The sequence below is a fragment of the Nicotiana sylvestris genome, chromosome 10 (genome assembly GCF_000393655.2).
Source record: "Nicotiana sylvestris chromosome 10, ASM39365v2, whole genome shotgun sequence".
NCBI lineage: Eukaryota > Viridiplantae > Streptophyta > Magnoliopsida > Solanales > Solanaceae > Nicotiana > Nicotiana sylvestris.
In genome coordinates this window covers 164,479,401-164,551,489 of record NC_091066.1, presented here as the reverse complement: position 1 = coordinate 164,551,489, position 72,089 = coordinate 164,479,401, and the positions used below count along the sequence as shown (strand labels likewise).

Here is a 72,089-nt window from a genome sequence, read left to right as displayed (position 1 = left end):
ATAAGGGATGAAAAGAATCCAGGCCCTAATTGCGAGTATTTGACCCAAGATGAGCCCAATTTCAGAGACCCGAAGCTACCACAAACTGGACTCAATATCGAGCCCTTGCAGCGTGCAAGCAGGGATTGAAACAGCAGAAATTAATCGCAGAACTAACATAGATGCAACAGTTTTAAATCACCCTTTAATGGACCAATGGACAATTACAAGAAGCTTTAGCAATGTCATGATTTGAAAACAATTAGAAGCCCAATTCTTGAGAGACTACACAGCACATGACTCTAAATTTTCAAAGCCCTGAATTAACTTAAAGTGCTAACACAGGAATTTAAACCTTATTCAGACCTCACATTAACAAAACTTAAAGGGTTAAGTAACCAAGACCTTGAAACAAATAAATATGCTCAGTTAACTTCTTTCAATATTGACAGTATCTAGACCAACAATTTAAAACAAACTGATCTTCAAAAGTCAACCAAAGTTTTCAACATAGCTCATGCATTTCACACTTAGTCGAAGACAGATGCAGAAATACAAAAGCACGCTTCTTAATCAAATCCCAACCTTGCATGTGTAGATTTGGCTTTGGCTTCTAAGGCTCGAACATTAGATTTAAGACACGAGAATTTCTAGCAAGTTTCGAGGGAAATGGAGTGAAGGTTTGGAATGAGAGGATGAAGGGGGTTGTAGGGTGTTATTTTGGGTCGGTTTGGGACCGGCACTGCCGACTAAGAGCGGTGGAAGCTGAGGGCGGCGATTTAGGGTTTCTGTCTCTGAAGAGGGGTGGAGTCGAGAGAGACGATTAGAGGGGGGCGGTTAGGGGATTCGGATAGTTAAATAGCCTGGGGAGTTTTGTTCCCAACCGTTGGATCAATGGAGATCAACGACTGGGATCCGGGGAGGGGAAACGACGTCGTTTGGTTGGGAAGTGGGGCTGGACTGGGTTGGGCATGGGTTTGGGCCTCAATTGAACGGGTTCTGGTGGAAATCGTTTGGGCTGACACAGATTTGGCCCAAATACAACCTCTATTTTTCACTTCTTCTTAACACTTTTTAATTTCAAACTCTTTTTTAATTTCCTTTTCTTCTTTTCATTTCTTATTTCTTCAAAATTAAATTAAAAATTCTAAGTTAAATCCTAAAACCAAATTAACTTATCAAAAAACACTAATTAAACCCAAATAATAATTATCACAATTAATTAAGATCCAAATTGAAGGGAAAACTACCAAAATTTAAAAATTAAAGAGTGCAAATTAAACTATTTTTGTAATTTTTCCATTTTTATAAACAACTAATTTGCTAATTAATCTAAAAAATGCAAAGTCAAATCCTAAATGCAAATGCAACCTATATTTTGTATTTTCATTAATTTAAATAAAATAAACACGCACAAGCAAATGCAAACAATTAACCAGAAAGTGCTACAAAAATCTACAAAATTGCAAACCAATGAAAAAGAATTATTTTATTTTAAATTTATGGGAATAATTCATATAGGGCAAAAATCATGTGCTCATAGCTGCTCCTCTTTGCTCGGAAACACGAAGAGTTTTCGTGCAAAGATAAAGTGAGCGCATACGAGCGATTTTTGCCTGTTTGAATACTCCGTGGGAAGCATTTTGAAAGATTTGACCGCACCCTACTTTCGAGGTTGCCAACATATCCTTGACTATAAAGGAATCAGGTTAGTGTAGTTCGGGAAGTTTTGGTAGCTGGGACTACCATGAAGCTGTGATTTCACTGTTGTTGTTGCTGCTGCTACCGCTTATTGAACCCATTATTACACTATGACAAAATAAAAAGAAGTTAGACTAAACTATGATCTATGAATTACAAAAAGCCCTATCTATATCTTGAAACTTGATCTTGTGATTCTTGTTGCCTTGTTGACTTGTATTCTCCCGGTGAAGTCCCTTTGTTGCCGACTTGAATTGTAATTTGAGATGCTTTCCCTTTTCTTCAGGTGGATGCCTGATTGCCAAGACTTGAAATGTATTCCCGTGCTCTCCAGGTGGGCGCCTGACAGCTGAACTTGAACTGTATTCCCGTGCTCTCCAGATGGGCGCCTGACTGCTGAACTTGAACTGTATTCCTGTGCTCTCCAGGTGGGCGCCTGATTGCTGAACTTGAATTATATTCCCGTGCTCTCCAGGTGGGCGCCTAACTGCTGAACTTGAATTGTATTTTCGTGCTCTCTAGGTGGGCTCCTGACTGCTGATCTTGAATTGTATTCCTGTGGCTCTCTAGGTGGGCTCCTGATTGCTGATCTTGAATTGTATTCCCGTGCTCTCCAGGTGGGCGCCTGATTGCCGAACTTGAATTGTATTCCCGTGCTCTCCAGGTGGGCGCCTGACTGCTGAACTGAATTGTTTCTCCCTGTTCTCCAAATGGGTACTTGATTTCAACAAAAATAGACAAAAACAAAGAAAATTTTCTGCCCTAGTTTGGTAGCTGGGCACATATGTGAGTGTTAAACTGAATCATATTACCAGATATTACTAAGAATTTGAAAGCTAGGTCCCATTATCTAGGAGGGTCCTGACAACTCCTAGTTAAATGACAGTTTTAAATCTAAATTATATCTTCCAAAGGTATTACTTCCGCTACATCTTATTAACTTAGAAAGTTTTAAAACTACATCTTATTATCCAGGAGGGTCCTGAAAATCAAAAAGTCAAGTTTTATCATAAGAGTGACAATACTTTACGGCTAAATTATATTACCCTACACCAGAACTTACACTAAATTTTGTTATCCAATGGAAATTTTAAAGCTAGGTCCCATTATTTAGGAGGGTCCTAACAACTCCTAATTGAATCCTATCTCAAACATGCAAACTTTGAAGCCTACTTATGTTCCTTTGGGGTGCACTTATGCTAGATCTTGCTACTCATGATTGTTTTGAATTTTAAACTAGGTCCCATTTTTCAGGAGGGTCCTAAAAACTTACGGTCAAACCTGTTTGGTGCTTGCTTTCCCTTACGAAAGGTTTCTTCGAGACAAACGAAATTTTCTGCCCCTGATTCAAATCAAAGAAAAATCTTGTCACTTTAAAAATGTGGTGGTTGGTTTGTTGCCTTGACTTTGAGGGCGATTTCTCCTTCACTTCCCGTGATCACTTTGATTTCCACTCGAAGACCTTGTTTGTTTATTGAATGACCACTTTCTCTGTCATCCTTATCACAGAAAATACATCTTCTCCATTCAGACCTAATACCCTATATCTGTTACATTGCTCATAAACCGACATTTACCAAACCCTTGTGTTTCACATGAATCTCAAAGCACGACAATTGCCACCCACTCATCGCGCATGTTGTTCTTTCTTGACTTAAACCACTGGCCCTGGCCTTGAGGTCTGTTGTTCCTTCACTTGCCACGATAACTTTGATTTCTGCTTGGAAGACCTCGCTTGTCACTGATTAAACAACTTTTGTCAATCTTACCACAGAAAATACCTTTGATCCGTTCACCAAACACCCTCCATCTTGTTGCATTGTTCATGAATTGATATGTACCAAACCTTCGTATTTCTCATGGACCCCAAAGCATGTTGATCGTTACCAACTCAGCACGCATGTTGTTCTTTCGTGACTTATGACACTGTGACGTGCTAGCCAGATCTCGTTCTGTGCAATTGGAAAGCTGGTGGCATATTTTGAAGTCATTTCTTACTTGTTCCGACCAAACAGACTCATGAAGTGGAAGTAAACAAGACAAAAGGAACAAAGTAAAGGACAATGGAAAGAGATGATTCCTAACAAGAAAACTACAAAATAGAAACCTATCAGATGTGGATACCAACTCTAATGACCATGACGCACCTGAGGCATATTCTATTAAGCAAGTCTGATGTTCAACTCTTGTTGTACCCTTAAACCGTGAAACTAGGCTTCAATGCTTCGATTATCCAATCTGACTCACAATCCTTATTCGACTTGTAGTGCCCGAAGTGTTTTCACCATCAAGCCTCTCTCATTTTGTTCTTTCTCTCACCTTACAGTTGCCTCAAGGTGCCGTGAAGGGTTTCACTCATAAGACTCTTTCATTTTGATTTTTCTCAGCTTTCATCGCCTTGCAATATCCGTAAGGGTTTTCATCAATAAGAATCTCTCGTTTTTCATTTCCCTTGTTTGGATCGGAGTGTTGCCCCTGATATGATTCACCTCTACTTGCTCGCCTTGGCATCTCTTGAAGACTGATCGGAAGATCTTTCTTTGGACCGTAATGTGGGATTTTGGATGGGGTTAGAAAGAAAGGGTATCAAAAAGCTTAAAATAACTCATTTGGGTTCAAGATTACAACTTTCGGAATCAGATTTCTTACAAGAACCACAACTTCTGCCCCAGTTTCTTGCTTGGGAACTTTTGGATTTTTATTTTTTATTGGACCGAACCGTGAGGCTGCCTACGTATCTTTAAAAGGAATCAGGTCGAACGTAGTTCATGTCAAAGAAATTGCTTTGTTGTTGTGATTTTCTCTTAACTCTTTCTTTTCTTTCTCTATTTTTGTTTCCTTTTCTTTTTTTTCTTTTTGTTGTTTTGTTGTTTTTTTTCTTTCTTTTTCTTTTTCTTCTCTTTTTCTTCTTTTTCTTTTTTTTTTTCTTCTTTTACTTATCTTTTGCGCTTGCGTTTCTGAACTTTGCTACTGATTCCAAAAGAGGGGTATGAAAGAAAATAAATGAGGCTCAAAGGTGTAACAAAAGATAAAGTGTTTAGATAGCAGAACAAAATGCCTTCATCATTCCAATCTTCAATACATGCCAAGTACAAACAACACAATTAAACAAACCAAGGAAAACATTCGTAACATCTTTTGATTGTACCAGACTTGATAATCATATCCACACATTCGCCTTCTACATCTGTTAAATACAAAGCACCATTGGACAACACTCTCACTCTCATTACCACGAATGGCCCCTGTCAATTTAGGTAAACTTGCCTTTAGCTTCAAACCGATGCGGCATGCTGCATTTCAATAGGTTTTCTTTATGTTCTATCTGCCCCAGTTTCACACAATTCGGGCTTGAAGTGATCTCAAAATGCCTTTACTTATTTCCCTCAAATGTCCCTATCATCTTCAAAATTGTTTCATTCATTGCTTTATGACTAAACTGACTTTTAAGACCAGGCTGAGAATTACGCATACACTTCATGTTATTAGAGTCAACATGAAAAGAACTATGAAAGAAAAGAGAACTAAACGAAAATGACTAGAAATCACAGAAAATAGAAAATTGCATTAGACAGATGGTGAAAGGGTTTGGACAACAAAACAAACAAACTAAACTGGGGTTACAAACCTAGACAACACAAAACAGGCTACTATGACTAAACAAACTAGGCAAAATAAAGGATAGAAGGGTTTGAGTCACACGACAATATCCGGATTATAACTCTAAAATAACCTAGACAGCATAAATGACAACAAAATAAACAACCAAAACTCTTCCCCGGCTAGCCGAGAAAAGAGCGTCTTTCTAATCATCAAACATAACATCTTAGCCACCGACTTCTGCATCAACAATACTAGGACCTTCACAAGTCTCCATCACATCGTTCTTAACAGATTGCCTTTGGGTTCCCTTTGCCTGCTCGTTCTTACGATCAACCTCTGATAGCGCTGAAAGCTTCATAGCAAGTGTACCTCCTAGGATCCCTGAAGAATTCTCACATTCCTTTTCAAAATAAATCATACCCACCATATGCGTCTCATTATGCACAGGTGACAGACTTTGGCTATTGTCTGCTGCATCTGGATTTTGCACGACAATGTCGCCTGCATCAATAAGCTTCTAAATTGCGTTCTTCAGATTCCAACACTTCTCTATGTCATGCCCCGGGGCATCTAAGCAATATGCGCACCTTTGAGAAAAATCAAACTTCTTTGGAAGAGGGTTTGGCATTTTTATCTGGATCGGCTTCAACATGTCCAATTTTCTTAGCCTCTGGAACAGACTAGCATATGACTCTCCCAATGGAGTGAAGGTTTTCTTTTTCCGCAACCTCTCATTCTTAAATGCTTGATTGGGTCGGAAACCTGGTCCGGGGGGTTTCAGTAGGCTCGTGGGGGTGGATAGGCATTTTGTTGAGCTGGGTACTGGGAAAATGATGTACGACTTTGGGGGGTTCTATGGAGAGAAGTAGCAGTGGGAAGGATTACAAGGATATCCACGGGGTCGACATTGAGGCTGAAAGTGTTGAGCGGGAATGCCCAACGGATCATCTTTTCTATTTCTCTTTCTTCCACCCAAACTTACTGGGATGTTCTGAATGTCTTTCATAGTATCTTTCAATGCCGAACAACTCATGATTTTGCCGGACTTGATTCCCTCTTCTACCATCTCCCCCATTTTTACCACATCATTGAAAGGTTTACCCAAGGTCGGAATCAAATGACTGAAGTAGGTGGGCCCAGGGCTTGTAGGAAAAGCTCAACCATTTCTTCTTCACCAATTGGGGGCTGACTCGAGTAGCTTGCTTCCTCCATCTGAGCCCAAACTCCCTAAAGCTTTCCTCCGGCTTCTTTTCCATTTTAGATAGGGAGGAGCGGTCTGGGGTAACACCTGACCTATATTGAAAGCACCAAACAAAATCTTGAGCCATGCACCCAATGTAGGCCACTTACCAACATCTTAACGATTATTCCATTCCAAAGCTGCCCCAGTCAAGCTCTCACTAAAATACGCCATCAACAAATCATCTTTATCGCTAACACTTCTCATTTCACTTCAATAATCCCTCAAATGGGCTACCGGATCTCCACATCCATCATACAAGTTAAACTTTGGCACTTTAAACCCCATAGGCAGACAAACGTCGGGGAACATAGACAATTCTTTGTAAGACATGCTACCCTGGTCTCCCATTCCTTGCTTGTTCTTTAAGGACTGTTCTATGCCTTTCAGCCTCCTGGGTATCCCATCTCGCCCTTTTCTTCATGTGAACTTTTCATTTTCAGCATGAGGCTCATCCTGCAGGCCCTGCTTGTATGAGTTGGGAACCTTGTGGGCAACCTCTGAGGGGTAATATTGGGCATCGTGAGCTTTGAGTGGGTGTTCATTGTTGGGGATGGTGGATAAGACAGGAGGACAATTTTTGGGAAATGTAATTGGAAGATGAGTGATAGAGCTACTAGGGTGGTTGGGAAAGCCATGATAAGCGGGTGGATCTGGAGAGTATGGGGGATCATCGGGCACTGTGACCGGTGTTTGAGTAAGGGTAGTATTTAGGAAGCTAGGAGGCGGCGGAGGTGGTGCCTTCCCAGTTATCCAAGCATGATACATGTCCGTCATGTGTTGTCTTAACATCCTTACCTCATCAGCCAAACTAGTGTCCCGTTCAGCTAACTGCTTTCAGGCACCGGTATCAACTAACCCAATTTTGTTATTGTCCGCCATTGCCTTTTGAATTTATGTTGCGGAGAGGAGTTACTACTTCGGGAACCACAAACCAACCACCTTTTTGTGCTGAATTGTCAACAACAAAATTGTTAGTGATTAGAGCTTAACAGATAGGCAACCGCACATTTGGTTAATGAGTGCACCTAAGCAGTTAACCGTTTCTATTATGCATTTGATCGGTTGCTTGCGTCATCCCGGCTTTTCTTTATTTCCATTAGCAACTTCTTCTCCTTTCTTTTCACTCATGCCTTTCTATGCTTGATTTCTTTTTGTTTTTATCCTCTCATTTCTCTCTTTTGTTTTGCCATTGTTCCCTCCCCATGGTTTCTTATTTTTCTCTCTTTTCTTTTCTTGTTTTTTTTTCTTTGTCTTTCTTCTCTTTTTTTTTCTGGTTATGGTCGAATTCTATGGAGATTGCCTACGTATCATGACCCGCATGAATCAGACCAAGCTTAGTTCTGGAGATAAGTGCATAAAATAAATAACAAAATATTTTGGGATTTTCAAATTTTTTCCATAAAATAAAAAAGTTTTAATTACAACCACTCATTCTACCAAATTATAAAATTAACAGACTCGAAAAGGGAAATTAACAGACTCTGACTCAAAACAAGACCAACAAACTCTGACGGAAAGGTGAAAGCAACAAACTCGAAAACCAACTAACAGACTCCAATAAAAGAAAATACAGACTAACAGACTACTCAAAATCATGAATACATTAATGCCTCAAATGCTCTTGGGGCCCGCGGGACATCATTCGGTCTCGCCACGGGACTATATGCGAGATCCCTTTGAAGCCTCTCCAAATCACTCATTATCTGTCGGACAAACGTCATCACTGCCGCGAAGAAAGTGGTGAGAGTCATATCCTCACATGCTTGGCATTTTACGACAATGTAGTCGGCAATGGCTCTGACCCGCTCTCGGATTCTACCCTTTTCCTGAAGTAGACGCCCGACCTGTTGATTCCGGGCTTCTAACACCTGAGTATCATGGAGATGTTGATTTTGCAACTGTTGCATTTCTTCCTCAATCCGAGCCATCAAATCATAACAGTGTTCCATATTAGCTTTAAAATCTTTAGCCTGCTTGGCTGCCTCATTCTCAAGAGTAGTTACTTTTCTTTTCAGGCTGGTGATTGTCCCTTCATACTTTCTCTTCATTTGTTGCACAAACTGTGTTCGACCTTTTGCATTTTCCGCCAATTGAGCCCAGACTTTCGCTAGACTGGCCTCAGACTTTTCTAGGTCATCTTGATACTCAAGGGCTTTCTTTTTCAGACTGCTTATAAGTCTTTCATCCGTTCAGCTTCTTTCCGGGTTTCTAGCAGCTATTTTCATCTTCCGGATTTGAGCTTTGAGGGCTTTATTTTACTGAGTTAACTTCTTCTTCTTGCTTTCATCTGTGGAGGCTTGCAACCCATTCTCAAACTGAAGGTTCATGACTTGCTTTTCCAGCCTACTTATGGTGGCTCGGTACTCATTTTCTTTGGTCAACCAGTCCCATTGCACTTGTGCTCCGTCGGTAAATTGTTGGACATGGGGTCTCTTTGCGAGCCTTTCGGGCTCATGATGAACTCGGGATCTTTTACCAAACCAAGCAGTGTAGCTAGGCTCCACCTCGTCTCTGGATAGATCTCGTACTTGAGTTCTAGGCTCTAAGAATCTGCACTGATGCCAAATCTGACGCACTTTTTCTTCTGGAAAAGCGGCTTTTGATTCCAACTCAATAACCTGCCGACTCAAATCCTCATCGTGTGGGATGGTCTGGTACCGGCCTAACTGACATAGAACTAAGTGCGGAACATAAGGCTGGATACTTCGACGACCCATCAATAGTAGAAAACATACCTCAGCCGACATATAAATTACTTCACTGACAGAGAGCCACCCGAATGTCCATTCGACCTTATTTGCAGTCAAAGATCTCAAATGAGCATGCCATGCTTCCGTACCATCCGGGAACTCATAACCCTCTACCCGTTTTTCATGTTTTTCAATGCACTCGAGGTCAGTCACCACAATTCAAGTATTCGGGACAGTGGCAAAGGTGTTCCTCCATCTATAATTGTAATAGCATATTGCACCCTTCAAAGAACTTTCCCCCTTCTCGACAAAGGGTCAGAGCTCGGTAAATATCTGCCAAAATCATCGGCACTATGGTCCCATTTGCCTTTTTCATCATAAAGTCGGCTATCCCCACGAGCCCCAACTCTATGTTCCCGTCTTTTCTGGGGCAAATCAAAGTACCCAGGAACGCCATTATAAAAGCTAATCCTCTCCGAGCTTTCCACTTGTCTTGGTTTCCCGTGTGAGTAAGATCGGTATTTGGCGTCTCGAAGCCATCGGGATTCCCGTAACGTCGGTACAAAAAGTAGAAGGCACAAAATCCTTTGGCCAAATTTCCGTCTCGGATGTCCCGACTTATGCTTAATAAGTCCAAAAATTTGTGAGGGGTTACTATTCTCGGTGCTACCGGGTATTGATTTCTAAGATTCCCCTCGAAACCGGCATAGACTGCTATCTCTTCTAGTGTAGGAGTTAACTCGAAATCAGCAAAGTGGAATACATTATGTGTTGGGTCCCAAAATGGTATCAAGGCCTCAATTATGTCCTTTCTCGGCTTAACCTTCAAGAGCCCGACAAGACCACCCAATGCATTTGTCACAACTTTTCTGCTATTGTTCCCCAAATCATGCCACCACATATGCAGCTCCAACGGGATCTCTTCACGGACTGAGAAAGGTTCATTTTGAATTGTGCTCATCCTGCACATTATTAAGGTGATTTTAATTAAAAGAAAACTATGACTCATTTTTGACTAAAGAAAAATGACCATTTTTTCTTCAAAATTTTCGCAAAAATATCCGGCTTTACTAATACGGCCTTTCAGCACTCCGAAAATGAAGATTTTAAGGCTGTGTTCGCTAACCAGCAAAAACCATGAAAAATGACCAAAGGTGGCTATTCTTGCAAAAATGGCCTTCCGACGCCCTTTTGGGGACATTCGGCTATTTTAGACAAGAATGACATCACCTTATTTATTTGCAATAAAAATAAAAAATTTTGTTCTTTTTGGGCTATTTTTGCAAAAAGGATGTTGGACCCGATGGGGGGTTGCCTACGTATCTCACACCCTATTAGAATCAAACTGGCGTAGTTCGGGCAAATAAAATAAAACCAACTATTTTTCAAAACAAACCTTTTCTTCTCCTTTTTTTTTCATTTTTCTCAAAAATTTCGGGAGCGTTTCAGTACCATTTGGACATTGGATTTTCCAAAACACGTGATTTAACTCACTTAACCCTCACATTGCTATTTTCTTTTTCTAACTTTCTCCCATTATTCAAAATCCGGTCAGCATGCAAATCCAAATCAAATAAATGCGCAGGTAGTAAGTAAGATGCATCAGGATGGTCTTTTCATTTTTGGTACACCTGTCCTAGACAGGCCCAACCCCTGTGTTGAGTCTCCAAAGTCAAATGCACGTGATGCAAGCAAACGTTCCTACTAGGGATCCGGCATGAGGTCTTGTTATATTAGGTTTCAAAACCTGGGTTTATTGTTCTAGACCTGGCTTACCCGAGCGGGCAGCTCGAGCTAGGGGGGGGGGCAGCGTACCGATAATACATAAGCTTCACCGGTTTTGCAACTTGTCCAAATCTCGTTCTAAAATTTGGGATATGACTCTAACAGAAGAGAAGTCACACGAAGTGCACACTCCCCCATGATTTGGAAGACTCAGAGAGAAGAAGGGTTTCGTAGCAGTTTATATATAGTTCACAGAATATTAAAGCGGTAAAAGCAACATGTAGCATTAGGCCCAAACATGTAACAAAATCAGATAATTAATAAACCCAACTATAACAATTCATCTAAGCTCGAATTCTGAACCCTGAACCAGAGATTCTGGGTTTGTTCCCCAGCAGAGTCGTCAGAGCTGTCACACCTCCTTTTTGCCTACACCCCTAAAAGGGTGTATAAGGGAGTTTTTTCCAATTTAAGTGACAATCGAAACGAGATTATTTTATTAAAAATTCAGAGTGCCACTTGGGATAATTTATGGTGTCCCAAGTCACCAGTCCAGAATCCCAAATCGAGAAAAGATTGACTCTGTTTTTTCAGTCCGCGAACACAGAAATCCGGGTAAGGAATTCTGTTAACCCAGGAGAAGGTGTTAGGCATTCTCGAGTTCCGTGGTTCTAGCACGGTCGCTCAACTGTTATTATAGCCTAATTATCTGATTATAAAACACTTTTAAACCTATGTGCCTTTTAACTTTTGAAAACCGCTTTTATTTATTTTAAGAAAGATTTCAACGTCATCTAAAACACGTTTTTGGACCACGTCACATGAAATGCACCCGCAGTTCGAGACATATTTTTGCTCAACGTTGTTTATATTTGGAATTGGGTCACATAAAATGCACATCCGAGTTTAGAAAAGTTAATTATTAAAATAACGCGCCTAAAGCGACTACGCATTTTTAACTTTGCGAGGGCCATGGAAAATTCGCTAAATGGCGTATCTCGATTTCTCAAAAGAAAACACATTAATTAAATGAGGGCCATGCATTTAAATATTTTGTGGGGCACGGCACGCCTCGAACTATCTTAACCAAGAAATTTCTAAATTAAATTACGAGGGCCATAGGTTATTCTATTTAATGGCACGCCTCGAAACTACTTTAAGAATCCGATTGATTAAGCAACTAAGAAATTGAGATTTGGCTTAAACTAGGCGAATGGGCCCTAGTCAACACGTATTATTAATTAGAAAAGCGGGGCATAAGGGACGAAAAGAATCTAGGCCCTAATTGCGAGTATTTGGACCCAAGGTGAGCCCAATTTCAGAGACCCAAAGCTACCACAAACTGGACTCAATATCGAGCCCTTGCAGCGTGCAAGCAGGGATTGAAATAGCAGAAATTAATTGCAGAACTACCATAGATGCAACAGTTTTAAATCACTCTTTAATGGACCAATGGACAATTACAAGAAGCTTTAGCAATGTCATGATTTGAAAACAATTAGAAGCCCAATTCTTGAGAGACTACACTGCACATGACTCTAAATTTTCAAAGCCCTGAATTAACTTAAAGTGCTAACACGGGAATTTAAACCTTATTCTGACGTCACATTAACAAAACTTAAAGGGTTAAATAACCAAGATTTTGAAACAACTAAATATGCTCAGTTAACTTCTTTCAATATTGACAGTATCTAGACCAACAATTTAAAACAAACTGATCTTCAAAAGTCAACCAAAGTTTTCAACATAGCTCATGCATTTCACACTTAGTCGAAGACAGATGCAGAAATACAAAAGCATGCTTCTTAATCAAATCCCAACCTCTTTGGTGCTACATCAACAAATCAATCTTATTTCCAAACAACACTATTATGTTCCAACACCTCACAAAACCCTCTAACAGCAAACCAAACAATAACCACTTTTCCTTTTAGCCTCGTTAGCACCAATTCAAACATGAGAATACTACCAAGCACACCTACTTACTTCATCTAAGGCTCAAACACATTTGAAACATATTAACTTGATTGAGTCCTTTACATAACACTCTAACAATCCCAAATCAAATACAGCTATAGGAACTTCACCATTCAAACGGAAACCAACTAGAATACACAATGATTCATGTGATCTAAGGCACAAACAATAAAAAAATATAAATAGAACTCAGATAAGTCTGTTGCCATGCCTTAAACTCTCATTTCCATCTTCAAACTGAAACTTACATCAAGTAAAGTTCAGAAAAATGTACTTGGAATTCAAAACAAAACAGAAAAATGAAGGATTCAGCAACAAACAGTAGCAGCCAACCCAGATTCAGCAATTGAAACAGTGAAAATCCACTCAGAAGAATCAATAGAACAACAAACCAATCAGCAAACTTAAACCAGCTCTTTCAATACCCAAGTTCAGTCCATTTTTACCCCAGATGAGTCAAAAATTATTTCAGAAATTGACAACTTCAAGAATCAAAAAGAAAAACTGAATGAAATAGTGATTTTTATGAGATTTTTTAGCCGCTTTTGTTTTTCTGAATTTTTCTCTCTTTAGGTCTGCCTTGAATGGCAAGATAGGGATGCCTTTAAAGGCAAGGCAATAGGGCAACTAATAGAGACTCAAATTTTCCTTTAGGCCCTTTCCATGTTTTCATTTTTGCCTAGATATCCCTATTTAGTTTTCAGATTTTCAAAACAATCTCAAAGTCAGCTTCCAAGAAGCTTCCATTTCAGTTATACAAAGATTCCCTAGACTAGACTACCCAAATTACCCCTTAATGACCCTATTTTTACTGTTGAAACCTATGGGTATGGGTCATGGGTCAATGACCCAATGGCTAAGCCAGGCCTGGACTCAAAACTTAATTCAAGTCCCTTGGAGTGAATTCTGAAATGGATTCAGAGCCCAAATAGCAAAATGAATTAAACCAGACTGAGCAAATTATGACAAACGTAAGAAAATAATTAAACGATTTCACAAGACTAAGATCTAAACTAACATGCGAAACTGAATGAAGCTATCAAATAAACCTAATTAAATTAACCTAAAAGGCTGAAAAAATAGGGTGAACTCAGAAATTTAGTCATGCTATTAACAAGAAAATTAAACAGACTAAGCGACATTAGAGAACAAGACTTGAAAAGAAAACTGAAAAGGAACAAACGGACAGAACTCTAGCTTGGCCAGAAATTTTAGTCAATTTTTATTGAATTGTCCCAAGGAAAAGAGAAGAAGAAAGAAGACTGAAAGAACACAAGAATAAGCAAAAGGAAAGGCAGAACTCACCGACTCAGGCTTGAACTTGCGACTGAACTTCAGATTTAAACCTCTAAATACTGTCAATCGCTTGTTCTTTGTCAAGAACAAGAGAATAACATTATTTCGTGATAAAACAGGCCCTGAATACTCATAAAAACTTGAGAAATAACCTTGCATATGTAGAATTGGCTTTGGCTTCTAAGGCTCGAACATTAGATTTAAGACTCGAGAATTTCTAGCAAGTTTCGAGGGAAATGGAGTGAAGGTTTGGAATGAGGGGATGAAGGGTGTTATTTTGGGTCGGTTTGGGACCTGCGCCACCGGCTAAGAGCGGTGGAAGTTGAGGGCGGCGATTTAGATTCTGTCTCTGAAGAGGGGTGGAGTTGAGAGAGACGATGAGAGAGAGGGGGGTTAGGGGATTTGGACAGTTAAATAGCCTGGGGAGTTTGGTTCCCAACCGTTGGATCAATGGAGATCAACGGCTGGGATCTGGGGAGGGGAAACGACGTCGTTTGGTTGGAAAGTGGGGCTGGACGGGTTGGGGCATGGGTTTGGGCCTCAATTGAACGGGTTCTGGTGGAATCGTTTAGGCTGACACAGATTTGGCCCAAATACATCCTCTATTTTTCACTTCTTCTTTTCAAATTAACTCCTTTTAATTTCAAACTCTTTTTTTAATTTCCTTTTCTTCTTTTCATTTCTTATTTCTTCAAAATTAAATTAAAATTTCTAAGTTAAATCCTAAAACCAAATTAACTTATCAAAAATACTAATTAAACCCAAATAATAATTATCACAATTAATTAAGATCCAAATTGAAGGAAAAACTACCAAAATTTAAAAATTAAAGAGTGCAAATTAAACTATTTTTGTAATTTTTCCATTTTTATAAACAACTAATTTGCTAATTAATCTTAAAAATGCAAAGTCAAATCCTAAATGCAAATGCAACCTATATTTTGTATTTTCATTAATTTAAATAAAATAAACACGCACAAGCAAATGCAAATAATTAACAAGAAAGTGCTACAAAAATCTACAAAATTGCAAACCAATGAAAAAGAATTATTTTGTTTTGAATTTATGGGAGTAATTCATATAGGGCAAAAATCACGTGCTCACAGTAGCTGCTTGGCGTTCGCAGCCTGCACTTCTTCTTCTTACCTTACTCAGACTGCTCTTAGTATCTTTATTTCCGGACTATGATAGCCTTATTGTACTTAGACAGACATTGTAATTGCTTGTAACTTGTGACATTCCGATGTCGGGCTTGTGTTATTTTTCGCACTAGTTATTTAGACTTGTGTTATGAGATTACTAATTAATAGCTTAAAAATGACTTTTATGAAATACTGGTTGGATTTGGGGTTTGTGTCGGCTGGCCTAGTTTCACGATAGGCTCCATCACAACCGGGTCGGTTTTAGGGTCGTGACACATATACACACCGTATAATTCAATGGGTCTAATTATTATGAATTATATGCAATTGTACGTGTATATTTGAATATCTTTTGTTATTGTCTGGTTAGTATAGAGTTCGATGAGCTAACTTAATATTGCGCAGTGTGTAGACATTTGATTAAAGCAAAGTTGAATTCGATAATGTAAAGTCTCTAAGGAACTTCAACTTCTATCACTAATACTTGCAAAATCCCAATACATTTGGTGCAACGAATTCATTAAAGTTGGGATGTTGTAAATACTTTTGGAATTTAGACAAGCTACCTAATTTAGATTCTTCAATTTACTATACTACTTATTTACTAACTATTGTATTATTTTAATATTTTTTCTCTTAATTCTTTTTTTTCCAATTTTAAGAAAGCAGGTAAATGTCAATTATTTTGAAAATAGTGGATAAAAAAAAGTGACTTAATTAACATAATTTGAGAGATTCTAGTTCATCTGACGGACTGAGGGGTAAGTTTTAAAAGTAAGCTGATGGTAGGAGTAAATTTGGTCGAATAATATAACGATATGAATAAATTTGACTATTACGGATATTAAATATAGATAATGTCCGAAAGTAAAAGGGTATATTTGGGATAATTTTAATTTAACCTTTAACTTTTTCTAATGACATACTTTTGGAGTTTTGTGGGGTCCTCTATTGATTTTGTCAAAAGGTGGGTGGAAGATCCCATAAAAATTTCGTTATCTCCGATGAGAGATCATGCAATGTTTTACGCTAAATCAGTCTAGACATAGATTAGCTCTAATTAATTAACTGACCTCTAATTTGTAAATGAATGTTAATCTAGCCTACTCCCTTCATTAACGCCATAAATTAAGAGTGTATTAAACTATACACCTAAGAGATTGTTTGGTTAAGAAACAAGTTAGCTCAAGATTAATTATTTTCGAATTAGTTATTTCGAGATTATTATTTCACTCTCCTGTAAGGATAAAAATAATACTACAATCTCGTGATAATTAATTTAGGGATTACTTATACCGCAATTTTATTCCAACTGTATGTAAAATAAACTTATCTTGAATTTAATCCCAAAATTAATTATCTTTTATCTCTTGTATCAAACGTGCCCTAAGTGATACACGAAGTTGCAAATGTACGAAAGTTATTCCAAAGCCCCGCGTTAATATTTCACATTATAATCATGAATAATTCAATCTAAAAAAACCCAAACAACCTCTTAGTTATTAAATTAAAATATTGTTGTTGTGAACCCGTAAGAAATTATGCTTTCAATAAATACCTCAATAAATTTTAAATGTGAAAGTGGCTGACAAAGGTGTAACTATTGTAGGTGTGGCATCCTAGAATTTCAGAGAGTAGTTGCCACTTGCCATTGTTACAACAAAAACAGCTCAGATTTATTACTATCTCATTTATCACTCAATTTAACCTCTCTTTTTTTCTTTAAGTTGAGGTAGATGAATAAATTTTATTTTATTTTATTTTATTACACGGGTGACATCTCATGTAGAGATACTTATAGAATTTAAAGTCGGCATTCCTCGAAAAAGATGCCTTAAGCAAATTTTGTTGGGACTTTAAGCTTGACGTAGTTAAGGGGGAAGTCCAAGGTTAGCCACTATTTAAAGATGTCTTTATTCTTTATCTACGGTTTAAGATTTATTTACTTTTTAGCCAGTGCTTAATAATTTTTTACATACACAGACGAAAATACCCCTATGTTAGACATGGATGCTGTGTAAATATTAAAGACACAGTGTCCTTAACTTCATGAATATTGTGTAAATATTAAGGACATGATGTCCTTAACTTCATGAATGATGTATAAAATATTAAGGACATGGTGTCCTTAACTTCATGAATGCTGTGTAAATATTAAGGACTACTTGTCCTTAGTTTTTGAACTTGTAACTCTAAGCTTAGGACTATATGTCCTTAACTTTTGAACTTGTAACTCTAAGTTCCAACCAAGAGGTTGTGAGTTCGATTCTCCCCAAAAGCAAGGTGGGAAGTTCTTGGAGGGAAGGATGTCGGGGGTCTATTTGGAAACAGTCTCTCTACCCCAGGGTAGGGGTAAGGTCTGCGTACACACTACCCTCCCCAGACCCCAGTAAGTGGGATTATACTGGGTTGTTATTGTTGTTGTTGTTATAACTCTAAGTTCAGGACTACATGTCCTTAAATTTTGAACTTGGAACTCGAAGTTCAGGATGAGTTGTCCTTAACTTCTGTGCTTATAACTCTAAGTTAAGGACTACTTGTCCTCAATTTCCGTGCTTCTAACTCTAAGTTAAGGACTACTTGTCCCTAATTTCTATGCTTGTAACTCTAAGTTAAGGACCAAGTGTCCTAGATTTTTGAGCTTCCAACTCTAAGTTCAGGAACAAGTGTCCTTGATTTTTGAACTTCCAACTCTAAGTTCAGGACCAAGTGTCCTTAACTTATGAGTTTATTACTGTAAGTTTAGGACTAGTTGTCCTTAATTTATGAGCTTGTAAGTCTAAGTTAAGGACTACTTGTCCTTAGTTTTTGAACTTGTAACTCTAAGTTTAGGACTACTCGTCCTTAACTTTTGAACTTATAACTCTAAGTTTAGGACTACATGTTCTTAACTTTTAAACTTGGAACTCGAAGTTCAGAACTACATGTCTTTAATTTATGTGCATGTAACCTAAGTTAAGGACTACCTGTCCTTAATTTCTGTGCTTGTAACTCTAAGTTAAGGACCAAGTGTCTTAATTTTTGAACTTTCACCTCTAAGTTCAAGACCAATTGTCCTTTACACATCTAACTCCTTAATCTGAATTTGTACCTCCAAATTCCAATGGTATAAGTTTCTCTATTGGCCACTCATTTACTTGTTCCACTACAACCACTATTATGTAACAGAAATATCACTAATCATAAATAATTTAGCCCAAAACAACAAGAAATCAGATTTGAATGCAAGTACTGTTTATTTATTACTACTAGTGTTTTTTGCTTCAAAGAGTAAGTAAGATTTGAAATGCTTTTTAGTAGCATAAGCACTCAAAAGTCGAATCGAACCAACAATCAAGTAGGAAGGTAATTTTCAAAGTTATGAAGCTTATCTATGAACATAGGCATGCATCGAACTTGAGAGAGAGAAACGAGGGTTTGAGAAGAAAAGCAATGGAAGAAAGGGTAAAAATGTCTTTTCATATTAATTTTAATAGAGTAGTGGCTATTTTTGCTCAACGTTAGAATTGTTGGATAAAAAATAAATACCACCTCAAATAGTGGCTACCACTAGTAGAAATTCGGAAAAAAGCGATCAAAATTTGGCGATTAAAATTGGTCTGTCAAGAAAAGCGGCCAACGTTGGTCGCTAAATTGGAGAAAATAATTAAATAATTATTCTAAATACATTAGCGACCAAGGTTGGTCGCTTTTTGGTCGATAATTTGGTCAAAATATTGACCGGACTGGTCAGACTTGCTTGATCAAAAAAATACTGAAATTAGCGATCAACTCTGGTCGCTAAAGTGTGACCCACTTATAAAATTTTAATAATTATATTATTATTTAATTTTTTTTAAAATATTAATAAATATAATTTAAAATTAGCGACCAAAGTTGGTCGCTAGGGGAAGCAGATAGAGACCAACTTTGGCCGCTAATATGGAACCCAGTTATAAAATTTTATTAATTATATTATTATTTTAAAAAATTATAAAATATAAATAAATATAATTCAAAGCTGGCGACCAAAGTTGGTCGCTTACTAAAGGGGAAGCAGATAGAGACCAATTTTGGTCGCTAATCTGGGACCCAATTCTAACGTTTAACAAATATATTATTATTTTAAATATTATATAAAATATAAATAAATCTGATTTAAATTTAGCGACCAACTTTGGTCTTCGGTCGCTAATTTTAATTTTTTGGATAATTAGCGACCAACTTTGGTCGCGAATTTGAGGAAGCTTAGAGAACTTAGTTTTATATGTTGACACACCCATATCTAGAGTTTGAACCAATCTCTCAAAGTCTATAGCATATTGTTGCATCAGAATGTCTGGAAGAAAATGATTCTTGAACAACTTAGTGAACTCGTCCCATGTCAGTGGTGTTGCTCCTGCTGGCCTTCCTAGCAATACAGTTTCATACCATGTGTTGGCAATATCCTCTAGTTTGTATGATGCGAGCTCTATGGCTCTCTCACTAGAACATCAAAGAGCACGTAATGCCTTGAGTGTCCCATCAAAGAAACCTTGAGGATCTGCTGAATTATCGGAACCTGTGAATTTTGGTGATTTCAATTTCAGAAACTCTTGTAGGGATACTTCCTTATTTCCAAAAGTCTGAGTCTGTGCAGGTGCTTGTGTCTGTAAAGTAGCTTGAGGAGATGAACTTCCTCTCTGAGTAGGCACCAGTGCCTCTAACACATTTAATAACCTTGCCATTGCATCTGTAGGTAAGGCAACAGTAGGTACAACAATTGGCACTGGTGGTGGAGCGTTCTGAACTCCTTGCTTTTGCACTTGATCTGGCATAACAGCTTGGGTTTGACCCATGTTCCCAACTTGAGGTTGAGGAGCAATCTGTCTTCTAGTTTGGTAAACCCCAGCTTGACCGCCACCCCGGGTAGCACCACGTCCAGCAGATGAGGGTGTGCGTGTCCTAGCCATCTGCGAAAGAAATATTCCAAAGTCAATCTCAAGTTATGTCAACGCACGATCAAAGAATGAAAGAAGGGAAAACATTCCTAAATGTTTAGTAGCCTCGAGATCATAAGTATGGGCGCCTACATACCCATGAACAAGACTCTACTAAACATTGCTCCATGACTCGAGACTTAAAGCCTAAGCTCTGATACCAACTTTGTCACGACCCAATTTAGGATTGTGACCGGCGCTTAGGAGCAAGTACTCCCAAGTAAGCCTCATCGGTAATTTTATAGAAAATCGGACAGAGTTTCCCCTGTTTTTGGACCATCCCAAAATTCTTTTTGTCTCAAATCAACAACCAAACATCCTAATATCATACCAAACAATTGACAACTTGTCAATTAACCAATACAAGTCTCCACCATAACTAAACCACCAACTAACCACTAGAAATACTAATTTATCTCCAACTTTGATAAATGAGAACGATACTCAGTATAGGAATATAATAAATAAATAATACTCATGACACTAAAAAAATGACTATGGAGAGACTCTAAGAGTTTAATGAAAAGACCATAACAATAAATAAAATCTCTGCCCACGCGAACGAGTGCGAGGCTCATCAAGAACTATCAACCTGTGCACTCTAATTAACGAAATCCTCGCCTGCATCAACTAATGTCTCTGTAAAAAAAATTAGCTGGGAATGAGTCACTAGCTCAGTGAGTAATAACAATTTAACCACAACCGTTTTTATTGGGGACAAGTCAGAAACCATGCTAGTATCTCAAACAAATAACATCAAAATGCCCTTTCGAAAACAATAAATAATTTCAGTCTCATCATGCTTTTCTTGTAGTATAATACAATTAATAATTCAGTAATAAGCTCGATAAACATTGTATAATATCAGTATTCACATTTGGGGAGTTTCAATGAATGAATCATGTAATCGGTATAACTGTGGACTTCTTCGCAAGAAGTCAAATATAACGGTAGTCCCTACTCGAGGGAAATTGGTAACGGTATACTAGTTCTACCTTCTCACTAGCGAGGGCTATAGTTGTACTCTGTAATCGGCAAATACAAGGTGCACCAGGTCTAACGAACCCGTCGTTAGCTACGGAATCCTTCAAAGTCTACTCACATTTATACTTGTCTCTGTAACCGTATATACTCATAGGAAAATATTTTACAATAATATATGGCATTTCGGTTCTTATCAAATCATGTAATTTCATTTCGATAATAGTAAATTCAAGTAACGGTAAAATATATCTAGTGACATCAAGAATATTTAAAACAATTGTAATCATGTCAAATAACTATTTCGGTATCATATCGAGTAAAAGACTTGTCTCACATGCAATTTAAAATAATCGGTAACATATTCATATTAAAAATCATGTGTAAATCATGCAAGTTATGAAAACATAAATTGCGGTAAGATTACTACTCACAGTACTCGTGCCGAAATACCAACTGCTTCACCTCAAGCAACTCGTACAAATTCCTCCAATCAATCTATAATTTCATAACATTGATCTCGTGTTAATTGCCTCATTTAGGCTAAATCTTTCACTAATTTAGAATACCCAATCATCGAGGTTCATGTTTGAGTCTTAGTTTGTAGATTTATATTTAATCATAGAACTAGTCCATAATTCTATCAATTTCAAACTCTTAAGTCGAAGGAGAGCTTTAATACTTTCAATTTCAACTCCCAATTCTTCTTAAGCCCAAAGCTTCTTTCTTCTTCTCTTTTCCCCTTTTTCCTTTCTCTGTTCGTTTTTTTTTTGTGTGCGCGCTTTGTATTTTTTTTGTTCTGCTTCGTTTCCTTCAGAAGCAATTTGCTTCTAAACCCTTTTCATCTTTTATTGGCAGATGTGCCAATGGGCTTCGGCCTTTTGGTTTAAATTCTTAACTTTTTCCTTTTTTTTAGTTAGTTGATTTTTTCTTTTCTTTTTTTTTTAAAAAAGAAAACTTAAATTATTTACTAAATACCCTATATGACCTCATTTAAAATATTAGGGGTATTTCACCCGATTTATTTCTATACTATATTTCCAGAATTTATTTCGTTAAATTGGTTCTACTAACTTTCTGTTTCTGTTTCTATTTCAGAAAGTTTAATATTTTTTTATTGGTTATTACAGCAATACAGATTGATTAACAAATTTTACATTAAAAAGGAACGAAAAGCAGTGTTTTATAAGACAGACATTATTTACTATTTTTCTGAATTTGATGTAGCGTAGCGTGTAAAAAAATCCATGAGACTAGTACGCCAAAACATACAATATGTGCGACGAGCTATATGTTATAGTTGTGACATACTGTACCATTAACTTTAAATATTTGAATATTTGTAATAAATACTAAATTAGTAATATTATATATTTCAATTGCATGAGCTATAGTTACTATTTAAATATTTGAAATATATACTAGTAATATTATCAATTGCATTTTTCAAACAAAAAGCTGTTGAATCATATGACATACTATTAAGTTTGAGGTCTTCTTAAGTTTTTTACAATAATCCAATTAATTGCTTTAGATTCAAATCATATATTGTACGTATGGAAAAAGTTGAAACAACATATATACAGTCGATAAATCACACCCACTCATGAATTATTGACTTTAAAATTTGGATTTGCTTATGTTAATTAATGTAACTATTAAGTCAATCGCTAATGCTAGCACAATTTATTCTTATCATAACGTGTTGTGAATAGGGGTAGCAAAATGGTTAAAAGAAAATAGTTAACCACTCATTATTAATCATTAAAAATTGGTTGGATAATGAACTTTTTAAAAGCGGGTCAAATATAGATAAGAATCATATTATCCATTTAGAAAATTTATATCCAATGGATAACTAATGAGTTTAACTTTTACATTTATAAAACCTTAAATTGGGGGTTCCTCAAGTGTGGGAAACTAAGAATTCTCCCAAAAAGTGATCATATTAATGAAGTCGTGGATAATATGGTTACATATATTAACCATATTATTCGCTGGTTAATCCATTTTTTATCCGTATTAAATATGAGTCGGATCGAATAATTTATCTGTTTTTTCATTATATGTTTTTAACTCCTCCCATATCCGATCCGACCTGCCCGTTTGCCACCACTAGCCGTCAACATGTTTTACCGATAAATTGCCATTATTATAACTCCAACAATAATCATCTGCTCAATAAATTACTATTTCATTTACTTCCACCGCAAATCTGAACCAAACACACAGACCAAACATCAAAAAACACTGATCCAATAGCTGGCAACGCATTAATAACTCAATTTCACTAATTAGTTTATTTTTTGAAAATATAACATACTACGTATTTTTAAAAAATATTTACAATCTTATAAGCTATATAAAAGATTTCATAGCTTTCTCTTACTTGGCTCGTCTGAAAAAGAATATTGGGGGTTTTGAAGAGAGTCAACATGTATAATGTCACATCATTTTCAAAAGTTCTTGATATAAGATATCAAGTGCATAAAGACTATATAAGAGCTACTACAAATCATAATTTTTATAGTTAATTTTTTTTTAAAACGATATTGATATTGGACATATTTCTATATGTTTTAATGTTACTTTACCTATGTTTTAATCACTTTTTGATGCTATTTGGTGTTAAGAATATCCAACATGTGTTAATTATTGATTTTATGACTAATTAAGTTGTATGTTATGATTAGGATGTTTGGAGTGCAAAAATATGAAGAAAATGTGCTCCAGCTATAGAAGAAGAGGGCAATCTTGCAAAAAAGGCTAGTTGGTTCACCTCTAGCAGTGGAGTCAGGAGAAGGCATCCACCTTAGCATCCACACTTGGACGCAACAAGGTTAAGGGAAGAGAAGGTGGATGCTTTACAACCGATGATGAGAAGTGCAAGCTGAGGCGGATGCGAAGCATCCACTCCAACATCAATCCCTGAAGCTGAGTCGGAATAGGAAAAGGAAAACTTTGGCCCACGACCTTAGTATGCACTATATAAGCCAAAAACGCTTCTTTTAGGTCATATAACACACTTTTTGAAGGGGATTCGACATATGGAGAGCAAGGAACCGCCGTGGAGGCCAGATTTCATCTTCTTCCGCCAAACTTAGTAATTTTTGTGTTTCTTTATATGATTTGTTATTTGGCTACTATGTCTATGTGGAGCTAAACTTCACGTTCTAGGATTGTGGTTCTATCATGACTATTATTATTCGGATATTGATTTTACTTTCTTGATTTATCATATTAGTTTATTTATTCAATCTTGCGCTTAATTATTTGATAGCTTGATCACCAATTGAATACTAACTACGAATCTAGAATTGAACTCGAAAGTGGGAATTCTAAATTGCACATAGGATTGAGTAGAGAAAGTTCTTGAACTTGGACATCGGAGATTGGATTTGCGGTTAGAATAGACATATACCTAATTGCCTTGTTTGGTTGATATACAGGAATTATAAATGTGTTTTTGTTAGTTCTAATTTCAAAGACATATAGGCGTTAGGTTAGCTTGAATAGACAAGTAAGAATTCGACAAATTCTTATGAGTAATATTAACCCTGTCAACCAATAAACTAGATGAATTAGTTAGTCAATTCAATTGAAGAATATAGTAGGAATGTTAGATAGCCCATAACCCTGGATCATTTTCATTAAATTGATAACATAAAAATCTACTCTTCCTTTGTTCAGAGTTCATTATTTATTTTCTTTTTAGTTTTATTACTTTAGCATTACTACTTTTGGGTTTAATCCTTGTTTAGATAAGTAGGATAGTCTGATCTAGCTAATAGTTGATAACAAGTCCTTGTGGGTTCGTCACTTTATTTTATCACTTTATTACTTGATAACTACGCATATTTGTGTGTGTGTGTTTGGCCGCAACAAATACTTAGAAGTGTAGTTAGAGAAAAATATTTTGACAATAATCATTATTTTATCGATCGTAAATACCAGTATTTCATTATTTACAAAATATTGACTCATTTCGACAAACATTTTTCCTTTCGTCTTCAAACCTCAAATATTTTTCTTTTACTTCAACTTAAATATCGTTCAAATGCTTGGTAAAAGATATAATAGTGGAGGTGCTATATATGAAATTCAATTCTATCCTTTTCAGCCAGGTTGTATTGACGTCCTAATCCACACTCAGCTCTGAATCAATTTAAAAATGGATATTATTATACTTCTATTCTTTTAATTGGTCATATTCTGATTCTAGTTCTCTCATCCTATCCATAAGAAAAGGATAATTCTGCTCACTCAGATTTCGGGGAAGGACTGCCCGTGAAGGAAGTGTAATGCAAATAGTTTATTTTGACGCTTTAATACAAGTGTTACTAACCGATTTAACGATCGAACGTATAACTTATAGATAAGACGAAAACAGAGAATTACTCGGGAAAAAGCAAAAATAGCATACCCTTTGTAGAGAAGAAAAGGATAAAGGCTATATATTGATAACTTATAGGTAGATTTCTTGTACTCCAGTAACTTATAGAGGACATTGAACAGTCATCTATGATAAAGACAAGGTATAATGTAGCTTCAAAATAGGAGAATAAATGGACATTTAGATTCCTATAATTTTTCAAAATCATAGGTTAGGTAACTATGATTTCATGGGGAATTATTTGAAGTTGTTGCTTTGCCAAATGACAAAGTGCTATAGTTTCCATCCAATTTACTTTATGGCCTGGTTCTGCTTTCATTTTCTTAGGCTTTTTCATCATTGTCCTTAGATTTAAAATAGATTGTTGCTCTGATAAATACAGATGAAAGGTCGTTTGATTTATTGAATGACATAAGGGGGTAATCAAATGTTTATCCAGTGTTTTTTTTGTTATTCAATAATCGATATTTGTATCGGAGTTTCGATCCTTTTGAATTAACGTAGCATAAGACCCACTAAAGAAGAAAGTATTTATTACCAGGAATAATTTTATTTTTACTCTAAATATCTAATTAATTGTAAGAATATCATATACATCTCATCACAATCGTTGATGGTGTTTATCAAGCGTAGGGTGTGTGTTTGATCGAGTACTGGGGAAGACGAATTCAAAACTATAATATTAGGGTTTAAACTATCAGTTGGTATACTATCGTATCTGACAATACATTTGAATTCGGGGGCGGACCCAAGATTTAAAAATAGTATGCACCAACATAGAATAAAATTTTGAGCGATGCTAGAGTAAAACCGAACCCAAGCAACACATTAAAAGTCTATAGTACATCCATCTTCTCAAAATCCTGAATCCACTTTTGTGTATAATCGAATCAAAGGTGGAAAAGGAACGATTTTTCCTTAATGTAAACAAAGGGATAGTTTGTGTTTCTTTTCCTAAAAGCACTTTCCAATGGAGAATCTAAGAGATCGTTTGGTTCGGAAATAAGTTATCTCAAAAATAATTATTTTGGGATTAGTTATCCCATCCTCTCATATGGATAAAAGTGTACTATAATCTCGAGATAACTAATTCTGGATAACTAATTTCAGGATTAATTATATCACAAATTTATCTTTATATAACATATGATAAATTTATCTTAAATTTAATATCGAGAGTAATTATCCCTTATCCCTCGTACCAAACGAGCCTTAACGGATTAATATAGGTCCAAAATGCAATCTATGCCGTTAGATCTTCACCCAAATGGGTTAATGTAGTGTACGGCCCACCAGTACGGGTTCACAGAAGCAGTCCGTGGAACCGCCAACACCACATGATTTCTGTTTTTTCACTTTTCAGTCAGAAGCAAATCACAATCAAACAAGAACATATACGCGGCATTCCAGCCTGGCACCATTTTCTCATCGTAAATTGAAATCTCACATATGCCCTCGTAATTGTATAGGTATAATTAATTTTAAAGAGTAAATATCATGCACACTCTTCAAGTTTGTGAATCTTTTTATAAAACTTATCTAATTATTTTTTTGTTGCAAAACATATTTTACAAAAATTTATACAATATTCAAAACAATATTTTTTTCCGAACATTTTGAAGCTAACACACCTACATTATCCTTCTATTTTTATACTACTAAAAACTAGTAGTGCCGACTTACTACTTACATGCTTTCAGAAGTTATTCGCTTCGCACTTAATTAATTACGAGCACGAAAGATTTATGCAAATATTATTATAACAACATTGAATTCAAATTTATGCATGCGCATGATAACTATAGCATTTGAATTGTAAACAACTTTTTAAAGAGCTTTTTAAGAAACGTCAATTAATGCCCTTTCAAAGATGTCTTATAAGAAAATTACTGTAAAATTTTATTCAGTAAATATATATACACGTAAAAAAAATTATTGCTTTACACTAACTAAATTATAATCGATTTTTGAAAAAGCTAGAGAAAAAAACTCATTTAACGGTTAACCTATTTTGTCCTTATTAGCAACTTTTAAAGTAAAAAATCAAGTTAGATTATTCTTTCTACAAATAAATAGAAAAAAGAATACTTAAATGAAGAAATTACTCAAATTAAGACACGTCAGCATATTTTATTCAAGGGGCTCAACGGTCACTTTACATAAACATTTATTCTCCTTTCTTCAGTTTCCCAAAGCAAACATTATATCCTTTTCTTTATCTCTCTCTTTCATTTCAACATTGACCACACAACTCTTAAAATCTTCCACCACCGTCGCCACCACGATGCCGCCGGGAAACCACCTCATCACCAGCGTCCTCCTCCTCATTCTCCTCTCTTTTCATCCTACCGCCACCGTTACTGCCGCCGTTACCGCCTCCGACACTCCAAAATTCCGTGAAGCTCCAGCATTTCGTAACGGCAAAAATTGCTCTTCAACTATTCATATAGCAATGACTTTAGATTACTCCTCCCCTTACCTCCGCGGCTCAATCGCCGGCGTACTTTCCGTCCTACAACATGCCACGTGTCCTGAAAACACATTCTTCCATTTCCTCGCCGTTCACCGACACTTTAACAACCTTAACAAAACAATTACCTCAACTTTCCCGTACCTTAATTTCAAGCTCTACAACTTCAATCCAACTTTAGTCCGTCATTTGATTTCCTCTTCTGTTCGTCGTGCCTTAGACCAACCGCTAAATTACGCTCGAATTTACCTTGCTGATTTACTTCCTACCACAGTAAATCGGATTATTTACCTTGATTCTGATCTCATTGTTGTTGACGATATAGCTAAGCTTTGGAATATTGATCTTAACGGTCGTGTATTAGGTGCGCCTGAATATTGTCATGCTAATTTTACTCATTATTTTACGAACAAATTTTGGTTTCACCCGACGTTTTCTAACACGTTTGAGAATCGGACTCCTTGTTATTTTAACACTGGAGTTATGGTTATTGATTTGCAAAAATGGCGGAATAATGGCTATACACGCAAACTCGAGCATTGGATGAGAGTTCAAAAGAGGTACTACCTTTTTTTAATGAAATATTACTGTATTTTAATTTGTATAATTATGTCTTAACACTTCTTAACAAGTATAAAAGGCTTTTTTAGATTTCGAAAAAAATATTTTTTTCGGAGCAAACATGTTAATGGGTGTCATTGAAAGTTAAATAGACTTGAATTTAAAAATTTATCTGTGCTAATATCACGTTAAATTGTGTAAATTATTTGGCTTAGAGGTTTATGCTAGGTGCCATTTGGATAATATTTGGTTGAAATTGATTTTATATGTGAAGTTGGAGCAGAAAAATGATTATTTGGACGTCCAAATTGTGTGCGCTAAATTTCACTTGAAAAAAGTTACAATTTTGTTGAACATTATTACTTTCACTAGAAATATTCATAAACTGAAATTTTCAACTACAATTTTATTTTATTTCAAATTGACTTGAAATAATGAACGAAATAGTAAAACACACTCTGATAATATACAAAATGAATTAATTGAATAGATATGGTAAGTATGGATTCATTTGTTTAGAACTGAGACGTAATTACAACAACAATAATCATGGGCGGATGCTAACGTAGAGCTACTAAGTTCAACTGAACCAATACTTTCGGTGAATCCAATACTTTCGGTGCAGAATATAAATTTGTGTAAAAATCACTAAAATTGTAATAAATAGTAGATATAAACCCATAATTTTAAAAATATAATGAGTTTAATGCTAAAAACTTTTAATATTGAACCCATAAAATTGAAATACTAGATCCGCCTATGTAATTCCACACGTGCGGTTTAAGGATGATAGTAAGTACGCTTACCTTGTGCAAATAGAGAGGCTATTATAAACCCTCAGCTCAAACAAACCTGCATTATCACAACGGTAGTATAGAAAAAGAAATATAGAGAATTGAGATACAATTATTGTTATTATAAACATGTATTCATTAGATATGATCAGTAAGGATTTATTTATTTAGAACTGAGACGTAATTGTTGTTATTATTAACAGGTACAGAATCTACGAATTGGGTTCATTGCCACCATTTCTACTAGTATTCGCCGGAAATGTAAAGCAAGTGGAGCATAAATGGAACCAACATGGATTAGGTGGTGATAATCTTGAAGGGCAATGCAGGGATTTACATCCAGGTCCAGTTAGTTTATTACATTGGAGTGGAAAAGGTAAACCATGGTTAAGATTAGATTCAAAGAAACCATGTCCGTTGGATGGTTTATGGGCACCGTACGATTTATTCCGACATGAATCATTGTTTTCGGATAGCTGATGTAGGAGATTACTGCTATTTTTAGCAGTAGAATAATTGTTTGAGTGAGCTGGAGACAGTGATACTGAAGTTTGTAAAAAGACGAAAGAGGACAAGAATGTATAGAGTATGGTGATGTAGAAGGAAGGGTAGTTTGGGGTTTTGCGCAAAACAAAAAAAAAGTTCTTCGAGGATAAAGTCTGTGTATTAGGATCTCACTAGTTGGATAATATTAGTGTTGTTATTGGTTAAAGATGATTTTAACCGTTGGATTTTGAGGTAAATTATGGATTTACCATGGTGGGGTCATGTAGTGACGTGGAGATTGTTGATTGGTGGATGAGATATTTGGAAGGAAGTGATTGGATTATGGGGAAGATTCTTGTGTTGCTTTCACAGATTTATATTTATGTTTGGTGCTAATGTCATTATATGCACTTTTCACCTACTTCAATTATTTACTCTCTTTTTTCCTTTGGGATGTAGTAATTCATAAATCATGAAAATATGGTGTTTGATACTTTGATTGAGCTGCTTTTGATTTTATCTCATTTTTTGGGTCTACATTTTGTAAGTATCCTTTGGGATTTTTTGGATTGAGCTCATGTGTTTTTAAATTTTGGAAGTTTGTGAAAATTCTTGGTGTTTCCATGCTTCTTTTTCCTTCAAATATACATCGTAGTCAGGGTGAGTTTTAATACAACAGTATCGAATTTATTTGAATTCATAACTTTTGATTCGGAGCATGAATTTATATATAAAAACTCACTAAAATTATAACAATTATTAGAATCTTAAAAGTTGAATTTATACCGTTAAATTCTGAATCTGCCTTTGAATTTGTAATCCGGTTGCTAAATAATACCCTACCCTTTTGCTTGTGATAATCTTACATAATGCTTAATCTTATGACCTTGAGATAACTTTGAATATTTGAAAAGAATAGATTTGCTAGAGGATCATTTGCCCGTGAATTTCAATATCTTATGCACTTTCTTTGTATTATTTTGCTAATAAGGAAAAATAAACTAAATTTAATGTGCAACAAGAGTTTTTGGAGCATAACCATTTTTCTTTAAAGCTGTAATTTTAACAGCGAAAGCCAGAATTTTTATTAATGGGTGTTAAAATGTACAAGGCTAGGGTATTATGAATAAAAATGCATGGAATTTCTTAGCCTTGGTAAATGGTAAATGTGGTATCATTGGTTTCTGTGGTCCTGTGGAATGTGACAGAACAATATAGCTATATATTCCAGCTTTGAATGATGAAAATGTACTGTGCTTTGAAAGAATTTGAAAGCTAGCTAGATACAGCTATATATTGTAGTACTATATCATTTCTGGATTGACATCTACCAAAATTTGCCACGAATTGAATTGTGCAGTCCTGCGCGCACCCTCTAATGCTCAAGCTTTAGGATTTTCTCATTATTTTTGTTGATAGAATAAAATAATGCAAATGAAATTTTATATTTGTCCTCTCTTGAACTTTCTATTGTAACGGTGTGTTCGAATCAGTTTATTGATACGTATTTCCCGGCTCCTTGTAACACATGTATAGGTTATCTACCTATCAAAATGTATACACGATGAAAAGGAATCATATGACGATTTTATATATCGACTGAAATTTGAATCTTGATCTACCTCATGATTTAATTGAACTTACTATTATTAAGAAGACAATTGTGTCTAGCTCAAACTCAAAAGGAATAGAGAGGTTGGCTACAAAATAAATCAGGCCATAGTTGTATTTGAATTTAATATTACATAATTCGTGTGTAGTCAAAGATTAAAATATATCTAAAGGAATAAAGGTTGGCTACAAATGCAGAATCCTCAAGACACCTTTTTCTCTTAAGGAATAGATAATGTAAACTGATACACTTTGGGGATAAAATTAAAGCAATAAATTATTAAATCTTTTGGTAAAGCCATATCTTATTATATAATGATTGTTTTCTACTTAAAAGCAAACAAATCTACTTGATCCAAGCAATGTATACATGAAAAGTGGAAACAAAAGCACATCTTGCAGTGTTTGGATTCGAGATAAGAATAAAAGTGAATCCACAAAAGAAAAAGGGAAGAAGTAAAAGGCACTGAATGAAATATTGGTACATTTTTACACGTATGTGGGCTTGTTGAGTGATGACACGGGCTTTGTTGGCCCAAGCTCTCTTTATTTCCCTTTAGAGCGGGATTTGCGTCGTACCCTATATTTGTGTCACCTTTTAACTTGTACTTTATTTTTAAAAATTATTGATTTGATAACCAGTTGACAAAAAATATGTAATAACAAGACAATTACACCCATGACAAAAGATACAAAAACTGCATCACGCATTAATCGTGTGATCTGCAACCTCATTCGTGAAAAAAGATCACCTCCTCTCCTCTCAGCAGCTTTATCAAAAAATTAAAAATTTGTCCAGATTCATCTTCAGAATCACACTTGCATGAAGTTGTTTTACGTTGAAGCTAAAACTTCTTGCTAATGTAGCATGGAGTTGTTTCATGTTGAAGCTAAAACTAGTTGTTTCACATTGAAGCTCAAATTTCATGTTAATGTGAAGTTATTTATCCTGCAGTCTACAGTTTTATCATGAGTTTTATCCGAAACTTCAGTCTAAACATGCTGAAGTTGTTTAGTTCGTTTGCTAAAAGTTCAGATTAAACATGCTTAAGTTTTTAGTACATTTGCTAAAACTTCAGACTAAACATGCTTAAGTTTTTGTCTTGTAGTATGTAATTTTCTAAAGAGTTTTTGCTAATAAATTTTATTTGCTAAAACTTCATACCAAAACATGCTGAAGTTTTGTAACGCAGTCTACAATTTTGTCCTGAGTTTTATCTAAAACTTCAGTCTAGACAAGCTGAAGTTTTTTAGTTCATTTGCCAAAATTTCAGCCTAAACATGCTTATGTTTTGTCCTGTAGTTTGTCAATAGTCTTTTATTAAAAAATAGCAAAATCGTCTTTTTAAAATACTTTTAATAAAAATAAGGGTTGGATGCAAACTGAAAAAACAAAACGGGTATAAGTTAAAAAGGGGTGACCAAATAAGACGGCCCATGCAATTTTTATCTTTAGAGTTCACACTGAATATTCTGAAAATTATGCTGGATAGACCTTTTTAAGATTACTGTTTAAATTGCGATCCACTAAAAAGTCTTGAAAAAATAGACTTCGGCCAAACTTTTGAAGCATGCTAGTTAGAATTTTCAGAAGTGGTTCTAGCAATTACCAGAATTTTGAAGCCCCACTAATTCAATCACAATGCTAAAAAAATCAGTGATCTGTCATGACTCGTAGCAAAATCCTGAGATAACTAGATTTTTAAGCATTGTGGCTGAAAATTTTGGTGATTATGCTCATTTTGCCACAACTCCTAACAATCACCAAAACTTGCTTAAATTCTGGCGAGCGTTCTTTAAATTTGGCGTCATGCTTATTTTTCTAAAATTCGATTATCAGGGTCAAAACATCAACATCTGCACAAAATTATCCTATTTATGTCATTATCCTTTGAATATTTCCTATATGCTTCTACTAAATAATAAAATAGGTTTTGTTTTTTTACATTTCTCTTATACAGTTCTGGGCTTGCGTTTATAATGTGAGATTTTATTGGCCGAATTTCTCTTTATTACTATTTGTGCTCCAGGCTGATTCTTTGCTATACTTCCACTGAGTAATACACTAGGGATCGGGTATTTGGTCCATTTCTCAGAAACATCTTTGGGCTTGCTGTGGTGATATGGGCTTTTCTTGGCCCAATTTCTCTTTAGGGGAATTTTCTTTTCTATACCATATAGGAAACTATATTACTAAATATGTTCATAGTTTGTATATTACCCTTCATGCTAATAGTATTTCTACATAATATAGACAATGTATTAAATAAGGAATCATCTGTAGGCTTCCTAATTTATGCGCGCTAAAATTGGGAGATTAAATATTCTTCCAGATCTTCCACAATGCAAATCACGCACATTAATCTTCTTCGTCAGTTTCGTTTCAAATTTAGCGTCTCTGCTTTTACGATACACTGTGTTTCAAACTTTTTTCTGATTTCACAAATAAATAACGACTAAATCTTCTACAATTCTTCTACATCAAACGCAATTATGTCCAAATTTCAGTAATACAAAGCAAAGGAAAAGATAGCAGCAATTCCACCATTGACAGCCATTAAAAAGCTTTGAATACAAATTTAGGTTTTCAAAAATCATTATTTGTTTGGATTGGGTGTTGTTGCAAATAAATGGGAATACGGTTTGGAGTTTATATCTCAATTTTGAGGGGTTTTCGTGAAGATTAGACTTGGTTTTGGCTGAATTTCGGATTGAAACTCGAAGAAAAAGAAGAAGAAGAAGAAGAAGAAGAAGAAGAAGAAGAAGAAGAAGAAGACATGACATACATTATATTGCAGAAATTGTAGAAAAATTGTATTTTGTTGTTTATTTATTTTTCTTTTATTCATTTAACTATTGTATGAAAGTTGAACAACATTGTATAAAAATTATATTTAAGCGGTATTATATTGTAGTTGTATATAATTTAGTAGAAATAATGTACGAAAATTGAAGATAATTTGTATAATATATAATTAGTTGTATGAAAATTATTTTTACTATGTATAAATCAGATACAAAATATACAAAAGACATATTGTATAAATTTTGTATAAAATTTGTATGTAAGTTTTATGTTATTGTAGTTGTATTTTACTGGGTGGAAATAATGTGTGTAAATTGTAGAAAATTGTAGATAAGTTGTAATCCTCTATAACGGGAGATGTTGGCATATTAAGTAACTTTAGTGTTGCAGACGAACATGCAAGAAAATAAAGATAAATTCTGTTATGAACATTTTGTAGATAATTTGTAGAAACATTGAAATTCTGTATTTTCATATTAATTTTTCAAATGATATGCAGTTTTATTGTAGAATAAATGTAGAAAATAAGCCATTGTGAGTCTTATTTGACTCATTCCTCACATTCAACCTATTCTACAAATTCACGCCTCTTTAAATACAATACAACCATACTTTCTTGAATTTAAAGGTATAGCAATATATATAATTTAAAAAACATCTTCCCTCTGCACAAGTTAGCTCAAAAACAGACGAGGTGGAATAACAAGCTCCCATCAAAACTTTTAACACAAAAACACAAAAGCTCAAAAATAAATAAACAACAGTCTACAATTTTTCTATAATTGCTGCAATATAATGTATGCCATGTCTTCTTCTTCTTCTTCTTCTTCTTCTTCTTCTTCTTCTTCTTCTTCTTCTTCTTCTTCTTCTTCTTCTCCTTCTTCTTCTTCTTCTTCTTCTTCGAGTTTCAATCTGAAATTCAGCCAAAATCAAGTCTAATCTTCACCAAAACCCCTCAAAATTGAGATATAAACTCCAAACCATATTCTCAATTATTTACAACAACACCTATTTCAAACAAGTAATGATTCTTGAAAACCTAAATTTGAATTCAAAGCTTTTTAATGGCTGTCAATGGTGGAATTGCTGCTCTCTTTTCCTTTCCTCTTATATTACAAAAGGAACTCGAAATCATAACCATCAAATCGATCAACCTTGTGCTCATCTTCCCTGGGCACAAAAACATTGGAACAAGATTGTAGAGGTGCCGGCAGTGCCTTGGCTATAGAAGAAATAATGAGATTTTGATACAGAAATCATGGGTGTGAGAGAGAAACGTGGGTGAAGGTGTGGGAATTGGAGAGAGAAACGTGGGGGAGTGGTATTAGAAGGAATATACGGTACCGTTAAATTGGGAGTGTAATTAATATCCTTAAAAACCACTAATGATATATAATTGGTAATTAAATATACTAAATATAATTATATCAAACCTTAAACATTGAGGATAATATAGTTTCATATACGGCATAGAAATATAAAAATTCCTTCTCTTTATTACGCTATGCAGTCCACACTAAATATTTCCTCAGATTCGACTGAAATAAAGTAGGATTGGTATTGGGTTGGTACATTTCTCATGAACAATTTGGTCTTTCTGTGATGATATGGGTTGTTGCTTACATTTCACATTGTTACGTTAAAATAGCACGGTCTAGCTAGTTTTCGGACTGGTCATTCAAAAATAGTCAGCATGTACCAGGTTAATGAAAAATAGCCACTATTTTGTTGTAATTGAGACCGGTCCAGCATAGTATACTGAAGTTCGGTGCACCTGTGTATGAACTTCCAGCATATTATGCTGGACCGATATACTTTGCTGGCTCCAGTATAATATACTGGAGACTGGAGATCCGGTGCTCCAAACTCCAGTATATTATGCTGGACCGATATATTATACTGGAACTCCAGTATATTAGACTGGAGTTCGAGTATAATATATTGGAACTCCAGTATATTATGCTGGAGTATTTTTCGGATTTTGAACAGTGTTTTCGTTCAGATTTATCTTTACATGAAAAGTGGCTAAATTTCGATTACCTTTGAAACTGCGGCTATTTTTGAATGAGCACTTATAAATCTGGCTATTTTTGAATTTTTCCACATTGTTACACTTTACGGCCCACACTGAGTTTCTTTCGGAACCTTTACCTAAATAGCCGGATTTACTGTTTAGTTTTTACATTGATTTTAAACAAGAAATGTGAAAGAATGTTAGGTAAATGCAGTTCTTTTATATTTGAAAGAAAAACACTTATAGGTGCAATTCTTATTTTCAGAAGTATTGGAGTATTATTTTTCTAAGATGAATCATGTTGATACAAACCATAGGAATTTAAAGTGCTAAATCTATTTTGTAAATAGAGACACATATACAGTTTAGTGGACCATATGTTCCATTCAATCTTGGGCTTTAACTATATAATAGACACTTTGGAGTTTCTCTTGGTAACAGTTAAATTGCAAAACTAAGCTCTTAAAGTTAGTTTGCGTCAATTTTGTGCAAGGACTTAAATGCAATTGGAGGTATTTTATTCGCAAAAACCAACATATTCCAAATAAAAACTTATTATTTTTTATGGAAATTTAAAACAACAACAATAAACCCGGTAAAAATCCCACAAGTTGGGTCTGGGGAGGATAAAGTGTACGAAGACCTTAATCCTACCTTATTGAAGGTAGAAAAATTGTTTCTGATAGGTTTTCGGAACAAGAAAAGATGAATATCAGAATTTCCGAAAAAGGTGTGGCAATATTTTTCTTTATTCTTTTATTGAATCTTTTTTATAAATATGTTTTAAAAAATATTTACTTTTTTTTTTGATTTCCCATTTATTGTCAAATACCCGAATGGAGGCCCTCACTAATCCAAATTGGTAAAAATGGCGTGTAGTAGCCACTAATTAAAGGTGTCTTTAATTTTTATCTACTAATTATAATGCTCAGCAAAAATAGCCACTACTAATAGAAAAAAGACAATTTTACCATTTCTTCCTCTCTTTCGCGTTTCATTTTCATCTGGAATACCCAAGGTGATTTCATGGTCGGCCTCCTCCATGCTTGGTCAACAGCATCAATCCCTCAATCCCTTATTTGTGCACATCAATCCCTCAATCCCTTGTCTCTCTCTCTCTCTCTCTCCAAAAGAAAATATCGGAACCCCTCTTCATTTCACATACTGTTGCTGCTTCTCTCAAGCACAAACTTCAACTTCCAAAACCCAGAAACTTTATAATAAACCCATGGATGAATTGCAGTTCAATTCGACTCACAACTACTGCTACTGCCACTAAGTGTAGTGGAAAAGTGAATAGATGGTCCCTTTATGGCATGAATGCTCTTGTAACTGGTGGCACTCGAGGCATTGGGTACTTTTTCATTTGCTAGTTCATGATTTATGTTCTGTTTCAAGATATTCAGTTCATCTACCATTAAAAACAACTATTATGCATATTGTTTCCATCCTACAAGTCAAGAGAATGGGAAACAAATGACATACGTTATAAAGCAATCCTTGTAGAATTAAGAACATGTGTACTGTAAGTGCAAGACCAAGATAAAGATTGTCTATCCTTAACATTTAAACATGGAATTAAAAGTTAAGGACTTCGAGTCCTTAACTTTTGAACAAGAAATTAAAACTTAAGGATTGTCGGTCCTTAACTTTTGAACCAAAAATTAAAACTTAAGGACTGCATGTCCTTAACTTTTGAACCAGAAATTAAAAGCTAAGGACTGCCTGTCCTTTAACATTTAAACATATAATTAAAGTTAAGGACTGTCAGTCCTTAACATTTAAATATGGAATTAAAAGTTAAGGACTGCCAGTCCTTAACTTCTGAACCAGAAATTAAAAGCTAAGGACTGCCTGTCCTTTAACATTTAAACATGTAATTAAAGTTAAGGACTGCCAGTCCTTAACATTTAAACATAGAATTAAAAGTTAAGGACTGTCAGTCCTTAACTTTTGAACAAGAAATTAAAAGCTAATGACTGTCTGTCCTTTAACATTTAAACATGGAGTTAAAGTTAAGGACTGTCAGTCCTTAACATTTAAATATGGAATTAAAAGTTAAGGACTGCCAGTCCTTAACTTCTGAACCAGAAATTAAAAGCTAAGGACTGTCTGTCCTTTAACATTTAAACATGTAATTAAAGTTAAGGACTGCCAATCCTTAACATTTAAACATGGAATTAAAAGTTAAGGACTGCTAGTCCGTAACTTTTAACAAGAAATTAAAAGCTAAGGACTGTCTGTCCTTTAACATTTAAACATGGAATTAATAGTTAAGGACTGCTAGTCCTTAACATTTAAACATGTATTTAAAAGTTAAGGACTGTTAGTCCTTAACATTTGAACCAGAAATTAAAATATACAATTTGAAACTCAAGCTACAGGACTTTGTATACAGAAGAACAACAACAAAGTGAAGGACATTTTGTCCTTAAGTTTTTTTATTCAATTTGCAAAATGAGGCTAGTAGAATCAAAGTTAAGGACATAGTGTTCTTATTCTTTTGAATTCAATTTCTAAAATGAAGACACTATATCCAGAATACAGAATTATCATATGAGGCGATGTCTATAACTTTATCAATCCTCAGTTGATCGTCACTGGATAACTGCTGCTGCTCCTCGCTTCTTCTCTTTGTGTAACTGCTGCTTGTGTTGATAGCGTAGGTATAAGTTATATCAGAAGGGTATTTTCGTCCAATCAGGTATAAGTTTTTTTAGGAGTGGCTAAAGTTTAAATACATTGAAAACAGTGGCTTTAAAATAAAAGCCACTGCTCTTAGTGGCTATTTGTGCCGTTCGCCCTCCAAATTAGCACCACGTTAAGCCCATGAAAAGGGGAAGCATTTTCTATAGGGTTTATACTCAAAATCTCTAGCTAATGATTGAGGGATCCTGTTCATTTCACTATAACCATCGGTGGTAAGATTTAACAATTTGGATGTATGTTTAATAGAAAATAGAAAGATATTTGGTTGGTTTTAATCTATTAATTTTTTTTTCTTTTGGTCTTACTAATATTCTATTTCCCTTAAATCCAATCCAAACACACATTGTTCACAAAACCAATCTATTCTTATCCAAATGCCACCTAGGTGTTAACTTTGATTGTGAAAAGACATTGGAAATTTCTGATCACTCCTAATCATATATACAGAACAAAAAAATTTCAAACTTAACACATTAATTCATTGGAAGGAACCTTCATATGAAACTTTAAGACACTTTCCATTAAGTTTCACATTATTAATAAATTTGTTTTCAATCACTACTTCCCATTTTTAGGCCATATCTAAGTTTCTAAGTTGTCAAAAGGCAGTTTCCATTGAGATTTGCCTGGTATTATTGTTTTGACAACTTTTTGCAGTTCATACAGTCAACCCTAGTTCTAGGGTTTAGCGATAATCTCAAGTAATTAACTAATTAATTATGTGAAAATAATAGAAGTTCGTACACTAAACTCACTGTCATTAACTCATAATCCGAAAACTTAGCATGCTAATACAAGCTTAATTTACTTCCTTAAGTAAAGTTCTATCGGATTTCGATGCCACTTGCTACTTAACAACTGTATAATACTCTCTCCGTTCACTTTTAGTTGTCTACTTTTGTCTTTGCACCCCTTCAAAGAAAATAAAAAATGAAGTGTGTATTTTATAATTTTACCTATAATAATGGTTATTGCTTTTTATCTATTTTCTGGTTTTTATGATGTTATTATTTCTATGGTTTTTGTTGATGATAGTGATATATTATCTCTTTTCATCTTCTTAAGCCGAAAGTCTTTCGGAAACAACATCTCTACTCTCTCGAGATAGGAGTAAGGTGTGCGTACACACTACGTTCCCAAACCCCACTAGTGCTACTGGATTGTTGTTATTGTTATTACACATAATAATGGTAGCATTTTCAAAGTCTTGGGAAGTGATTTAGGGAATGAGTAGTTAATGATAAGGGTAGAACATGAATAAAATGTCTTTTTCTTGATTTAGTATAGTGGATAAGTAAAATTGAAAATATATTTTTAGTATAGCGGACAAGTAAAAGTAAACAGAAAGAATAATAATTATGATTAAGAAATTGCATAATACACTTAATTTTAATAATTTAAAAAGAATAAAGAAAGAAAAAAAAGAAGTTTTCATTAATGAATGAAGAAGTAAGCAAACATGAGGGTTGAAAATGATGACTACATCACATATCATGTGTAGAGGTAGCATGATAATGGATTAATTAAATAAAAATTAATTATTTATTAATTATATCTATGCATATATTAATACTTTTATAAAGAAAGAGATTAGTTTAAATAATTAAAAAAATGTTTGAAAAGGAGTATAAAATATGAATATGATTATGATGTCGACAATGGCAAGAGCAAGCAGCCGTATCAAACACGAGACCTTCACGTGTGGCCAGACCTTCTTGTTCAGTACAACCAACCCCCACCCTATGCACTTTTATTTCCCCCCCCCCCCCTTTTTTTTTCTCTAGTTGAATTACTTACAAGCTCTCCTTGGTCCGAGGGTGATCTAGTGGTCACTGAAGTGATAAAAATCATAAGATCAAGATTCAAAATTCAATAGGGACAAAATATATTAGGTAATTTCTTTTTATTTGCTTAAAATATTTTGCACGATTTATTTTATGACATGGTATGGTAATTAATCGAGTGCGCTAGCCTTTCTTCTACTCCCACTTCAAGAAGGGTAGTGCTAAAGGACATGCATGCACAACTGAAAAGAAAGGAAAGCTTCTTCACTTTCGACATATTATGCCATACTAGTGAATGATGAGGATCGAGGAATAATAAATACAGAATATATAACCAAATATTTATGTGAAAATAGTACGGGCTATGTAAAAATAGTACGGGCTAGTCACCTTTCGGAATGGTAATAAAAAAAATGTAAAGTCATTGAAAATAATCATTATTTTACTGAAACACGAAAAGTTCCAGTATAATATGCGGGATTATAGAGTTCCTGCGCGTAAACTTCCAGCATATTATGTGTTGGAACTCCAGCATACAAAAAGTTCTAGCATAATATGCTGGATTATGGAGCTCCTGCATATAAACTTCCCCCATATTGTGTTGGAACTCCAGCACATTATACAGGAAACTCATATGTAAAAAATTCAAACTCCAGCATATTATGCTGGAGTATTTTCGAATTTTTAAGAGTGTTTTTGTTCAAATTTTATCTTTACATAAAAAATAATTAAATTTCGATTACTTTTGAAACTATAGCTATTTTTCAATTACCAATTACAAATTTAGCTATTTTTGATTTTTTACTAGTGAAGACTAATGAATAGTCACTAAAATAGGTGAAATGAACATAACTAATTCAGACACTACCGTTACTCGAATAAAATAAAATGACCTAGCATGGGACACTTCAAAGCAAGTCTGGAAGACACAGATAAATGGAGCCTTACATAGTTTAATAAATTTAAAATCAAAAATATCCTCCACTCCTTCCCCCTTCCCCCTTCCACCACCCAACCGGCCAACACTACCCCACATCTTCTCCATATTATCTGAAAATAGATATTCATAATTTATAAATGGAAAAGAATTATATACTCTTTAATTATTGAATTGAGTTTCATCATTATGCATGTCACTTCATGCTTCTATGCATGTGTTAATTTGCATTCACGTACGCTTAATTAAAACTATGTATTTCACATTTTAGCTTAGAATATCAACCACGACGACAACAACAACACCAACAACAACAATAAAGATAATAATAGTCGATGCTTTTGCGTATATGATTCAGAGTTTAGAAAAGAAACTAAGACCGTGTTTAATTTATCTCATCGATAATGTTTGATGATTTGCTCTAAGGTAAAAAAAATTAATAATAATTGAGTTAAAGAGAATAGGAAAGAAACTATGATTCATATTTAATTATTGCAATTGTATATTTTTTTTTCTATATACAAGAGGTTGTGAGTTCGAGTCTCCCCAAGAGCAAGGCGGGAAGTTCTTGGAGGGAAGGATGTCGAGGGTTCTATTTGAAAACAGCTTCTCTACCCTAGGGTAGGGGTAAGGTCTGCGTACACACTACCCTCCCCAGACCCACTAAATGGGATTATACTGGATTGTTGTTATTGTTGTATATTTTTTTATATAAAAAAATAGGAAAATAAAAAATGACAAAGAGAATTGAGCTCACACCAATTTTATCAAAAATTATACTTATAATATTGTAAGTAATAACAGTTTGTTATAATAGTATACAAGTGATATACTGTAAGATAGTTTGTTATTGGCAAGTTGGAAGTGAGATTCTTCCCACAATGGAAGAAAGAAGTTCCGTGCCTGTCATGTGAAACAACCCCGGAACCGACCTTACTCGTACCGTGTCTGTTAGCCTCGGAACTGATCATTATGAAATAGCACATAACAGGCACGGGATTGACTCAACATGCACGAGATTGACTCAACAGGCACGTGATCCTAGAGTTAATTATTTTTAACAGAAAAATCAAATTTATTTGAATTTTAAATTCAAAATTCAAATAAATCGTCGTGTATGTGTTTGAAACAAGACATCTTTTCTGAAAGGGTCTGTTGGTTGCCTATAAATACACAAGAATTCCAACGAAGTGGATATAGAAAATCACAAGTGTTATTGCAGGCTTTGTTGTATCCTGAAGAGAATCGTTTTGTATTTTCCCTAAATTAGTATACAGGCGATAACTCTTTAAGGACAGTCGATTTTCACGCCTCAAAGCCAATTTTGTTTATTATTTTCTAACAATCTTAAAGAGTTATTCTGCTATGGAGAAATTGATGTCTGTTGTTGAGAATCCGAAGGAGTTCATCAAACTTGATCGCTTTGATGGAACGAACTTTACCCGTTGGAGAGACAAGATGATATTCTTGTTGTCCGCTCTCAATATCTACTATGTTCTTGATTCTGCCTTGCCTCCGATGCCTGAGCCCACAACAGAAGATTCTGACGTAGTCAAGGAAGAAACGAGAACATGATGAACTGTTGTGTCGCGGCCATATTCTGAATACTTTGACAGATCGACTCTATGATCTTTACTGCAATCTGAAGTCGCCAAGAGAGATTTGGACTGCTCTACAAACTGCATACCAGAATGAAAAACGAGGTATTGACAAATTCCTGGCTCTGCAGTACTTTGAATTTAAAATATTTGATACTAGGCCTATAATGGATCAGATTCATGAACTGCAAATCTTAGTATCAAAACTAAGTGATCTTGAAGTTAAAATTCCTGATGCACTTCAAATAGGTGCTATTCTTTCGAAATTGCCTTCCTCTTGGAATGACTATAGAAAGAAAATCCTACATTCTATGGATAAAATGACTGTGGAACAATTTCGTACTCACATTCAAATTGAAAGTGAGACTCGTGCTCGTGATGCTATTAGTCAGCCTTCGAGTTCCGCAGTCAATTTTGTCAGTCAGAATGATTCAGGAAGTGGGAACAAACATCTGAAAGTTTCCAAAAAGTCTTCTTTTAAAAAGAGAAAGAACTTTAGCTGTCATCATTGTGGAAAGAAAGGCCATATGATTCGGGACTGCAGATATAGAAAGGCAGGAATAAATTTCAATGCAGGCAAAACCGAAAATTCTGGAAAGATTACAAAATCTGGAAATTCTGAAAAGGCAAACGTAGTGAAAACTTCTGCCCAAGGACTGGTTGCCATGGTTTCCGCAATGCAAATTGGTATGGTCACAGAGTTGAATGTGGCTACCGCTGCTACAAATACTCAAGACTGGTGGCTAGATTCGGGTGCTACTATTCATGTCTGTTATGACAAGAAGATGTTCAAGACATATGCAGAAGTGCAGGATTCTGAACAAGTCTTGATGGGAAACCATGTTGCGGCAGATGTTGCTGGAAAAGGAAGTATTGAGATTAACTTCACATCTGGCCAGAAGTTGACATTACTGAATGTGTATCATGTTCCTGATATGAAGAAAAACTTAATGTCCGCTGCTTTGCTGTCAAAGAAAGGCTTCAAGATAGTTATTGAGTCTGATCATGTAATAGTGTCTAAGAATGGTGTTTTTGTTGGAAAAGGCTATAACTGTAACGGCATGTTCAAATTGAGTATTAATGAAATAAATTATGTTTCTGCTTACATCGTTGAGTCTGATTCTTGTTTATGGCATGCTAGACTAGGACATTTAAATTTTGGCTCCTTGAATTATATGTCCAAAAATGGTTATATCTCATGTAAAACTCAACATATAAAATGTGAAATTTGCATACAAGCAAAGATGACAAAGAAACCATTTCGTAAAGTTGAAAGATCCACAGAACTATTAGATTTAATACATTCAGATTTGTGTGAATTAAATGGAGAATTAACTAGAGGAGGCAAAAGATATTTTATTACTTTTATAGACGACTTCTCTAGATTTACATATGTTTACCTACTTAGAACTAAGGACGAAGCTTTTCAAAAGTTTAAAGAATACAAGTCTGTTGTGGAAAATCAAAGGAGTAGGAAAATTAAAATTATTCGAAGTGATAGAGGCGGAGAATATTTTCCTAACGAATTTAATAAGTTCTGTGAAGAGCATGGCCTAATACATCAAATGAGTGCCCCTTATACTCCTCAACAAAATGGGTTAGCGGAAAGAAAAAATAGAACTTTGGTGGATATGGTTAATGCTATGTTACTTAATGCACATTTGCCACATAATTTATGGGGTGAAGCACTACTAACTGCATGTTATAGAGTACCTTCAAAGAGTATGCATATTTCGCCTTATGAGCTTTGGAATGGTAGAAAACCAAATTTAAATTATTTTAAAGTGTGGGGGTGTATATCCTATTATAGAGTACCTGACCATCAAAGAACAAAATTGGGTCCTAGAGGAATTAAAAGTGTTTTTGTAGGATATGCACAACACTCCAAAGCTTATAGACTGCTAGATCTAGAATCTAATGTCATTATAGAATCTATACATGTTGAATTTATTGAAAATAGATTTATAAATGACAATGTTGATGAAATGACTGAAATAAATGGAAAACGTATTGATGCTAATAAATTGTCGCTTTCTGAAATTATTAAAACTAAGGAAAGAAGTGATGATATGCAGATAGAACCAAGGAAAAGCCAAAGAATAAGAAAAGAAAAACATCTTGGTTCTGATTTTATTTCTTCACAATCTATAGTATTTCTTGTTGAAGGAGATAGGACAAACGTTTGTAATCAAATTCCAATTGTATTAAATGTTGAAGAAGACCCAAAGACGTTTCAAGAAGCAATGTCTTCTAGAGACGCTGCTTTTTGGAAAGAGGCCATTAATGATGAAATGGACTCAATTATATCCAACAACACTTGGGTTTTGGTTGATCTTCCTCTTGGATCAAAACCTATAGGTTGTAAGTGGGTCTTTAGGAGAAAGTACAATACAGATGGTTCTGTCCAAACCTTCAAAGCAAGATTAGTTGCAAAAGGTTTCACTCAAAAGGAAGGCATAGACTATTTTGATACATATGCTCCTGTTGCAAGAATAACATCCATTAGAGTCCTTTTATCCTTGGCCTCTATCTATGATCTTTACGTACATCAAATGGATGTTAAAACAACCTTTTTAAATGAGAACCTTAGTGAAGAAATATATATGCAACAACCTGAAGGTTTTGTTCTTCCGGGAAACGAGAAGAAAGTTTATAAATTGATAAAGTCTCTTTATGGTCTTAAACAAGCGCCTAAACAGTGGCATGAAAGATTTGATAGTGTAATACTATCAACCGGATTCGTACATAATAATGCAGACAAGTGCATTTACTCTAAATTTACAAAAGAATATGGAGTAATAATTTGTTTATATGTCGATGACATGCTGATTTTTGGTACGAATCTACAAGGAATTACCGAGACCAAGAAGTATCTAACCTCAGTTTTTAAAATGAAGGATTTAAATGAAGTTGATACTATTTTGGGAATCAAGGTCAAAAGAGATAACAAGCAAGTGACTTTGTCACAAGCACATTATATAGATAAAATCCTTACTAAATTCAGTCATTTAGGAATAAAGGGGTATAATACTCCTTATGATTCTAGTGTTAAGCTAACTGCAAATACTGGAAGAGCAGTAGCACAGTTGGAGTATGCAAGTGCGATAGGTAGTATGATGTATGCAATGCATTGCACTAGACCCGACATTGCATTTGTTGTTTGTAAACTTTCAAGGTTTACCAGTAATCCAGGTAATGATCATTGGAAAGCAATAAGTAGAGTACTTGGATATTTAAAATATACAAAGCACTTAGGCATTTGCTATAATGGTTTTCCTAATGTATTAGAGGGATATTCTGATGCAAGTTGGATTACAAGTGTTAATGATAATAAATCCACATCAGGATGGATATTTACTCTAGGCGGTGGAGCCATTAGTTGGGCATCCAAGAAACAAACATGTATTTCTCATTCTACTATGGAATCTGAATTTACTGCATTAGCAGCTGCTGAAAAAGAAGCAGAATGGCTGAGGAATATGTTACTTGATATAAAGTTGTGGCCACAACCTATACCAGCCATTTCCATATTCTGTGATAGTGAGACTACAATGTGTGTTGCTCATAATAAAATATATAATGGGAAATCGAGACATATAAGCTTGAGACATGCTTATATAAGAGAATTAATTACAAATGGAGCTATAGCTATAATATATGTGAGATCAAATAAGAATTTGGCTGATCCACTTACGAAGCCATTAGGTAGAGATGTAGTACAACAAACTTGTGGAGGGATGGGGCTGAGACCCTTAAATTAAATACAAGGAATAGGAACCCCACTTTGAGTTAGTATACACTCTAACAATATAAGTTCAATGGGTAATAACAAGTTACTTGTATTGTTTAAGCACTGATCTCCTCTTTAGGAGCCCTAATTCTATTGTACTACTTACTGTTATATGAGGAGTTAAGAGTTGTTAAATGCTTGTTATAACAGGGGCATAAAGACAAACTCCAAAGTGCATACTGTTACATGAAGAGGTTGATTAATCTTAATGGAATTATTAATGTCTGGAGTAACAGGGACATAGTAACTAATTCCACCTATATGAATATTGAAGTGGTGCCGCTTCTAGCAAGATTTAAAGGGTTGATCTTGTAAATATTCATGAATTCAGGATGAGCACATGGCCGTAAACGTTCTAAAGCGAATACTGGATTTTCTAAGCTACTAGATAACGATGTGTGTGTGGTATTTTCGGTTTTGGCACAAGGATTTGTGGTTCAAATCTTAAGATACCATTAACTTCGTCAAAACTTTAATATACTTACACTAAAGGAAAGTTCAAATCTGTAAAAGATACTTTCAATTATTCACAAGTGTTATGAAGTGAAATAACAAACTAGTGGGAGATTGTAAGATAGTTTATTATTGGCAAGTTGGAAGTGAGATTCTTCCCACAACGGAAGAAAGAAGTTCTGTGCCTGTCATGTGAAACAACCCCGGGACCGACCTTACTCGTAGCGTGCCTGTTAGCCTCGGAACTGATCATTATGAAATAGCACATAACAGGCACGAGATTGACTCAATAAGCACGAGACTGACTCAACAGGCACGAGATCCTAGAGTTAATTATTTTTAACAGAAAAATCAAATTTATTTGAATTTTAAATTCAAAATTCGAATAAATCGTCGTGTCTGTTTGTGAAACAAGACATCTTTTCTGAAAGGGTCTGTTGGTTGCCTATAAATACACAAGAATTCCAACGAAGTGGATATAGAAAATCACAAGTGTTATTGTAGGCTTTGTTGTATCCTGAAGAGAATCGTTTTGTATTTTCCCTAAATTAGTATACAGGCGATAACTCTTTAAGGACAGTCGATTTTCACGTCTCAAAGCCAATTTTGTTTATTATTTTCTAACATATACTTTCTCCGTTCAGTTTTACTTAGCAGGTACACTAAAATAAATTTTATTTTTACTTGTTACTTTACTCATATCAAGAGAAGATAGATTTTTTTCTTGATATATCTATAGTATTTATTACTCATTTCAAATTATTTTTTCAAATTCAAAAAAATATATGCATCAATTAATATGAGTGTTATGGTAAATTATAAATTTATTTATTATTTCTTAAAGGGCATAAAAAGTTAAACGTATCAAGTAAAAGTGAACATAGGAATGTATCATATATAGAAGTTAGTCCTTAATTTCCCAAACAAAAGAAAAGAGCTGTAAGAAACAACAAAAAGCCTCATGCACAATAACCGAAATTGACAACTTCTCATAGTGTCGAAAAGACAGAGCAAAAATGACGTTAATTTTTACTAATATAATATAATCCCAAGTAATTGAAGATGCTTTCCTAAGTAAAATTGGGTGGAACACAAGAAAAAGAATATGGGTTGTATTGTTTATATTACAAATAAATCATAATTTAATCTATCACTTAATTGGGTTTTGAGCTTTTCACATTATACTTTCTTTTCTTCTTTTTGCCTGGAATCTATTTAACAAAAAAATCCTCTGGCAATTGGATGCTATAGTCGCCACACACTTTGAAATGAGAGTTTCAATTCTTGAAGTTTTAATTATTGGATTAAAATAGTTATTAAATTAATGAGAATATTGGAGATTTCACGTGTGAGGAGTTTGACTATTATTTTGATGGCAAGTAGCGTAATATTCTAGCAACAACAAAAAGCCAGAGAGAAATATCTACTCTAAGAAAATGTGTAAATTGAGCACTCCCAATGTATGATTCGTTATGAAAATTCTCATGCACAGCTCCCATCAATATTTTCCAACTTTTTTAATCTTTTATATAGTGTTCAGTATTTGTTTTAGCGCCTTAATTAGTTTAAATTTTTACATCGCGTAAGATCAATTAAAGGAAAAAAGCGTTTCATACCATGACTTTTATTTATTTATTTCGAGGGTTCAAATCTGAAAATCTTATTAGGATGGATCCAACGTCAAAATCTTATTTCAATTCTCATTTTCTTTTAATAATGCTATTTCCTGGTACTATAGGGAAAAATCTTGACAAATATTAGAAATTAACGTAATCAATGTGCGCCCCAGGTATAAGGTATAAACTTCTACGCAATTAACTCCTTAAAAGCTCTCTTTATCGATCTCGAATTGAAAACCTCAACAAATTCAGGAAATCCTCCCAAAAAAACTTATAATCTCTCCAAATTCATGCAAAACATAATTTGTTACTACTATTTAATAGAACACAATAAAAATAATGAATTTATATAAGTGATACCAATTATTTGAAATTAAAATTAATGAATTGTTGTCGTATTTTCTTATCTTATTTATTCTGATTAAGCATTTCTTGAGTCGAGGGTCTATCGGTAATAGCCTCTCTATCTTTCAAGGTAGGGGTAAAGTCTGAGTACACACTATTCTCCCCATATCCTGCTTGTGAGACTATATTGAGTATGTTGTTGTTTTGCAGTTGTTGTTACACCGATATTAATTTTTGCTAGTTTTTTTTTTTCCTTAGATTGGTTAGAGAGTTGGATTTAGTATAGAGATTAGAAAATAAAGGATTCATACTAAAGTATCTAACTAATTTGAAATTGGGGCAAAAACCGATAATAGTATTTTGAGAGTGATTATATAGAAATGAATTTATCTCTTAGTTAGTCTAATACTTTATTCCACGTCCAATATTATTAATAAAGCTAAAGTGCGTTTAGACTAATTTTCCATGCAAAAGAGAGATAACATCATAAAATTGACCTTCCTAAAAAAGTTATTGTTATGACTAGAGACTACCTCAGCATCTTAGCCAATTTTCTTTTAGCTGAATAATTCCACGAATAAGCTGCTCAAATTTTTTATTCATATGTTCGGTGGATATGCTTTTTACAACATTATATCTAGTCTCATTTTTAATAGAATTCTACACATGATAAAAAGAATATCTTTTTTCTTCTTTTCTATTCTCAATTGAACTTCTCATTTTACTATGATCAACTTAATTATTACATCACAAAAGGGGAAGGGGGAGGAAAATGATCAACTTAGCACCATCGGATCATATTTTCAGAGGCGGATCCAGAATTTAAATTTGATGGACTTTTAAGATTTTTAGTTTTAAATTCATTGTACTTTTAAAATTATAAGTTCAAATCTAATACTTATTGATATTTTAGCAGATTTTGACATATAAATTCATACTCCATATCATAAGTTATGGCTTCAGTTGAATCCGTAGCGGAAAGGCTACATTTGCCCTACATATTCTTCCATCAGTGCTTTAATTCTTTAATGATAATACACATCATCATGCAAATAAAGTACGTGTCAGTATTTATATTAGTCAAAAATAGGATAAGATAATATGATTAGAAGGCATTAAACGTTAAGAAGGTGGTTAATATGTGCCTTTTTTAGTAGGATTCAACTGAATTATATCATCCCCTCTTACCTATTTAGTTTGTACCTTAGGTGGAACCAACTAAAATTATTTCTTCCTTTTTTTTTAAATAATTCTTGGACACAAATATTTATTACACATAGGCAAGAAACGACCTTATGATAAAAAAATTAATTATCATCTCATCATCAATCAACCAACACAAATACATGTTGTAGGGTAGCTCGTAAACTAAGGACCTGTGCTACCTTATTCATGTAATGGTCGACCCATTATGTTGGTAGGTTTTGCCTACACTATTTGTTTATAGACTGTGACATTTGCTATAGCAATTACAACCAAAGTTTTGACTTAAATAGTAAAATATGGATGAATTCACATTATGTCGTGGCTTTAAAACAAAATTTTAATAAACCCCCCCTCGTTGGATTTTATTACGTCTGACAAATAAATTGAAAAAAATGAAATTTTATATAGTATAGCATCTTCCTATAAAGAATAGTCAATAATTAAATATATATATATATATATATATATATATATATATATATATACATATACATATACATACCTCTCTATAACAACCTCATTTGTTTCAAAAAATTTTGATTGTTATATCGAAGTGTTGTTATAGAGAAAATATATTATAACATACCATAAAAATTTATTTCATTAAAAACTTGATTTTTATAGTGAATGTTGTTATATAGCGATGTTGTTTAGAGAGATCTGATTGTATATATATTCACAGTCAAACCTCTCTATAGCAGCCTCATTTGTTCCAGATTTTTTTGGTTGTTATAGCGAAGTGCTGTAATAGTAAAAATATATTATGACACAGCACAAAAATTTATTCCATTAAAAATTAATTTTTATAGTGAATGATTGGTATATAAAGATATTGTTATGGAGAGATCTGAATATAACTCCACAAGTGTGATAACATTTTGGAAGGAGGATACATACATTATGGTATATGTAGTTTGTATATGTAATACTACTAGTATAAGTTTTTAATGTTACTTTATTTCACTTGAGGTGGTGTGTGTTGGGGTGGGGTGGGGGTTGTGATGTGGGGTATGGGGTACCAAGTGGAAAGTAGGACCCACAATGGACTGTCTAGTGAGCTATAGGAGAGGCATTGCACATCCTTTGATGCCCACATAGTTGCCTCTTTACTCGACCATTACAAGTTTGGACCACTCTTCAATCTTCCCTATAAGAACTCCTCTTTGCTCTCTTCCTTCTCCCATTCAAACTTCAACACAAAATCTCAAAGCTCTAAACCAAGAAAAGCAAAAGAAAGTCCAAGAATCTCTTGAAAACACTCAAATTTTCATCATTTCTTGATTTTTTTTCCTCATCATAATTGAGTTAAAGATGAAGATGAGTAGCACAAATATGGGAAATTCAAAGAGGAGAATTTCAAGTAGAGGAGTTGGAGGAGTACTTAGAGAACAAAGGGCAAAACTTTACATTATTAGAAGATGTGTGGTTATGCTCCTTTGTTGGCATGATTGAAAGAGCAAAAGAAAAAGAGAAGAAAAAAAAGGGAATTAATTAAGGGGTTTAATTTTCTCTATATTTTTTATATTTTTCTTTTCCCTCTTCTTGGGAGTGTACATATCAATGGAGGATATTAGCTAAAAGGGTTTAACAATTTTGTACTAATTTAGCTTATTAAGGTTTCTTGTATACATATCGGATAGTTTTAATTAAGGAAAATGATTTTGATTATATTGTGTCTAAATTCTCTTTTTTCCACTTTTCTTATATTGTTCTACTATTCCTATGTTAAATTGTGGGATTTAGTGATCTATGATTTTGTTGATTCTTTCTCTTTTGATCACTTTTTTCACTATAAAAAAGAAAAGGTTCAAATCACAATTCATTTGATGATAAGTGTTTGAAATTCAAAAAATTTGCACAATGATATTGATCTTGGGAGTTTTCCCTTTTTTCTCTGTGTGTGTATGTGTTTCTTCAATTAGTTGAAAGGAGGATTATCAAATGTAATTTAAACCCACAATCCAAAGAAACATAGAAGGAAAGGTGTAATTCTTTCCTTGTTTCTGTTTATTTTCTTCCATTCCTTCTCTTCTTTTATCTTTAAATGGTAGCTCGGTACACAAAGTATTCTATATTTGGGCCATCTATATTTATGCATGGCCCGGGAAGGATCGCACGCTAAAAAGGTGTGATGTAAGCAATTTACTATAATGCAAGCATAGCGGCTGATTTTACAACTCAAACTCATGACATATCACTCGGCTAATTTTACAACTCAAACTCATGATAACTTTACCATTTCTCAATTTTTTGCTCTTTATTACTATTACTATTTTGGGATTTGTTGAGGGAGGGAGAGGGGGTTTGATTATGATGCTTGTTGCATCTTTATTACTTTAGTGCTTTTCAAAGATTAAAGTTCACATCACTAACTGTGATTACACAAAAATGCATGATCTAAAGTGACTTTCTTTTTATGATTACAAGGTTGAATTTAGCACCTAAGATTATGAAGTAGGCCCAAAATTAATTAATCATTGATGCAATTGATGGTTAGGATCAAATATAAATAAAAGTTAGTCAAACTAATCCCAAACTTTTTTTTTGGTACTGTTGGAAAGCACGCCTGATTAGTGTTTTTAGCACAAAATTTATGTTTGTATAATCATGACTAAAAATTGTATACATATTAAACCAAGCTGAGAGATTTTACTTTGTGTATATCACATAAATAAGTAGTAACATGCCTATCTTTAGGACCTCATAGTTTTGACTTTTTGGTATTTAATCCAAATGGCGTATTCATAATTAAATTCTTGATCTCATCTTATATGGCTTTTAAATTTTTCTTCTATTCTGATATGAAATTTGCCCAAGGCTACATTTATAGCAATCCATTTCGAGTTCAATCATCAGCGAACCATTAGTATACTCGATTTCGAGTTTAGGTGCCAGCGACCCATGAATATGCAAGTTGAGAGAACACATTGTCGTTGCCATTATTTCTGACCATGGTGAATCATCGGGATCGCATTGCGGTGCTTATAGAGACTGGTTAATGTATTATGACCCATCGCAAGCACAATGCCTGATCTGAGAACCAGCCTAGTGTAAAATTTGGACGACCTGGACCGCATGATGCAGCAGGCCGAAGGTGACATTGCAAACATTAATTGCGACTCTGATGGAGACCGGCAAACGACAGCCACATGGCAGCTGAAATTTTTAGTAAATTTGAGGGGCTCCAACAAGAACGGACCGAGGATTTAGCTCGCAGGGCTCAAGAGACAGACATGGTGACTGCCATGCAACAACTATAGACAAATTTACAGGTCAGCTCAATGTTGTCAACGTTGCGTTACAAGGACTACTCCGAGCAGGCGAAAATCACATCGGGGTGCTGTGAACCTCACCCATGTGCCACAAAAGCTCAAAATCCTTGAACCGAAGCCCTACAGGGGCTCGAAATTCCAAAGAAGTGGAGAACTTCATATTTGAAATCGAACAGTACTTCGATGTCGTTGGGGGTATTGCATCTATTGGTTGGTAAGCTTGCAAAAGCAGGACTGACAGACTTTTAGACTAGCCAGCTTCTGAAGAAGGGTGCACATGTCACCTTAAGTTAATCCCCATCGGAATGAGAGAGGAAAGTGAAGAGTTTTATAAGGCATAACACAAGGTCATATGGTACGCATGCTTTTGGGCTAGATTTGGCATAGCCCTAAAGACAAATCCGTACAAACCTAGGCCCAAAGATAATAAGACCTGTTATGAATTTGGGTCATGACAAAAAGACACTTTTATTTTAAGGGATTTTTTCCTTCCTATACCATATATGAAACTTTATTACCAAATATGTGCATAGTTTCTAATTTACCCGCTTTGTTCACACTTTTTCTACAATTATTATACCATTCATTAAATACTAATTATTAGTAGCTGAATCTTCCTAATTAGGCGCGCTACAAATCAGGAACATAATATTCTAATTGATTTAGCGACCTTCAGATCAAATTTGAAACGGAAATCCTTTATCTTCAATTTAAAATCAAATTACATAGACTCTTTTCTGCAAAAACTCTATTCTTCGATATTTTTGCTTAAACCACAAATCAAAAAAAGGCAAAATCGTCAACAAATTCGAATCAAATTGTAGAAATCAGTTCTGCAAAAGCTTACTTCGTCGACTTTTTTCCTCAATCCACTGATCAAAAAAGCGACAAAATATTCAACAAATTCAAGTCAAATTGTAGAAATCAATTCTGTCGATACTCTGTTTTTCGTCTTTTTTTCTTAATCCAAAAAATAAAAAAAGTGACAAAATATTGAACAATACCTCAGTAACGACAAGCAATCATGTCCAAAATCCCAATCATGCTACAATTAAATGGGAATTGGGATAGCTATGGCAGATTTATAGATTTTCAAGTTGATGGCATTGTGCTCGATGAGGATGCAAGTTACAGTGTGCTGATTTCTACAATTGTAGAGCAATTAATGATTGATACTTAGGAAAAAATTGTAGAAATCAAATACATTGTGAATGAGAATTGTCCTCCAATGGAGATTAGGAACGATATGGGTGTTCATGTGTATATGGAGACAAAAAAGGAGAATAAAAACTTAGGATCGTATCCGTTATTTATAAGTGTACGAGATTTCAATATGGAATTGACTATTACCAATGAGAACACAAGTGCAGGTTTGTTATATTTCAAATTCTATGAAAATCTGATTTTACGGTAATATCTATAAAATTTCTACATTTATCTACAAATAAACTACATATCGATTTTAGGATGTATAAAGCAATATTGTTTTCATGATTATCTACAAAATTACTACATTTATACTATAATTAAACTACAATCTATGTTGAAAAAATGTTGACTGCAAAATTTTTCTCTACATCTACAAATTTTCTACAAAAATACTACAAATCAGTTTAAGTATGTATAAAGCAGTATTATTTGTAAGGGTATCTACATAATTACTACATTTATACTACAATTAAACTACAATCTATGTGAAAAAAATGTTGACTACAAAATTTTCTCTCATCTACAATTTATCTACAAAGATTCTACAAAATTGTAATGACACTATTTATCTTTATATTCATGCAGGTTCGTCTGAGACAATAAAGTTACTTGATATGCCAGCCTCTCCCGTCATAGAGGAATATCAAAGTGAAATAATAACTGAAGGTACACAAAGTGTTATCGAAAAAGGACAAGTGTTTCTAGATTGTAGATAAATTGTAGACAAATTGTGTTAATTTGTAGATTGTAGATAATTTGTAGATAATTTGTAGATATGTTGTAGATAAATTGTAGATAATCTATTTTTATGATTGTAAATATTTCTCTTTCTATTTTGTTATGTAATTGTAGGTGAGTGCTTCAACAGATCATATCCATACTGTGATAAATGGTGTGAAACAGTACATTGTGTGTCTTGAAAGCAAGAAATGTAGTTGTGGCTAGTTCCAACTTGATGAACTTCCATGTGCGCATGCTTTGGCAGCTTTAAGGCACAGGAATGAAACTTATGAAAACTATTGCTCTCCGTATTACACAAAGGAGAGCCTACTGCGTACGTATGAAATACCAGTAAATCCCCTTCCTGATGAAACCAAATGGAATGTGCCACAACATATATTTGATGAAGTAGTAAATCCACCTACGGGAGAAAAAAGGCAGTCAGGAAGACCTCAAAAGGAAAGATACAAAACATATGATGAACTAAAGTCAAAGAAGTACAAGGTGTCATGTGACAACTGTGGAGGTGAAGGGCATAACAAAAAATCTTGCAAGAATGCGCCTAAAAAGAAATAAATATCATGTAGGTAGAATAGTATTTCAAAATAATTGTTAGTGTGTTCAAGTTAACAGAATTTTGGGTGTAATCGTAAGTTATTAAAGATCATAATGTAGTTAATTTCAATTTGTTTCTGTGTTTGTTAACATGTTTTTCTGTATTGTGTCAAGCATCTACCTCCATTTTTGACATTCTGTACATAGCAGTTAATATTTATTATCTACAATATAACTACAAGTTAAAAAATTAATTTAACTTGAACTGACAGTTATATACAGAAATTAAATACAACTGGAGGTATTCCCTACAAATTATATACATATTCAACTATAAAATTATATACAATCTCAACATTCAGTGTTTCCAGATTGTAGATAATTTGAAGTTCTTTTGTAGATAATTTGTATTCTAGCAACATAATAACTACGTTTAAGATAATGAGGAACAAGTGCTGTAAATATTAAGCAACTGGAGATAAAACCACCAAGTTATTTTCAAGTGAACTACTACACTGGATAGAAATTAACAAAACAAAAGGTTTGCTACAGTAAAAACACAAATGAATTGTTCAGAAAGTTGTGTACTATACTTCTCCTACAAACTAGCATCAACTAAATTACATATACATGACACTACTTCTTCTTTCTTTGGACTCTTGTTTTCTCATTTAATTCAAGTGCACCCTTTCTCCTTGCTAGTATGCCTGTAACCTCACTTTCACTGATTGACCCATCTTCATGCTTCTTTGTAGCATAGTCCTATAGGAGCGCTCCATAGCGTCTACGATGTTGGTCAATATCAGAAAGGTCTTCTGCGGGAATTGACAAATCTCCAAGGCTAACATACTCCGCAAAGGCAGCAACAAATACACCACAATCGCTACTGCTGATTTTTTAGGACTTTGTTTCGAAGCTTTGTTGTTCTTCATTGATGAACTTCAACTGGAGTAAAATGGAGAACCAATTTTGTTGAGGGGTTTCTTCAATTTTCTGTGAATTTAGAGGGAGAATTTGGTTTCAGAAGATGGAAAATATATAAAAAGAACTGGGTATGGGTAAAACGTGGGTGAGGCTGAGGGGTTAAGAGAGAGAAACTTGGGATGAGTGAGGATACTGGGATATACATATTTCTTTAATTAAGGAGTAAAAAACGTATAATTAATTATACCCTTAATTAATTATGATATAGAATTGATAATTTGGTATACTAAGTGTAATTAAGTCAAACCTTAAATATTGAGGATAATAAGGTTTGCTACGTGGCATAGGCATGTAAAAATTCTTTATTTTAATGCTTCCTATCTTAGCATGATACAAATAGTAAAAGATTTTCTAAAGTGTGGTTTGTTTTTTATTACTTTTTCCTTTCTACTGTTGGGTTATTTTCCTAACGTTTTTTACAGTTTTCTTGTTATGATATTCTAAACAAATGTAAACATAAACACTGCTTTAACAGAAAATTAGATGATAATATCTTGATTGATTTTCTTGTCGAGAATCAAACAACATCGGTTACAGAAATATTGACGGCTTTTAGAAATTAGGAAAGACCTTTTGTCTTCAAAAAACCGAATTTCTAAGCATGATTAATTGAATGATTACCAGTCCCAAAAGGCAAGATATTATGTTGAGGATCTAATAATTTTAATTAATATTGAAAATGTACCAAAAAACCATTTTTTTCAACAATGAAAAAAGGCATTTTCTTATTTTGTTTTCTTGCCCTTTTCCTTTTGGTGGTCAAGATTACATGCAAACTAAATGAAAGTGTTCTCAATTAGTCCAATTATTTCTTCACTTTTTGCTACTATTGGAAAAGCACTTCTAAAAAGTGTCTTACACTATTGTCATATGGTCGACCATGCTTAAATTAATAGGATCTTTATACAAATAATCAGTTGGATTTATTGTTTATTTTTCCTCTTTAGTTTATACATTAATTAACATGATATAATTTAAATGGTTAAATAAACAATTCTTTAAATTAATTCATCTAAATTAAATTAATCATAAAAATAGGGATCCTATAGCGATTGATAGACTTTTCATTAAATTACTACAAGATCGAGCACCAGTGACTCATACTTTGATCAAAGTATCTTAAATGATTGATCGCAAAATAAAAATAAAAATAGTCAAATATTATTTTTCTTGTTTCGAATTCGAGTTGTTCTACAATTATTGAAGGTTGCTAAAAATATAAAACTTCTTTTAACTTGCAATTAAGATGATAATGACTTGATATAATATTTGTTTGGATTTCTTTGTCCACAACCAAACAGCATGGATGCATTTTTATCCCTTTAAATTATTGGAGTTGGGCATTTGTCTTTCAACTAGAAAATATACCATAAAATTATGGGTTTCTAACACTTTTGTTCGGCCGATCGAAAATAATTACAACAGTTAGTCAAATATTCAAAAAAATATTCAATGATTATGTATAAAATATATAGATTTTAAAAATATTACTAATATTTAATATTTATAAAAAAAAATATATAGTGGTCATTATTTTAGAGTGCGACTATACCGTGTGATTTTCCTAAAAAAATTTGTGTTTCTAGGTGGTATAGGCTTATCTTATCTAATGGTCTTTTTAGGGTTGATGGTCAAAACTAGTTTTGTGGGCCCATTGGGTTTGGAGTCCAGCCCATATTCACGTGTGCGACGTTTACTGTCAGAAAAGGACTTCCACCTAACAATATTATTAATCATTTATTATTTCTTAAGGTTTGAAAAAGTTAAAAAAATTCGAGAAATGAGGGTGAAAATTTGTAGCAGGACCACTTAGTATTTATTTTTATATATGTAGTAGAAGTACGTGGTGTTCAGTCTAGTACAAGAAGTAAAGTTATTATCAATGACAAATTCTGTAAAGTTTGACTATTTTTTTTGTATGATTTTGACAAATTTTAGAAATTACCATTCAAAATATGTGTTCTACAGTTTCCATTATTCCATATGACAGAAATCGACTGCTCTATTCATTAGAAAAATGAAGGTATTTGGTATACGAGAGTCAAATTTTCTAATTTTAGGTTTCATGAAATGCATATATCGATTTTTAATTTCAGTTTAAACCTATTTGGAAACGCTTTTCTTTAGCCCGGGGTCATCGAAAACAAGTTAAAATAGCATGTTATAGCCAGTTTTCGGACTGATCATTCAAAAATAATCATCGTTTACGAAGTCAATGAAAAATAGCCACTATTTTGCTGCAACAGAGACCGATCCCGCATAATATACGGGAGTTCGGTGGATCTGTGTATGAACTCCAGCATATTATGCTGGACCGGTATACTTTGCTGACTCCTGTATAATATACGGGAGACTGGAGCACCGGTGTGTTACACCCCAAGTTTTCATACGGGAGAGTACGTCGTAAGTCATTGATGTAAGCTCAGAAATGAGATTATATTTGGAAGCAAATAAAGTAAGTTAATCATGTTACCTTGGAGGTTACAAATATTTAAGATCATGAATAACGAGTACCAAGAGGGTTGGAAATCTTAGAAGCTAAACCAATTGAAGAAAATAAGTTTCGTCGAAAGTCGACAAGTTTCGAATGTTATAACATGTACTTTGGGGTGAGACTAGGGTTATTAACATGATAAGGAGGTTATTCTATGAGTTATTTTAGTCGTATGATATTCATTTTCTACATTTTGAAGGCAAGCAAGTTGTGGAACAAGAGTTGGCAAAGGTCATCACAAGTTACATTCATAAATTTGCTGAAATTTAGGTCAAATGTATCTAAGTATTTCTCCAAATATACTTGGAATCATGGGTTGTTCAACCTATAAAATTGAATATCTACGAGTCTAGTTTCTAACGCATTAAACCGTTCGTCAATACGACATCGGAGTAGAGAGATATTCGTGTTTTCGCGAGACCGCGCAAGCAGCTCCCAATGGGACCCACTTAGGCGGTGGTTGACCTACTTCAATTTATAAACGATTTGGACGCCTATTTTTGCTCATTTTTCAACTAAAGTTCGTCTCCAAACTTCTCCTAACCCTCCTAAACATATACCACAAGGGTTTGAAGTGATTCCAAAGTGATTACACCATATTTCAACATCAAAACTTAGTTCTAGTGAAGAACAACACCTCTTTGAGGTTGTGTTGTCATTGAGGATTGTTGTGGGCTGTATTTGGATGAAATTCCAAGTTGTTGCTGCTGTCTAAGGTGAGTATAACAACCTACTAATTGTGCTTAAGCTTGCTTGTATGTTGGTTAAGTTGTTAGGATGATAAACTATAAGATAATACTTGGACTAGCTTAAGTCACTTCTATGGTGTTGTATTGCTATTAAGGGTTGTTGTAAAATGAATATAACTTGGATTTTGACTTGAAGTTACTGTAGGAGGTATGTATATTGTGTTCTTGCTTGTGCCTAAGGTTATCTTGATATTGATTAAGTTAAATGGATGGGCTAGACATGAACTAGTGAATAAAGTTGCTAGTTGGGGATAGTTGAAGTTGTGGATTATTTTCGTTGTTATAAATATATGGTATAAGGCTGGAATCATTGATTAATGACTTCATTATCAAGTTAATGATACTTTTATGTTGAAGTAAGAAGTCTATAAGGATTGATAAGGGGTATACGGATTCCAATCGGAGTTTGCCGCTCGTCGTAATGTAGTTGTGACTTGTTGTGGTTATATGGTGTCTTGATATTGATAATTATGTATTGATGGATTGCTCTGGTCATTGTTGTTGGTATATGGTATTGGAGGAGGCCCTTGTTACAAGGGAGATGCTGCCCAAATTTACGTAAACGAGCTACTAGCTTAAGTTATAGACTTAGCCTTTGCTCAGCACTGATTTTGAATCTCCTTATACTATGATAGATTGAGTTGACTTGTTTGAAGAGTTGCTTGGAAGTGATTAAGGACTCAACGGGTTTAAGGTATGTTAAGGCACTTTCTTCTTTCTTTTGGCATGATCTAAAGTGAAATGAATACGCTACTTCATAACGGATCTACTCCTAGCAACTAAGGTTGTCCATGTTGTTCTTTCCTTATAAAATTATTCTAAGCAAGTGTATATGATCCTTGAATCCTACTAAGGTTCATATTGAGGGTATGGATGTCCATAGTGTTCTTAAGTCACTCCAAAAGGTTTAGAAGGTGATTCCATGAGTCTAGCATGCATTATATATAATATCTATTTTATTCTACCGAGCCGCTCTATAGTCGGTCGGGTACGGCACCTATTGTGCAACCACTGATCAGTTGGGTTTATCGAGCTCCACGTGGCCAGGTACGATTCTACCGAACCTTATGATGGTCTGGTATGGTTTTACCGAGTCCTCTTTGAGGCCGGGTATGATATGATGATGATGATGCCCACAGAGGCGAATGTTTTAAAAAGTTTATGTATATATATGTATTATGCATTTCATATTAGTAACCCCCAGAGGCACTCAGATGTTACAGGTTGTATCTCCTCTATCTACTCTCTTTACATTACTGTTCTTGTTTAAGCTTTCCTGCCTAACATACTCGGTACTTTATTCGTACTGACGTCCCTTTTGCCTAGGGACGCTGCATTTCATGCCCGCAGGTCCCGATTGATAGGTTGACAGTCCTCCTAGTAGGCTATCAGCTCAGCGAAGGTGTTGGTGCACTCCACTTGCTCCGGAGTTGCCTATTTGGTCAGTATGCTTTGGATATGTATTGATTGATATGGCGGGGCCCTGTCCCGACCTTTATGATTTTATGTACTCTTAGAGGCTTGTAGACATATGTCAGGTGTATGGATAATTGTATGGCCTTGTCGGCCTATGTTTCGAGTTTACTAATGGTCATGTCGGCCTTATAGGCCCGTATGTCACATATATTAGTTTGTATATCATGTTGGGTCTTCATATGTTGACTATTCCCTTATGTTTTATTCTTGTTATCTCAGGACGAGTTTTCTAGCTCATTTACTCATGATAACATGATAAGAAAGATATGTTACGTTGGTACTCGGTTGAGTAAGGCACCGGGTGCCCGTCGCGGCCCTTCGGTTTGGGTCGTGACAGAAGTGGTATCAGAGCAGTTCTGTCCTAGGGAGTCTACAAGCCGTGTCTAGTAGAGTCTTGTTTATGGGTGTGTTGTGCACCACACTTATAAGCAGGAGGCTACAGGGCATTTAGGTCTGTCACTCTTTCTTCTTACTCTAGATCGTGCAGTAGAGCTCAGTTGTAAGAATTCAAACTCCTAAATTCGACTTTAGTCGTAATACAACGATACCTACATCCACAAAGACAGTTGGTAAGAGATTGCATGTGGAAGTGGAAGAGTTGAGTCAGAGGAACTCGATTTCACATCATGCTTATGATGAGTAAATATGAGGTCTTCAACAGATCATGTGTGTACTAAGATGTGTATGCTTCTTAATAAGGAGCCTTAAGGCACGGATATCTATTCACGAATATGGTGAAAATCTATGAGGAATTCAGAAGCTAGATACAAGTTTTAACAAGTAAAAGAAGTAAAGTGAAGGGGTACGAGGCACCCAGATAATGAAGATTATCAATATTTTCAAATCAGGCAGAGAAATATAAGCATTTTGGTACCTTCATCAATGACAGAGGTAAGTACAATTGGCCACACCCATCTCAGTTATGTTCTATGGGAGCTAACAGATATTATTTAAGAGAAAGATGGGATATCAGGATCCAGTTGGAGTTAGAGTAACCCAAAAATTGTGGATAGGTTGTTATTATTAACCAATGTTTCCGAAAGATGGTACAAATGTGGTAAAAGATATCCTTCTAAGACACCCAGATGGTGAACTCTAGAGTAGTACAATCAGATACGAATACTGGAATATTCAAAAATTTCAGAATATAGGCAGTGGGATCCTAGAAGGGACAAATATTTACCTTAGTATGACTCTAGCCCCGAGTAAAAAAAAAGAATGTTAGGCATTCTAATGAGATGAAGCTAGGGGAGCTTATAGGGAAAGAACTTTTTGTTGAAGTTTTCAGAATAAAGTGATAGACAAAAAGAATATTATCCGGAGAATAAGAAGAAAATAAATGAAGCATCATGAGTAAGATGTGATATAGGGGTGATAACAGTAACTCAAAATATGACACGATGACAGAGTCTATAGTCAAGTGAAGGAAAATACAAGAGGTGACAAGCCTTAAGGCAATAAAAGAGTATAAGCCATAAAGTCATATTCTTATTTCGAGAAATGAGATGGTGACTTCAATGTGATTACCAGGAGGAAAGGTTAGACCCCAGAGTAATAAAAATCAGTATGGGCTGGTGAACAAGATAAACCCGAACATTAATTAGGGACCGGAGGATTTGATAATAGTCGACATCGTGATAATTTCAAAGATCGTGCTCCAACAAAAATAGAATAGACAACAGACGAATAACCTTTAAAGGTTATTTAGGAAGTCGCTTACCTAAAGCAAGCACTCTGAGCAGAGTTAATCTTAAGGGACTAAGTGTGCCAGTTACCGTAGGTTGTCACCTTCGTGCGTAAGAAATTTAGTTATCCCTGGTACAGAAGGTTACCATAAGGTGATTAAGGTTCATTGATAATGTGAAAAGACGCCGAATATGAAAAGGTAAAACAACTATAGGTAGATCGTCGTAGTACTAAATCTTATTACTCCCCTGAAGGGGGGAATATGGTGTGATATGATATTAAGTCGGAGTTAAGCGGTTCAGTTAACTATGGAATGGTAAAGGTAGAATGTGGTAAAAGGGGAAAGGGATGATGTTGCATTTATTCAGTTCCTGCAGATATGTTGCGACTCCAGAACATTATACAAGCACGACATCGGGGAGAGGCAGTAAAAGTTTCCGGCCAGGATGTTATTGATAAATAAGTGTGAATGGACACTTGATACATCAGGAGCTAGTGGCGAGAGATAAGTTAAGACAAAGGATATATCCCAAGAGAAATTATGCAGAATATATATATATATATATATATATATATATATATATATATATATATATATAAGAATGGACCAACGAGTAATTAGTAGTTGATTTAGGAAGAGCCCAGTTATGGCTAGACAAGAGGTCACAGATAAATCAATAGATCATGCAAGATAAATGTAGTGAATCGCAGCATAGTGAATTCAGTCTCGCAGATACGAGATCACAATCATTTGAAAAAAAATTCAGATAGGAGTTGAGGCAGTTAAAGGTACCATTTTTAAGGTTTATGAAAATAAGAGAGAGTGTCACTAAGGAGACGATAAAAATTTGAGCTTAGAAGTAACCCTACGAGCACAAAGGCATAAATTTATGTAACTAAGGATTATTATAGGCGAGTAAGAATAACGAAAATTACCTTCGGGTGTACGATATATAAAGCTCGCAACTTTACAAGAGCCAGAAGGTCTCCCTAAGTACTACAATGGAAGACTAGCTGAGGAAATAAGGAAGAAGGTTTCCACCTAAGCATAGTGAGCTAAAGAGTAAATGATCCTGTAACAACAGTCTCACTACAATATTGTATACACTCCATAAGAAATTGGCACCTATCATGGCTAATGAATGGTAAAAAAAAGCCATCAAAGGTGATGTTTGAGATCATATGAGGTACAGGAAATTATAGTATTCGTGGGCAAAAAGACAAGCCAAGTATTCATGCAACAAGTGATAGAACGACCAGCAAAAGTAATTGCTTACATTTAAGGACAACTGAGAAGGCACGAAAGGAAATTTATGGTGCTAGCAAGTTAAAGGAAGGTTGCGAGTAGTATAAATAGATCGGTGTAGGTCCTAAGGTAAAGTATTGTAGAGCAACAAGGTTTTAGGTAGATAGGAGTAAGGATATGAAAAGGTGAGTGAGAAGGTGACGAGAATATGTATGTCCTCGGGATTAAACCCATCAAAACAAGGGAGCTGATGATTTCCATATGTAATAAAAAGCTCGGTACAGCCTGAATGAACACAGAGGAGTCTGAGACTAGGTGCATTTAGAAGAGATGGAATGTTGCCCTGGCAGTAAAATAAGGGTGTAATTGTGATAGATAAAAGGATGATGCTTAAGCCTTTGATTGAGTAATAATTTAACGAGAAAGGGATTTCATTAATTGCACTGTATTAGAATACCCCCATAAGATGAATCGCGTTAGGATGCAATGAAATACGTTTATTGAAGTATAGTATTATCCCAAGGTGGATCAGGAAAATCACTTCATATGTTCCCCGATAAGATGTGAGCCCTAGTGACAGTGTATTACGTAAGAGGTTGCAAGTTATCATTGATAGATTATAGATTAACATTAAGGTGAATAAACAATAGATGGGTACAAGTTCCAAAGTTCGAGATGAGATTTGTTTGTTATTCTTAGATGAATAATAATGAGGAAGCACTAAAGGACTTAGATTTATACATATAGGATAAGCAGCGAGAGAGTAACCTGGAGTTGGGTAGCAAACCTCGGTAATAATAAACCGAAGTAAGTTTTATGGTATAGTATAACCTACCTAGATGTAGTAAATCCATAAGGATAGATATACAAGGCTATGAAACAAGAGATAGAAATAGTCTTAAGTTCGATAAAGTACCAAGCGAAAGACATCAGTACACCTATAGATGCTTAGAGGGACAACTTGTCATAATTCTGTATATGTTCATAAAGTGAGGCTTAGAGATTGGCTAAAAGATGGAGGAAAAAGAGAAGACGAGTCGCTAGGCGCTCATACAAGGACACAGTCGTACATATTGCATGACATAAGGTAGCAAATGTTACGATGTTGGAAGAATTCCGACCACATGTCATGGCGTGACTAAGAGGCCTAAAAGGGGGGAATGCCCAAGCATTTGGATTTATTCACAAAACATTTGCTTAGATGGAAAGATGAGCATTAAAGTATTCGTAAGAGCCATAGTTTATGAAACTGATAAGCGCATCAGTCAACATTCGAGGACGAATGTTCCAAAGGGGGGAATGATGTTACACCCCAAGTTTTCATACGTGAGAGTACGTCGTAAGTCATTGATGTAAGCTCGGAAATGAGATTATATTTGGAAGAAAATAAAGTAAGTTAATCATGTTACCTTGGAGGTTACAAATATTTAAGATCATGAATAACGAGTACCAAGAGGGTTGGAAATCTTAGAAGCTAAACCAATTGAAGAAAATAAGTTTCGTCGAAAGTCGACAAGTTTCGAATGTTATAACATGTACTTTGGGGTGAGACTAGGGTTATTAACATGATAAGGAGGTTATTCTATGAGTTATTTTAGTCGTATGATATTCATTTTCTACATTTTGAAGGCAAGCAAGTTGTGGAACAAGAGTTGGCAAAGGTCATCACAAGTTACATTCATAAATTTGCTGAAATTTAGGTCAAATGTATCTGAGAATTTCTCCAAATATACTTGGAATCATGGGGTGTTCTACCTACCAAATTGAATATCTATGAGTCTAGTTTCTAACGCATTAAACCGTTCGTCAATACGACATCGGAGTAGAGAGATATTCGTGTTTTCGCGAGACCGCGCAAGCAGCTCCCAATGGGACCCACTTAGGCGGTGGTTGACCTACTTCAATTTATAAACGATTTGGACGCCTATTTTTGCTCATTTTTCAACTAAAATTCGTCTCCAAACTTCTCCTAACCCTCCTAAACATATACCACAAGGGTTTGAAGTGATTCCAAAGTGATTACACCATATTTCAACATCAAAACTTAGTTCTAGTGAAGAACAACACCTCTTTGAGGTTGTGTTGTCATTGAGGATTGTTGTGGGCTATATTTGGATGAAATTCCAAGTTGTTGCTACTTTCTAAGGTGAGTATAACAGCCTACTAATTGTGCTTAAGCTTGCTTGTATATTGGTTAAGTTGTTAGGATGATAAACTACAAGATAATACTTGGACTAGCTTAAGTCACTTCTATGGTGTTGTATTGCTATTAAGGGTTGTTGTAAAATGAATATAACTTGTATTTTGACTTGAAGTTACTGTAGGAGGTATGTATATTGTGTTCTTGCTTGTGCCTAAGGTTATCTTGATATTGATTAAGTTAAATGGATGGGCTAGACATGAACTAGTGAATAAAGTTGCTAGTTGGGGATAGTTGAAGTTGTGGATTATTTTCGTTGTTATAAATATATGGTATAAGGCTGGAATCATTGATTAATGACTTCATTATCAAGTTAATGATACTTTTATGTTGAAGTAAGAAGTCTATAAGGATTGATAAGGGGTATACGGATTCCAATCGGAGTTTGCCGCTCGTCGTAATGTAGTTGTGACTTGTTGTGGTTATATGGTGTCTTGATATTGATAATTATGTATTGATGGATTGCTCTGGTCATTGTTGTTGGTATATGGTATTGGAGGAGGCCCTTGTTACAAGGGAGATGCTGCCCAAATTTACGTAAACGAGCTACTAGCTTAAGTTATAGACTTAGCCTTTGCTCAGCACTGATTTTGAATCTCCTTATACTATGATAGATTGAGTTGACTTGTTTGAAGAGTTGCTTGGAAGTGATTAAGGACTCAACGGGTTTAAGGTATGTTAAGGCACTTTCTTCTTTCTTTTGGCATGATCTAAAGTGAAATGAATACGCTACTTCATAACGGATCTACTCCTAGCAACTAAGGTTGTCCATGTTGTTCTTTCCTTATAAAATTATTCTAAGCAAGTGTGTATGATCCTTGAATCCTACTAAGGTTCATATTGAGGGTATGGATGTCCATAGTGTTCTTAAGTCACTCCAAAAGGTTTAGAAGGCGATTCCATGAGTCTAGCATGCATTATATATAGTATCTATTTTACTCTACCGAGCCGCTCTATAGTCGGCCAGGTACGGCACCTATTGTGCAACCACTGATCAGTTGGGTTTACCGAGCTCCACGTGGCCAAGTACGAGTCGGGTATGTTTTTACCGAGTCCTCTTTGAGGCCGGGTATGATATGATGATGATGATGCCCACAGAGGCGAATGTTTTAAAAAGTTTATGTATATATATGTATTATGCATTTCATATCAGTAACCCCCAGAGGCACTCAGATGTTACAGGTTGTATCTCCTCTATCTCTCTCTTTACATTACTGTTCTTGTTTAAGCTTTCCTGCCTAACATACTCGGTACTTTATTCGTACTGACGTCCCTTTTGCCTAGGGACGCTGCATTTCATGCCCGCAGGTCTCGATTGAGAGGTTGACAGTCCTCCTAGTAGGCTATCAGCTCAGCGAAGGTGTTGGTGCACTCCACTTGCTCCGGAGTTGCCTATTTGGTCAGTATGCTTTGGATATGTATTGATTGGTATGGCGGGGCCCTGTCCCGACCTTTATGATTTTATGTACTCTTAGAGGCTTGTAGATAGATGTCAGGTGTATGGATAATCGTATGGCCTTGTCGGCCTATGTTTCGAGTTTACTAATGGTCATGTCGGCCTTATAGGCCCGTATGTCACATATATTAGTTTGTATATCATGTTGGGTCTTCATATGTTGAGTATTCCCTTATGTTTTATTCTTGTTATCTCATGACGGGTTTTCTGGCTCATTTACTCATGATAACATGTTAAGAAAGATATGTTACGTTGGTACTCGGTTGAGTAAGGCACCTGGTGCCCGTCGCGACCCTTCGGTTTGGGTCGTGACACGGTTCTCCAAACTCCAGTATATTATACTGGACATTTATACTTGCTGGAACTCTAGTATAATATACGGGCGTATTTTTCGGGTTTTGAACAGTGTTTTCGCTCAGATTTATCTTTACATGAAAAGTGGCTAAATTTCGATTACTTTTGAAATTGGACTATTTTTGAATGACCAGTTGTAAATCTGGCTATTTTTAAATTCTCCCCGAAAACAACCTATAGGTCTGCGTACACTTTACCCCTCTGAAGACCCCACGTGTAGAATCGCACTTGAATGATTATTGTTATTATTATTGTTGTTATAATCTTTTAACAATATACAATTATTTTTCAAATAATAAAGCTTCATATGAATTTCGAGGTACCAAATCTGTAAATATAGATAAGGAATCTTTTTCTATCAAATATTCCAAGCACCACAATCCATTGAATACTGTCAAAATTAATTCTTTTAACTTATGGCAAGAAAAAGAAAACACAATGACAAAATCAAAGTAATGTTACATTTCAGGATAGATGTACGATCCAGGTTTTTATATTTGCCCACTCTTTTATCTCATTTTTTTTTTCGATTTTAGAAGAGAAGAATTGTGAATAGAGCCAAATTCACAATACAAAGTGCAGACCCTAAAATAAGGAAACAGGAACAAGAAAAATCATAAAAAGCACGTGGATTAAGAAAATTACTTCATATTTGTATAATAAATTTGTATTAAAATGACTATTCGTGATTTTTTAGCTAGTTTTAAATAGGAAATTAAAATACTATTTAATTTTATATAAAAATTTAAATATTTTGCCTATCGGACCTCAAATCGACTAATAGCTAAATGGGATGTACCATTGAAAAAAGTTATCTCACCTTATGCTTACGTTCAATTAATCATTGAAACACAAGCCGGAGACGTATTAATCTATATTTCCTCTAACGTGATCTCCATTTGAAAATAAAGTCGACTTTCTTCTCTGTTCGACCAGTTGGTTTCACAATCTGGTAGGCTTATACCATTACTTTCACGAGCAGAATTTTAGCTTGAGCCAATCTTCGCACACCTCCATTACTCTTTAGGAGGCATTTGCAAAAATATAGAATATATGTCTTTTATATGTATTTTTTTTTTACTTACCCTTATATATATAATTGTGAAAGTTAATTTTTTTAGATTTATATAAATATTAAATATGAATAAATATTTTCTAATTTACACTGTGAAGAGTCCAAATGAAGTGGGGCAAGGGGTGTCAAGTAGCACAGGAGCTGAATCCCCAATCTAATATTCTGTTGTCGGCCATAAATTAAATAACCCAAATTTACAGCCAAACCCGACACTATGTGATCAGTCAAAACGGCAGGCCTTATCCATCCCCACGTGCACTTTCCCCTTCTTATTCAACCCTGGGGTACCCCCCCCGCCACCCCTATTGCCTATTATATTGGTCTCATAATTAGGCCATCCCCCCCTCCCCCCGCTCTGTGATTCTTTTCTAATCATCAAATGGTCCCCCCGGGTTCATATACGTATATATAATTGGTATACGATTGTATATACGGAGGAGTACACAAGTTATATATATCCCAGCCGCAAAGACGGATTCAGAATAAAACGTTTATTAGTTACTACAAAAATCTCAAATTTATATACGTAAAAACTAGATTCACAACTTCATTCTTATAAATGTTTAATAAATTTCTTAAGATATACTCCCTCCGTTTCAATTTATGTGAACTCATTTGACTCGGCACGGAATTTAAGAAAAGAGAGAAGACTTTTAATCTTGTGGTGTAAAATAAGGCACATATATTTTGTGTGGCTATAAATCATTGTGTAAAGGTAAATTATTTCCAAATAAGGAAAGAGGTCATTCTTTTTGGCACGAACTAAAAAAGAAATAGGTTCACATAAATTGAAACGGAGGGAGTATATAAAAAAATATGAATAAAAATTACTATCTTTGTTCCGTCCAAACCTTTACAATATGCTCATTCAACCATCTATACAGATTGCTATATCTATTGCATGTATTTTTTTGAAACCCTAGGAAACATGCAGACGCTATAATTTTTGTCACAGACTCAGACATCGATCTCAGGTCATTACTATGAATAACCCCTCCAAACCAACCCGTTCATCCCGAAGGACTCTATTGCATGCAGAGGCGGATTCACTCCTTTAAAAAGGGGTGGCATGGCACCCGGTAAGATAATAAATTTTTATATATCTATGTTTTCTTAAATTAGGTTAATTATTTGATTCTGCCACCCGCAACCGTAAACTAGACAACGGTAAACCTTTTTGAAAGCTTTTCTCGTGTGTAAAATTCAAGTTGAATTTAATTTGAACCTTGGCTGACTTTCTCTTTTCTTTGTGCTTTTATTTCTTTTTGTACAGTCATTTCCTTTTTCGGCTACCACCAAATTTTTTATTTGTCGTTTTATTATTATTGTTATATTTTTCTTTTCTCTATTCTATTATTTTGTATGTGATCTCTAGCAAGAACACTCAAAAAAGAGACTCCTAAACTTTAAAATTATATATAGAATAAGCAATCCTCTTAATTAAATTTATGAGTTTTCTTCTTTCAAATCCGAAAAACTTGGGTCTTAATAATGAGAATTTTGGATTGAGATTTAAAAAAAAATTATCTTTTTTATTATATCATAAAAAATTGTGTTATGCGATGGTTGTTAGATATAATTTAAATCACTTTACTATAATTAATTCCTTAAAAATATGTGATTTATGATTTTGATTTATAATAAATTGTAGTTTATCTAATTTATGCTTATGGGGTATAATTTTCTATGGAAAATATTTTTTAAAATATTCTTATTCTGATTAATGTAATTCTCTTTTTGAA

At 34.6% G+C, this 72,089-nt stretch overlaps 2 protein-coding genes and 1 long non-coding RNA gene across 3 annotated transcripts; all 3 read left to right on the top strand.

The window, feature by feature from the left end:
- Window positions 1-27,889: 27,889 nt before the first annotated feature.
- Window positions 27,890-30,534, top strand: LOC104234973 (probable galacturonosyltransferase-like 3). The gene is made up of 2 exons (XM_009788637.2): window positions 27,890-28,718; window positions 29,717-30,534. Exons 1-2 carry the CDS (start codon window positions 27,973-27,975, stop codon window positions 29,991-29,993), a joined length of 1,023 nt encoding a protein of 340 aa, XP_009786939.1. The 5' UTR covers window positions 27,890-27,972; the 3' UTR covers window positions 29,994-30,534.
- A 21,453-nt stretch (window positions 30,535-51,987) lies between these two features.
- LOC104228701 (small polypeptide DEVIL 4-like) lies at window positions 51,988-52,539 on the top strand. The gene has a single exon (XM_009781226.2). The coding sequence runs from the start codon at window positions 52,183-52,185 to the stop codon at window positions 52,321-52,323; it is 141 nt and encodes a 46-aa protein (XP_009779528.1). The 5' UTR covers window positions 51,988-52,182; the 3' UTR covers window positions 52,324-52,539.
- A 14,784-nt stretch (window positions 52,540-67,323) lies between these two features.
- Window positions 67,324-68,855, top strand: LOC138880318 (uncharacterized). Its single transcript, XR_011402861.1, has 3 exons — window positions 67,324-67,408; window positions 68,077-68,135; window positions 68,747-68,855. It is a non-coding gene; the product is annotated as an uncharacterized lncRNA (long non-coding RNA).
- Window positions 68,856-72,089: the final 3,234 nt, after the last annotated feature.

What these genes read in the sequence shown, in the direction of transcription:
- LOC104228701 (XM_009781226.2), top strand. Translation starts at nt 52,183, where the DNA reads ATGAAGATGAGTAGCACAAATATGGGAAATTCAAAGAGGAGAATTTCA.
- LOC104234973 (XM_009788637.2), top strand. Translation starts at nt 27,973, where the DNA reads ATGCCGCCGGGAAACCACCTCATCACCAGCGTCCTCCTCCTCATTCTC. An exon ending in TGGATGAGAGTTCAAAAGAG is followed by an intron (nt 28,719 to 29,716) that starts GTACTACCTTTT and finishes TATTATTAACAG; the next exon opens with GTACAGAATCTACGAATTGG.